This window comes from Antechinus flavipes, chromosome 6 (genome assembly GCF_016432865.1).
Source record: "Antechinus flavipes isolate AdamAnt ecotype Samford, QLD, Australia chromosome 6, AdamAnt_v2, whole genome shotgun sequence".
In the NCBI taxonomy this organism is placed as follows: Eukaryota; Metazoa; Chordata; class Mammalia; order Dasyuromorphia; family Dasyuridae; genus Antechinus; species Antechinus flavipes.
Window position 1 is genome coordinate 18,152,890 of NC_067403.1, and position 72,089 is coordinate 18,224,978.

The window sequence follows — 72,089 nt, forward strand, 5'->3', positions numbered from 1 at the left end:
TTGTTTTTTCCATTAGAAATGCTTTTGCTTTTCTTTCTCTCCCCAGCCTTCTAACAGTGTTTGGCACATCAGAGGTTATAATCAGTGTTTACTGACTAATTGATAATGCAGATTGGGAACTGATTTGTAATTTTTATTCATAGATAGTTACCTATGTCATTGAGAAGTGAATAGTTTTATCCATAGTCACATAACTATTTGTATGAGAGGAAGGTCTTGAACCTACAATTTCATAATTCAAAGGCTAACCCCTTATTCTCTATATGATGCTGTTTTTTTATTCTCATCTTCAGTGACGAACAAATAAAGTCCATAAACATAGGGGCTGACAAATTGAATTAAATTAAATTTATAGTCATCTGGTTTGGTAATTACCAATCATGAATGAATTTGAAATAATTTCTATAACTATAATTTGATAGACATCATCTAATTAAAAACCACTAAATAATTGTTATTTTAGTTAGAGCTTTAGCCTAATTGAATGGATACTATTTATTTTTCAAGGTCTTTTAACTACTGTCCCAGCTGAGTGTTTGAATACAGCTGTTATTGTGACATAATCAGGAAAGAGATCAGGCATATTTCATTTTATCAGGAAAATTGAACATGTAGACCATTGAGAGGCAAGGGACTTGTGGCTTTTGGGGAACTAATTAGCATGTAAAATTTCATAGCTACACTTGAAATTAAACAAATTGGAGCTTCAGAGATCTAGACTCTAGAGATTCTGAATCTAGCAAATAAGCCCCATTTGGCTCATAAATTCCCTACTCTATCCCCTCAGAAGGCTTCAGGAAAATTGCTGTGTTTTTCCCCATAAGTGCTTACTTGATTTGTCTGATTTCCTCAGTTACTTGCTCCTGAGATAAGAAGCTCTATAACTATCCAAACTAGGAACTGAGCTACTATATTTCTTTTTCATAGTTTTGATATGCTAGTTGGCATTAACCCCGAGGCTCATTTTTCAAATGTAAAAACTGGATATCCTCAGTAATCTTTGGGGAAGCCATATATTAAAGTTATTTTTTTTTCTATTTTCTGAAGCTAAACATGTTGATTTAGGAATATTGTCAGTTTTTTTTTTTTTTTTTTTGCCACATGGTGCTAGATTTAACCAATAGGGAGTGATACTGACCATTTAGTGATCCTGTTCTATAAGAAATAATTGGTATTATTAGTTATACACTCACCATAGCAGTTATGTACCTGATCTAATATAAGAGGGATTCTCCCTCACTCCCCTTCTGAGATTAAGCCTGTAGATCTTTTTTTTTTTCTTTTTTAATCACTTTTCCTCTTATCTACTCTTCTTGAGTGTGGCAGCATGTTTTTACTTTTCAGTTAATCTAAAGGTTTGGTTTGTATTTGCACGTATATATATATGCATTATAGTGGACTCCTTCTTTAATTTGACCTTAAATACAAGAGGAGACAGATTTTAATACACTGGAAAAAAAATTCAATAAGTTAAATTAATTCAAAGGAAAAAAAATAACTAGTTTACATCATTATGTTGCTTATTCAATTCACTCATGCCCGACTATTCGGGACCCTATTTGGGTTCTTTGTTCAAGATTTTTTGTTTTGTTTTTTGGTTTGTTGTATTTTTTTTCACAAAGATCCTGAAGGGGCTTGCTATTTTCTTCTCTAGTTCATTTTACACTTAAGAAAACTGAGGTAAGCAATTTTAAGTAACTATCCAAGGACAAACAACTTATAAGTACCTAAGTCCAGATTGGTAGTCAGTTCTCAAGATCTGGCATTTTATCTACTCCATCACCTGACTGTCCTAAAATTTCGCCAGGGAAAAGTCACCTTGGCACAATAGAATATACACAATGTAAGAATGTCAACACTAAACATATATACCAATTGACACATTATCCACATTCTTCAAATTTAATTTAAAGAATTAAATTTAAATTTAAATGAATTATAAAAGGAAATAACACTGAAACTACACTTATGGGGACTTCAAATTTCCCCTATCAGATCTTGATGAATCTAACCACAAAACAAAAATAAGAAAGAAATGAAAGAAATGAACACAATTTTAGAAACATTAAATCTAATAAACTTCTGGAAAATAATTGTATGGGACAGTAAGGGAGAGTATACCCTTTCCTCTGCTGCACATAGCACCTTAACAGATTATATTAAGGCATTAAAACCTCATAACCAAATACAGAAAAAAACAGAAATACTAAATGCATCTTTTTTTTTGGTACCACAATACAATACAAGTGGTATTTAATAAAAGTCCTTAGAAGCACAGATTAAAATTTAATGGGAGACTCAATAACATAATCCTAAAAAATGAGTGATTCAAACAACAAATCATAGATGAAATTAACAATTTTATTTAAAAATAATGACAACCAACCTGTCTTCTGGGGGAGGGGATGGGGGGAAAGAGGGGAAAAATTGGAACAAAAGATTTGGCAATTCTCAATGCTGTAAAATTACCCATGCATATAACTTGTAAATAAAAAGCTATAATTAAAAAAAAAAGAAAGAAATTAAAAAAAAATAAAAATAAAAATAATGACAACAATGAGACAACAGCTCAGAATTTATAGAAAGGTTCCAAAGCAGTAATTGAGACAAAATTTAAATCTCTGAATGCTTATATCAAAAAAAAAAAAAAGATGAAAAGCTGATGAAAGAATTATGCAAGAAACCAAATAACTAGAAAAAGAACAAATTTAAAATCTGCAATTAAACACCAAATTGGAAATCTTGAAAATAAAAGGAGAAATTGATAAAATTGAAAGTTAACAAAAGCTTAATAAATAAAATTAGGAACTTGTTTTATGAAAAAAAAAAAACTTGGTTAATTTGATTTTGAAAAGAAACAATTTTCTGGATCAAAAATTTTAAAAAGGTAAAAAAATGAAATAAAGGCAATTATGAGGAGATTTTTTTTTACTCAGTTATAAAATTTACCTTTTTGTTAAATGGATGAATATTTACAGAAACAAAAACTGGCAAAATTATTAGAAGAGAAAATAGAACACCTCAATAAATCTTAGAAAAGGGAAATTGAACAATCATAAATGAGCTTTCTAAGGAAAAAGAGTGCAGAACCACTCTTTACCAAACATTTAAAGGACAATTAATTCAAATACCAAAAATAATATTGGAAAAAATGGGTAAAGAAATAATACTATCAAATTTCTTGCATGCCATGAATATGGGTCTGAATACTAAATCAGAGAGAGTGAAAACAAAGAAAATTGAAGACAAATTTCCCTGCTGAATGTTGATCCCCAAATTTTAAATTAAAATATTGGCAAGGAGACTATAACAATTTATAACAAAGAACATATTCTTACCAAGTAGGATTTTGAATAAGAACACAGGACTAAATCAATATTAGGAAAACTATCAGAATGATTGACCATATCTATAACAAAAATAATAAAAATCATTTGATTATTTGTTAAATGTAGGAAAAAGCTTTTGAGAAAATGTCCATGGCTATTATAAACATTAGAATACATAGGAATAAATGGAATCTTTCTTAAAATAAGTAATATCTATCTAAAGCCAAGAGCAAATATTCTCTGTAAAAGGAGATAAATCAGAAGTTTTCCCAATAAGATCAGGACTGAAGCAAAGATAGCCATTATAACTAGTATTCTTTAATATCATAGATGAAATATTAGCTATAGCAATAAGACAAGAAAATACATTTAAGGGGAAAATAGATAATGAGGAAACAAAACCACATCTTTGCAGATGATATAATGGTATTCTTAAAGAACCTAGAGAACCAACTAAAAAACTAGTTGAAACATTAACTTTACCAAAGTTCTAGACCATAAAATAAGCACACATAAATCATCAGCTTTTCTATATGCTACCAAGAAAACCTAACACAAAGAGATAAAAAGAGAAATTCCATTAAAATAAAACCTCTATAGGCAATATAAAACACTCGTGAATCTGTCTGGCAAGACAAACCCTGGTTTTATATGAACACAATTACAGAACATTTTTCACACAAAGACATATCTACATAATTGAAGAAATAATAATTGCTTATGGGTGGCTAAGCTAATATAACAAAATGATACTTCTATCTAAATTATTTTACTTTAGCAGTGCCAGCCAAAGTATTATTTTATAGAGCTAGAAAATAAAATAATAAAATCATCAAGAAGAAAAAGCATAAGAATATCAATGGAATCAACAAAAATGAAGGAAGCAGATGTCAAAGATTGTTATTCGTAGTAATTATTAACACAATTTGCTATAGTCTAAAAAAAAAGAGTGTGTATCAGAGGAATAGAGAAGGAATAGATCACACAGTAATAATTGAACAGTACATATTTAGTATATGATAGACCCAAATTTTCAAGCTTTTTGAGCAAGAGCTCACTATTGACAAAAATTGCTGGGAAAACTAGAAAATAGTTTGACAGAACCTAGTTATCTACCAATATCTCATACATATGCTAAAATAATATCAAAATGGGAACATAATTTAGACATAAAGGGTAATATAAGTAAATTAGGAGAACATAGAAAAAATTATTTATTGTGTCTATGGTTAAGACAATGTATGTAAATATATATAATATGTAGTAATAAACATGTATAATACAAGTATTATATAATACATGTATAATACAAGTGTTATATGTAAAAAATATAAATGTATATAATGAAACTGAGGTGCATTAAATAAAATAGTTCTGTTGAATGAAATTCTCTTATTTTTGCACAAAAAACCCCAATGCTAAAATTAGAAAGGAAAGAAGGAAACTTAGAATAATTTTTAATGTATTTAATAGTATATATTTTTTCATGTATGTAAAGATGCTTTTCAGCTTTTAGTTTTTATAATAATTTGAGTTCCATTTGTTTTCCTCCCTCTCTTCTCCCTTTCTCCCTTTCTGCCTCTTCATGTTAGCAAGCAATTTGATATAGGGTACATGTATATTCGATTTGAACATATTTCCATACAAGTCATGTTGGGAAAGAAAAATCAAAACAAAAGGGGAAAAAATCATGAAAAGAAAAAACAAACAAACAAACAAAAAAAGAATCTTCAATCTATATTCAGTCTCCATAGTTATTTCTCAGGATGTGGCTGGCATTTCCAAACCAAAGTTAATTGAAATTGCTTTGGATCAATGAAATGCAGAGAAGAACTAAATCTATCACAGTTGACTGATATTATCTTGCTTTTGCTGTAGAAAATGTTTTCTTCATTCTGCTCTAATCAGCATCAGTTCATGTAAGTCTTTCCAGGTTTTTCTGAAATCCAACTGCTCACCATTTCTTAGAAAACAATAATATTCCATTTCAGCCATATATCATAACTTATTCAGCCATTCCCCAATTGATAAGTATCTGTTTATTTTAAAATTGATGAGTATCTTCTCATTTCCCAATTTTTTTCCAGTATAAAAGTCACTATAAACATTTTTACACACGTGTGTCTCATTCCCCTCTTTTATGTCATCTTTGGGACACAGACCCAGTAATGATACTGCTGGATTGCCATGTATGAGGAATTTTATAGTCCTTTGGCGACAGTTTTAAATTGTTCTCTAGAATTGCTGGATCAGTTCACATCTCCCCTAACAATTTGTTACTCTTCCAATTTTCCTATATCCCCTTCAACATTTATCATTATCTTTTTCTGTCATCTTAGTCAATCTGACAGGTGTGAAGCAGTATTTCAGAGTTGTTTTAATTTGCATTTCTCTAATCAATAGTGACTGAGAGCATTTTTTTAATATACATATAGATGGATTTAATTTCTTCATCTGAAAATCAGAATTATTATTAAAAGCAAGTTTCTATGATAAGGAGGTTATTTCTCACGTATATAGGGAATTTCATCATATTTATAAAAATAACAATTATTCATCAGTTCTTAAATGATCAAATATAGAAAAAGGCAGTTTTTAGAAGAAAAAAAACTATTAATATTTATGTTTTAAAAATGCTTTAAATCACTACTTATAAGAAAAATGCAAGTTAAACAATTATGAGGTACCATGTCATACTTATCAACTTGACTAACATGACAGAAAAGTAAAATGATAAATTCTAGAGTAGACATTGAGAAATAGGAACACTGGTGAACTGTGAGAAGCATTATAAATGGATCCAAACATTCTGTATAACAATTTGGAATCAAACCCAAAAGTTAATAAAATTGTGCATACTCTTTGACCCAGCAATACTGCTACTAGCTTTGGATCTCAAAGAAATGAAAGGAAAAGGAAAAAGAAACTATGTGTATCAAAATATATCTGTTATTTTTGTGTTGTCAAAAAATTAGAAATTCTTCATTAGAATTTTTATTAATCTTTATTAATTAGAAATCAGAAATCGGAGAGAAATGTTTTATAATTGAGATGGAATTCCATTTTGCTGGAAGAAATATAAAGGAGGATGGTAGCAGAAAAATCTGGGAAGTCTTATATGAACTGATATAAAATAAAGTGAGCAAAACTAGGAGAAAATTTTAGAGTAAATATATTATTGTTTTTAATAGTATTTTCTCTGATAATTTGCCAATACAATTTTTAGCATTCATTTTTACAAAATTTTGATTTATCTTCTACTTTCCCTCCTTCCCATCCCTTCTTCCTAATATGGTAGGCAATTTGAAACAGATTATATATATGCTATATATCATATATCATATCATGTAGAATACATTTCCATATTAGTCACCATTGTAAAGAAAAAAGATCAAGAGAAAAAAATGAAAAAATAACATAAGTAGAAAAATGTTTCAATCTGCATTCAGAATATATGGGTAGCATTTTCCCATATGAATCCTTTGTACTCTTCTTGGAGCATTGTGTTTCTGAGGAAGCTAAATCATTCTTAATAGATCATTGTACAATGCTGCTTATCCTGCATGCGATGCTTTTCTTGCTTTGCTCATTTTACTTTGCATTAGTTTGAACAAATCTTTCCAGAATTTTCTTGAAATTTTCCTGTTTATTATTTTTTTTGCACAATAGTATTCCATTGCATTCATGTACCACAGTTTGTTCAGATATCCTCCAGATGATGGACATCCTTTCAATTTCTAATATTTTTCATCACAAAAGTAGTTATTAATATTTTTGCACATTTTCAAAGACCTAATAGATGGATCAAAAAAGTATGAATAGTTTGGGTCCCCTTTGGGCACCATTACAAATTGTTTACTAGAATGGTTGGATATTTTTTCCAACATCCTCTCCAACACTTATCATTTTGCCTTTTGTCATATTAACCAACTAATACATGGGAAACAGTAGTTCAAAGATGTTTTAATTTGAATATCTCCCAACAGAAATGTCATATTTTCTCCTGAAGCTAATAGGACATTATCAGACTTTATTGAGTAGCAGAATGACATCATCAGATGTTTTAGAAAAATTACTTTAGGGACTTTAAATGGAAAGTAGATTAGAGAGTAAAAAGATTTGAAGCAAGCAGATCTATCTGCAGTATGTTGTTTTAATATGAGGTGAGAAAAGCATGAAGTGAGAAAAGCCTGCACCAGAATTATGACAGGGTCAGAGAAGAGAAAGATATATAATTGGGAGATGTTGCAAGTATTGTAATCAGGGTCTTGGTAAGAGGTTGGACATGGGGGTGATATGAGCTTCAGAGAGGAATTCAATATAACTTCTCATTTGGGAGCCTGAGACATTGGGAAGTTCTATGTAGTGATAGGGAAGGGTTTTAGACAAGGGAAAATGGAGTCAGAGTCTTAAATTTCTGTTTTGGATGTACTGATTTTATTGTACACATAATTTGAGATGTCTGAAAGGCAGTTGGAGATGGAAAATTGGAGGTTAGCAGATAATGTGGAGCAAAATTGGTAGACTACAGAATGATCAATGTAGAGATAATAAAATAAAATAATAAAAAAATAATAAATCCATCAAAGCTGATGAGATCAGCAAGTAATCAAATAGTAATTAAGAGAAGGGTTTGTTTTGCTTATGACTAATTCCTCCCTGAATCTACCTCCCCTTTATTACCTACTTTTCTGTCCTCATTTTTATTTTTTTTTCCTATGGAATGAAATATATTTTTGCCACCATCTCTCTGCCCATGTTTTAAACCTATTCAGATAAATGTGAGCTTCAAACACTTATCATTTGGGAAATGGCTTTTATTTTAATATATTTTAATTAACTACTTTCACAAAAGTGTTGCCTAAAAAACTTGCTAAAATAATTTCTCCCCACTTTGCTGTTTCTTTTCTGATTTTTAGTGATATTGGCTTTGTTAGGAAAAAAAAAACTTTTAAAAAGTTATGCAATTAAAAATATCCATTTTTCTGATGAAACTGTTGGTGGCTAATGAACTTTTCTCCATCTGTACTTTAAAATTATATATTCTTCCTTCTTTAATTTGTCTGTGATGTAATATTTTACATATTAGTGATATTTCAATTTGGAGCTAGTCTTGATTTATTGTGCGAGGTACTGGTCTAAACCTAACTTCTTCCAAGCTTTTCCCTCCCATTATTTTTCCTGTAGATTTTGTTGTGCCAGCAGTTGGTCTCTTTGGGTTTATCAGAATCTGTGCTAGTGTATGTTCTTCTGTATGTTGGGTATTCAATATTTTCTTTTGTTTTGCTTTTGTATTTTTAAATTTTTTTAATACTTGCATTGCAGCATAATTTAACATAAACTACTTCTAAGGAAACCCCCCTTTCTTCCTACCAGTTGCATAATTTTCTCTTGAGATTTTAAACCTTTATTCTTCTAATCTTGTTAGATTTATATTAAGAATAATAAGATTGATGTTATTCACCTCTTTCAGTGTCCTCTTTACTTATTGGTCATTGGGCAGGGAACTCTTATTTAGAGCAAATGGTTTTTTTCCAAGTAAATTTATTTATTTTAATTTAATACACATTGCTTTATAAGTCATATTGGGAGAGAAAAAAACAACAACAACAACAAAAAAGAAGTGAACATAACATGTATTGATTTATATTCAGTCTCCTTAGTTCTTTTTCTGGTTGCAGATGTCATTTTCTGTCCTAAATCTATTGGAATTACTTTGGATCACTGAACCACTGAGAGCCACCAAGAACCACCACAGAAGCGAGAACTCCTACTATGAAAGACTAGATCATTGCACATTCTTGCTGTTATTATGTACTTGGTATAACTGGTTCTGCTTGTTTCACTCAGCATCAGTTTGTGTAAATTTTTCCAGGTCTTTCTAAAATCAACTTGTCCATCATTAGAGTATAATGTTAAAGTTCATACATAGTCTAAAATCTATGTGGTTCTCAGATCTTATCCCCATTTCCATCCCCTCTGCTATCAACAATGCAGAAGCAAAAGAATGTAATAATTTAGTACTTAGTGTAGTCTAATAGTAAATAAATCAAGATAAGGAATAATGGTGAACTATCATTTAATATTTAATTTACATTAATTGAAGATTTAATTCACATCAAAGAAATATATTTAAATCAAGCATGTTGTTTTTCTTTATATATCTTTAAGGGACTATGTGCCTTTATTATATTAGAGTATGCATTTAGTGGGTAAAAGAATAGTAAAAATCCCTAATTATCTGCCTTTAATCTCAGGGAGAATCCATGATGTTCTCATAATTGGTGAAAAAAAGTTTTTTTGGGGGGAGGTAGGATTAGGTAAACTGCTTAAATTATGAAAACATTTGTATGGGCTCATTTCAAGTGTAGGGCAATAATTGAAAGGAGGTTGGAAGTGGGAGTGAAATGATTGGTGAAAGAATTAATAGATATAATAAATATTCTTCAGGGAAAGAGGGAACAGGTGGAAAGTGGGAAGAAATTGAAGAAGTCATGCTGATGTGTTCCTGTGTTAAAATGAAACACTTTAAAGCAGAAAATGACTTTGCAGACTCATCACTGCTTGTTTTCCTTCCTTTCCTTCCTCCTACACCTTCTCAGAATGACTATGTGGTTAGTACATTAGTACATTCTATTTGGTAATCTATTAAGATCCAGGGAATCTGCTCAGCTCAATAAGAATATAACTGTTCAGTTTAATATTTTAAGTAGCTAATTAAATTACCATGTGATAGTTTAGCAAATATGGTAAATTCTACTTTGATCTTTGTCAAGATTAATATCTTATCTGCTTTATTTCATATTTGCTGACATCTCTATTATTTCTATTTATTTTACAAAAGTTAATAATGAAATCCCAGCACTTACCTTCTCTCCAAGTATTTCTACCTCTACATTGGCCAAAGTCTACATTGATCAAAGAAATTTTGAAAGAGGGGAAAAAGAACCAATCAAATAACTGGAAGGCACAGAATATTAATGTGTGTGTATGTGTATGCACAAGTATATGTGTATCAAATGTCTTTATTATTAAAGTATTTCACTCAGAAGAACAAAGTGCCTCTTCAAAGATTCTCCCACATACTTTAAAAATAATAGTTGTCTCTGCCAGCTACCACTAAAGAGATGATTTTGTACAACTAGCAATTAACTATGACTATGAAGCAAGATAGCAAATAAAGATAAGTGCCCACTTTAGGAGCTCTATTTTTTTTACATGAAGTAAGTAAATGTCAGAGACAAAATTTGAACACGCTATCTTCTTGAATTCTCTGTCCGCTACTCCTTTTTCCCATCTCCCATTTTTTTCTCTCTCATTTTCACCATTCTCCCATTTTTTTCTCCTTTCTATCTTTCTGTATCTCTCACTCATCTTTGTCTCTTTCTCCCTACCTTGCATCCACTCTGTGCATGCTTTGTTTAAACTTACATGTATGCAAGTTGATTCTCCTTATAGACTTTGTTTTCATTTGCCCATCCCCTTACACAATGGTTGGCACTTTCTAGTTGATAAATGCATGTTTGATGGATGGCTGCTTAATGAAAAATTACTCTTTTTGAATCCAGGTCTGGCACTTTGTCTACTCAATCAGCTGACGGCTCTAAAATTTCCTCAGGGAAAGATCACCTTGACAAAATGCAGTATACACAATATCGGAATGTCAATCCTAAACATACTCACCAATTGACACATTATTCACATTCTTACAGGAAATTTTAAATGAATTCTAAAAGGAAATAGACATTGAAACGAACACTTGTGAGGTACCTCAAATTTCCCTTACAAGAACTTCACAAACCTAACCATAACACAAAAATAAGAAAGAAATTAAGAAAATGAATATAAATTTAGAAACATTAAATCTAATAGACTTCTGGGGAAAATTGTAAAGGATGATAAGGGTCCTTAGAAGAACAAAACATAAAATTCAAGTTCTCTGTCACACATTTCAGTATATTACATATTATATAGACTTGTGTTACCTTGATCACCCAGTCATTTCTTAAGATTGAATTACAAGGTGATGGATCTTTTCAGGGGAGACTTATAAGAATAATTATGTTTTTGTGAAGGTCAGTTATCAGACACAAAATCACTTCTAGCCTTACTGTGATTGCCTTCCTGAGCTTTCATATTCTAAAAGTGCATTCTAGATCCCTCTGAGAAGAAATAGTAATGGTTCTAAGAAAGACCTTGTTCCTTTTGTTGCCCACCCTTCTTATAATTTCACAGAAGATGCTCTAATTCACAGAGTTAGAGGAATTACCCCAAATGTTCATAGGGACTATTTGTGTCTGACTTGTGGCAAGTATTACGTGCTTATATTGGTCTTATCAGCCACTGTCAGGTATACTACAGTTCTAACAGAGATGTTATTTTGGACCTCTTTGAGAACATAGGGTAACAATCAACTATTGTCTTAAGGGCAGCATTAGCTTGTCTGCATCAGTTTTAGAATCATAGAATCTAAGAGTTGGAGGAAATTCCCAGTAGAACATTTCCATTCAACCTCTGCATGAAGACTTCCAAGGAGGATGAATGACTACACTCCCTCTGAAGCACTACAGTCTTGGACAGCTCCACATACTGAAAAGCTTCTCCTGTCACCTATCTTACACACTTTGATTCCTCTCTTTGGCGCCAAATGGAAGACACCTAATTCTTTCTTTTCACTATGGATCATTTAAATATTTGAAGAAAACTATCACCCAATTGACATTGACATAATTGCATAATTTCCAAATGCAATAAAGCACAGTTTCAACCACTAATAAATTAGAGGCCCGATTCATTGTCCATTTGGAGTATTTGTTCAAAATTTGTTCATTTCATCCAGTGGGCTGCCCATCCAAAATTATATGTGCAACGTGAATTTGTCACTGAGTTTTTTCAATGTGTATGACTGATCCAATTTATCTTCAGTGAACATGGATTCCACTAATCACCTCTGTAAATATAAAATGGAAAAGGGTTCTTTTGTAATTAGGAAGAAGATGATTTTAATTGTCTGTAGAACACACAGTACAGAATTTGGCAACAAATTTTGTTTTGTTTTCTGGAAATTACAGCAAAATCAAACACAATGTTTGGCATAAATTTTGTTTCTGTCTTTTGTTAGAAAGAAACATATGTATCCTCTATTAAGATAAAGTTTTCCTTGGAAATTGACCCAAGGAGAAATTCATCAAAAGGAAACTTGTATGAGGAACATTATATGACATAATGGACAAAATATTCAGCCACAATTTTTCAAAAGATCCAGCAGTAAAATTGGGTTCTCCTAATGACTCTATAAAGGCAGAGGGCATACAGAAATGTAACTTAATGAATGAATTTCTGTAGGGAGCTGAGATAATGAGGTCCAACTCTTTTTTTTCCTTTTAATGTGTTTGTGCTATCATTATATTACTAAAAATCTGCTCCCTTGTCAGGATGAAGCAAGTTGATACAAACACTATGGTACACATTGAAAAAAAAATGAATATGGATTAATTTATTTATTAAGTCCTTATTATTTACACTGATTCTTGGGGCTTCAAATAGAAAAACACAACAGTCTCTATTTTCTCTCTTTTTTTAAAATTGCTTTCCCAATTATATGTAAAGATAATTTTCAACATTCATTTTTGTAAGATTTTGAGTTCCAATTTTTCTTTTCTTCTTTTTCTTATCTCCTCCCTCCCCAAGACAAGAAGCAATCGGATATAGGTTATACATGTGCTATCATTTTGAACATATTTCCATATTTGTCACATCATGAAAGAAAAAAATCAGAACAAAAGTGAAAAAAAATGAGAAAAAACAAAGCAAACAAAAATGAAGATATGTTTCAATCTGCCTTCAGTTTTCATTGTTCTCTCCCTGGATGTGGATGGTCTTTTTTTATCCCAAGTCTATTGGAATTATCTTGGATCACTGTATTACTGAGAAGAGTTAAGTCTCTTATAGTAGATCAACACATAACCTTTCCTTTACTGTGTATAATGTTCTTTTGTGTATAACCTTCTATCACTCCACTCAGCATCAGTTCATGTAAGTCTTTCCAGGATTTTCTGCTCCTCATTTCTTATAGAATAATATTATTCCATTATGTAAACAAACCCTATTCTTAAGGAAGTGAAACTAAAGAGGGGAAAAAAGCTACTGAAAGAACTGATGGAGAATGGTAAAGACTTGAAACAATTCCTACTTAATAAAATTGTGATAGCAAGGGATTTGTCTTAGACCTTTCTTCTGTATCTTAAGGCTTATTATTTTTTTTTACATTTGTTCAGTGTTCTCATGATATTCAGTGGTTCTCAAAAAGGAAAAAAAAAGATTTTCTTTTTTTTTTTTTTTTTGGTAAAACATCATCTTGGCTAAGGCTGCAGAAGCAAACAAAACTGCTCTTGCTCATCATTAGCTGAGTATTAGAGAATTTGTTATATGATCTGATCATTCTTCTCTGATAAAAAAGTGATTATTAAAATAACAGCATTTTTCATCTTTATTTTTCAACTTATAAGGAAGATATATAAAGGAAAAAAAAACTTTTTAAAACTATTTAAGCATCCTAATATAAAGCAAATTTCTTTTCTAGTATTATTTGGTATTTGACATACTCCATAAATTTTTGAGTAGTATTTAGGGCTGGGAAGGAGCCTTTGAGACTTTCTAGTCCACCACTTAATTTACTGTTGAAAATATAGACATCCAGGGGGTGTTAAGTGATTCTCTGAAAGGATTATAGCAAAGGTAGTAAATTAAATTATAGTTTTTAACTATTGCTTACCTAACTTTGTGTGTGTATCTTGTATATATATAGGATGCTATGAGTATTAATAAATACAAAGTTATTTTAGCTGTTATGGGAGTAGTAATAGCCTACAAAGATCAGAAGAGGCCTCGTGTGAAATGAGACATTAGAGCCTAAAAGGAAGCTAGGGATTTCAAAGGTCAGAGCTGAAGAACTAATATTTCTTGCCTAGATTGCTTTTGAAAGTCATGGAGACAGAAAATGGAATTATGTCTATGAGGAGGCCACTGTGACTAGAACATAGACTGTCTGAAGGGAATTGATACCATACAGGTTACTAAGATAGGTAGCAATTACATTGGAAATAGATTTTAAAAGGCTGATATTATATCCTCAAGGCAAAGAAGAAGCGCTAAAGCTTCTTGAGCAGGAGTAACTTAAGCAGAACTGTGTTTAAGGAATATAATTTTGGCAGCTTTATAGGAGGACATGTAGAAAGGAGAAAGATTGGAACTGTGGAGACCAATTGAAGAAGCCCTGGGGGGAGGGGGGCGAACTGGTCCTGCCAAAAGTTAAGAAGTGCTAAATCCTTTAGAAATGCTTAAAAATCCATTATTATAATTGAGGTAAATGTCTAATTGACCTTGAGAAAAATTTTCTAAAGGTCATTACTTCATCCTACATTCGGCTTGTAAAAATCTAGCTTTATTAAGTGCTTTTTAAAAGTTTTTTTTTCTTGATTGCATAAATGACCACCACTGTAATCAGGTCATTAAACTTATATTTGAAGCCAATTTTATATCTAAAAAAATAAAGCCAATCTAAGTAAAACCTACCACTGTGACCTTTTCCTTAAAAGTAGAATCATTTATTTTGCCAAATACCTTGATATTGTTCTCAGGGAAAACAGTGTTTTTAAAAAATCATCCTTGTAAATTCATTGATTTATCTTTAAGAACTACTTCATTTTTTTTCCAGTTTAGCGTGTCAATAGCAAGACATAGTACAATCTTTTGTAAAGATGTGTGGGATACATTTTTTAAAAATAAGGTTGGGATGGTCCATTTCACTCAGTGACTATAACTTATATGCTTCTTTGCTGAAATTGATCTAGAGAAAATGAATCCAAAGGCCAAATATATTTCTTTGTCTTGCGCCTTTGGCTTTTGATACAAATTCAACTTTAAAAAAATCATAAGATTGGAAAGCAGATATTCCTCTAAATCTAAAACCAGACTTATCAGATTTGCCTACAAAGTCCCTAAATTACAGTACAAAATATACTTTGAGCCACTCAAACTCTCTGATATTAATTTCTTCATGTGAACTATATACAGGGATACCATGTATGCTCTTGCTTAATTCTTCTCCTAGGAGGGACCTCAGAAACTGAGAATTTTGGTATATTATTTTATCTAGGGCTTCTTAAAGTTTTTTTCACTTAGAACCCCTTTTAATAGAAGACAATTTTATGTGTCCCTTAGTACATATATATCTATATCTATACATATACATTTGTATACACATTTAATATTTATTGATCAAAAATCATAATTTTGCAACACCCACATTCAGTTTCAAGAGCCCATTTGGATCCTTGGGATTTAATAAACAAACACTGACTTGTTATTTCCCAAGTTATGGTTAGACAAATGCAGGAGAGAGAGAGAGAGAGAGAGAGAGAGAGAGAGAGAGAGAGAGAGAGAGAGAGAAAGACAAAGAGACAGAGAAAGAGATGGTGGGGGAAGATGGAGAGGGAGAAGAGGAAAAGAGAAAGAGAGGGAGAGAAGGGCAGGGTAACTATGTCATTTATTTGGTACAAGATACTCTAAAGGGACTCTATGTCATTACCTTCCCTAGAGAATTGCTTAGAGCACTGGGAATTTAAATGATTTGCTCATAGCTAGTTTGTGTCAAAGGCAAAATTATGAATTTAGGTCTCCCTAGCTTTGAGGCAAGCTATTTATTTATATAAATCCATCGTGATTTGCTTGATATTTTAGGAATTTCATCTAATCTTTTGCCTTGAACTTTCTCTTTTGAATCCACAAGATTCAAATCTAGATGTATATTCATAGATATTTTTTCATATTTCAAATATTCAGAGTGTTTTCCAGATTTACCTTTTACCCATTCCAATTAGCATGCTCCTGCTAATTAGTTAAAAATAGATGAAACAAAACAATAACTATTCTTGAGAACACAGGCAAAATTTCACAGCCATATTTCCCCATCACAAAATGTGTGTGATACATTTCCTTATCTTTCCCCCCAAACTGTGGCTATCATAATTACCCAGGATAGATTTTTTTGTTCTTTTTTTTGTTTGCATTTTTGGGCTAACTTCTTTATTCCCCAAATTATAATTATTTGATATTATAATTTAGAGTTCTGTTATTACCCAAAGACTGAATTGCTTGTTTTGAGCTCAGTTGTTTAAAGTTCTCTACCCTACTTCCCTTCACTTTTGAAAGTATCACTCATTAAGCTCTTTTAATATCGCTGCCAGTCCTGTCCCTAAAGACACATATATTCTCCAGTGACATCAGGTTGTGATAACTGAGGCATGATTTAATTGGAAAGCCAGGACATGAAATGTGCTCTGAATATTCTAAATGAAAATTTTTAATAATATCTAGCATTCATATAGTGCTTTAATACTTGCAAAGCACTATGTATCTAATCTGATTTGAACTTAATGTGCGCTTATATACTTAAATATACTTATATATTTAAATAATCGTGGTGTTGATTCAGTATCTTTACCCCAATTTATGCTTTTGTAATTTCTCTTATAAAGTCGTATCACAATCACCTATCAGGATCTCCTACATCTGAGGTCACTAGTGGCTGGGATCTGATTGGTCCAGCAATGGAAGTCAGGAAAACTAGCTTTTAGAGCTTGCATTTTCTACTCTCTTGGTTTCTAGAACAAATATTTTTTTCTCATTCTTTGCCTACCCATCTGCCTTTTTGTACTCAAGCACATTTATTAGATGAGTCCTTCTCACACTAATTAAATGTGGGTGTCTCTTAATAGTCCATCCTGGATTTTTTCTTCTTAACCCTCTATACTTTTCCCCTTGGTGAGCTCATCAGATTTCAAGGGAATGGGCCATTTGTCTTCTCTTTGTAGATGATTCCCAAATCCATATACAGAAGTCTGTTCCTTCCAGTCTTACATTACCTTCTGCTCATTGTTAATCTTTTCCCAGAATGCCCATGTATATCTCAAGCTCAACATGTGTAAAGCAGAACTTAGTATACTCCTGCCCCCCACCACTAGATTCAAATTTCAGATTTCTCTTTTAATATCTACTGAAGGAAACTCCATTCTTACAGTTGTGAAGGTTCACAATCTTTGTCTCAACACTTTTTTTTCATTAAATTCAATGATAAATCAGCTTCAAAGCTGATTCTTCCTTGTAACACATCATATCTATTCTCATCTCTTATAGTTTCCATTATTTGTCATGAGTATTGCTATCTCCATTTCCACACCATTCTAGCCATCTACATAGCACAGTTGATAAAGTACTAGGTCTGAAGTCAGGGAGATTGGAATTCAAATCTGGATTTAGACCCTTTCTAGTTGTGTAATCCCAGGCAAGTCATTCAATCCTTTTTGTTTCAATTTCCTCCAAATGTTAAATGAGTTAAGGAAGGAAACAGCAAAACACTCAAGTATCTTTGTGAAAAAAATAATTCAAATGGGGTCATAAGAGAGTCAGATATAACTGAAATGACTCAACAATAACTAGCCTAACTAGCTTGCTATTTATTCCCTTACAAATTACTTCTCCATATATAACATTTTGTGTTCCATTGCTTTGTCTTTATTCTGGTGAACCCAGACATCTAAAATCACCCTTTGTTGTGAATTAATAAATCCAATCCTTCGGAAAACACTTTTGACTATGTTTTAAAAATCATTACATTTTGCATATCCATTGACTAAATAATACTACTAGTCTTGTACTGCATAAAATTTAAAATAGAGGGGAAGCACATATGCAAATATTCATAGAGAAGTTTTGTAATAGCAAAGAAATGAGAATAAATTGGGAAATAGTCAAATAAATTGTGGCAAATGAATAAAATGGAAATTTATAACCTGGTAAGAAATGACAAATAAAACAATTCAGAGAAAACAGGGAAGATGCAAAATGAAATAAGCAGTATTAGGAGAATAATCAACGCAATGACCTCAATAATGTAAAGGAAAGCAATGTGGATAGACAACCTGATGATTAAGCATGAGTTATATATTTTCAGACACAACATATTGGTATGTTTCACTTAATTCTACTGTTTATTACAAGAGGTTTGTGTGGAGTTGAGAGTCACTAGGATCTTATGCCATTGTACATCAAAAAAAAGTAAACAAATAAAGTAAAACTAAGTATATACAAGACATTTTAACGTGGGAAGAAAATAAAAAAAAAAAAAAAACTTCTTTATATCTGCCTCCTAGAATCTCCAGCGTCCTTCAAACTACAATTTAGGAAGTGTCATAAATGAGACATTTTCTGATTCTACTAATTGACAATCGATGATTTATTTCTCTTAAAATTGCTTGGCATTAATTTATGAGTTGATTTTTTTTCTTTCAGTTTAAGGGACAGATTTGTAGATTAATTGGAATAGAGTAATGAGGTGAAGAAGGTTCCTCTACTGATTCAAATAAGCAAGGCTCTATAATATGTTCTTATAGTGACTTAGGCAAAACAATGGTTAATCGTTCAAGGTCATCTAGGGAATGTATACCACAGCACCTGAACTCTGAGTGAGTCTTTCTGTTTTAAAGATTGACTCTCTAATATCCTATGTTGTTTCTCCCAATGAGTAAAATTGAATTCACACAAAATCAATCTAGTACTTATTTTTTTTAAATGTATTTAAAGGAGAATAGGTCCCAGAATGGAGCATCGGGAGATATCATATTCTTGAATAAGAAAAGGATGATGAGCACAGATGGGCACATGAGGTATGTGTGGGCATGGCTGAGTGTTTTAAAATTAGCTTCATTTTGTGATTTTGATCACTCTTTGAAAGCATTGAGAAAACCACAATAATAAAATGGATAGAGAGCTGGTTTTAAGTTAATCAGACCCAAATTGACCAGTCTTAAATAAATACTGACCATATAATTCTGGATATGTTAAATAACCTTCATTATCCAAAACAAGTTTCTAAGATGACACTTTGTTAAAAGTTGCTTGGTTTTTATTTTTGGTAAAGTTGTCACCCTGATTATCACCTTTACTAATGAAATCACAATTCTGAATGAAAAAAAAAATCATCAGTAACAACATTTGTGTTTATGTGTTTTGTGACCTTTGAAAAAGAAAATGATAAAATCACACACTAGGATATATAATATGACCTTGACATGAAAAATAGCATAAGTAGATTGCTATGATTATTATTATTTTGATGTTCATACTTTTGACTTCATTCTACCATAAGGAAACTCTGGTAGTAGAAACACTCAACTAAAATAGAATAAGTGACTTATAACTTAGTCTTAAAATGGAGAACTTTTGAAAGAGAAATTTGTGATTTCAAATATAATCTGAGCAAATCCAGCTCTTTCTGATTCAAAGACTTTCTCTTCAGCCACCATGACACCCCAATTATAAACATGATCATGATCATGAGCACAATAACTAGTATGTGTAATTTGCAACTCAAATTTTTCACTCTGCATGCCTTCAGTATCTGATGCTTTTTGATTTCTGATATTGATCTTTTTTGTTGACCACACTTTTAAGTGAACATATAGGACGTTGTTTTAAAATCAGTTTTTAAGTGATAATTTCTGGGAGATCAGTGGACTCCACTTCATTGGTTTTCAATGTCTTATAATGAAGTAATCATTCTTTACTAACTTAAGTCATCAAAGTCATCTCAGGACACCATACTGAAGTTTCTTGAATAATTTTCTCCACAGAGAAAGGTGAACCATGATTCTTTCTTATTATATTTTTATTTTCTAACTACATTTGGCTTACTGATGGACATATTTATGTACCTCATCACTAACTGGCTACACTTCATGAATTAAAAAAAATCTCCATATGAATATGTCAGACAAATACATCTTGTTTCTGTTAGGCTTTTAATTTACAAGCTTGGGGATTTTTTTTCATAGTATTTATCTAAGACCAGAAGATGTTATGTCTCTTGATCCATGGAAGAATGTTGTCAAATAACTGCCTTTACTAATTGGTTGCTAGTGTCATCAGCCACTAGGTTCCATAAACACTAGACACCTGTGGAATATTAACCAACTTGATGAATAACAATATATGCCATTATTAAATATTTAAAGCTAAAGTATTCTCTTTTTGAATGTGCATATAATCATCATGGCAATTGGGGGAAATTATGTGAACAGGGAGCACATGCCCACAAGTCAAGACAGTACAAAATGAAAGCAAAAAAAAAATACCCCTTTGATACCTTATTTCTGTTTATCCTAGACCATTTTTGAATCTTGATTACTGAGGGGATTAAAATCTTACCAAATAACTTCACGGTAACTACATGAAGTACAAGCAATCGAGGATGCATAAATCCAATGCATGCCATAAGCTATCACTTTTGGAATATTTTGCATATGTCAGTTATTTTAAGATTATGTATAGGGATCATTGCAAATTTAATTGGAACTTGCATTGCCAGTAGTTTTCTGTACTAATTGAAATGTATTGGGTATATCTTTTTATCTGATGTTTAAAATAAGCAAAAAATACCATGGGATGATGAGATCGGTTTTTCTCCTAAACCTAACTCTAAATTGATCCTCCTTGCATCTTGTGTTTCCTTGCATAATTGAAGACAGTTTATGCAGGTAAAATGACCTAGCTCCTGTTGTTGATAGGGCAAACTCTGGGATTTCCAGGTCTATAGAACCTGAGGCTTAGAGTATAATTTCTCCTCTGGAGGCTCTGAGTCTCTGAAAGCAGTTAAATAACAAACTTCCTTTTACTTTCTGCAAACCAGGAGCTTCACAGCTTTTCAGCTGCTTCTACCAAGTCTTTACAGCTATTTCTCCTTGCAGCTGTTTCTGTTAACTAGAGCAATCTACACATGGGGTTTGGGGTGAAGGTCTAATTATACAGAGAAAGTGATCTTATATTTACTTCTTAAGACTGAAAAGGGTGGGAGTAGTAGAAAATACGTGAGGTGGATAAATATTTGAGAATGTATGGTAGGGAAGATTTAAGGGAAAAGATCCAATTAGAATAGTAAGCAGCCTTCATTTTTTTTTCTTAAAGACGTGATACCTGCTGTGGAATTGAATATGGCCTACTTCTTAGAAGAAGAATCCAGATAGAGGAGTCTTTATGTTATTTTTGTCTGTTATTATCTAGTCTTGGCCCTTTCTGCACCCCAGTTTTTCTAGTCCTATTTAACCTTTAATTCGTCTCAGAAATCCATAAATAGAATAACGAGAATTGATACAGAACTTTTAGGTTTACAAAAGATTTTACATTTGTTATCTCATTTGATCCTCACAACAATAGTATGATGTAGGTACTACTATTACCCTCCTGCTACAGATGAGGAATTGAGAAGGATTAATTGACTTAAATGGGGTCATTCAGCTAGTAAATAGCCGGAATAGTACTGAAATTAAGTTCTTACTGACCTTAAGTCCAGCATTTTCTAACCATTATTTGAGCTAATTGTTGATTTTTAAGGCAGCTTTAATCTTAAGAATTGAGATGGGGCTCATAAGTTACCTATCCTAAACTCCAATCCCATGTAAAAATTTCCTTTATAATATAATTGATAGGTAATTACTGAGAATTTTGGGGGATGGGAAACTCACTACCTCAAAAAAACAGCTTATTTCATTATTATGAACTAATTATTGAAAGTACTTTCTTCAAATGAGTTATTTTAACCTTCTTGTAACTTTTAATTAATAACTGCTAATTCTATCCAAATAAATTACGTGTAGTCCCATGTAACTTCCATGAAATAGGATTTTATATATGAAAGCAGTATTAAATAATCTATAATGACCTCTCTGGTTCATTAGGAAAATATACTTTGTCAAATACTTTTCTGAAACCAGTGAATATTATTGCTGCCCTCATGGTCATTGAAGTCTCCCAGTTGCATGAAGTGGGAAGAGAGATCACAGCTGCAAATACTGTAAGAACTCTTAGATTATGATATAGAATACATATTGTATGTTGGGAAGCCGTGACTTAGTGACGATTCTCCAAAATAGAATACTTATAACCAGAATTATAATGTCTGAAGATATGAAAGATGAGGTACAGAGTTAGATTTCATTAACTTAGTTTAAAGCTAAGTAATATAGTGTGATTTTGACAGAAGTCATATGTTATTATTAGTTTAAAATTGGTGTGTAATATTTTAAAATTTATTTATTTTCAACTTTCATTTTGTAAAAAATTGAGTTTTAAATTATTTCTGCTACTAATTGAAAAGGAAAATAATATGATGCTCATTGTGTATGTTGGCAGGCAAAACATATTTCTATATTTTATATGATGGGGGAGAAAAAAAATCTGCAATCAGATATAATCAGTTCTCTCTATGGAAATGGATAGTATTTTTCAACATAAGTCCTTGGATCATTGTCATGAGCAGAGTAGTTGAATCTTTACAGGTGATATCCTTATAATATTGTCATTATTGGGAATAGTATTCTCCTGGTTTTCCTCATTTTACTTATCGACAACTCATATAAATCATCATAAGCTTTTCTGACATTATCCTGATCATGATTTCTTATAGAATACAATAATATTCCATCACACTCATATATTACAACTTGTTTAGACATTCCTCAAATGCTGGACATCCCTTCAATTTTCAATTATTTCTCACCAAAAAAGCTGCTATAAACATTTTGTACATATAGGTTCTTTATTTTTTTGATGAATTCTTTGGCATACAAATCTAATAGTTATTTAGGTGGCTCAAAGGGTATGTATACTCATATAGATCTTTTGACAAAGTATTCAAATTGCTCTTCAGAATGATTGAACTAGTTCACAACTCTGTTAATAATAATACATTAATTTACACATTTTCCCATACATCCTCCATACTTTTTCATTGATTCTCCAGGATTCTCTAAGAATAACACCATATTACTCACAAAGACTGTTGGTTTTATGTCCTCGTCTATTCTTATTCCTTCAATTTCTTTTTCTTATTGCTATAATTAGCATTTCTAGTCCAATATTGACTATTAGTGTTAAAAATGTACATCCCTCCTTCATTCTTGATCTTATTGGGAAGCTTTGATGTTATCACCATTAAATTTGATGTTGCTTTGAGAGAGATAATACTTACCATTTTTAAGAAGGACTACTTTTATTCCTATGTTTTCTAATGTTTTTAAAAGAATTGGGAATTACATTGATCAATTATGTTTATAGATGGACCAGTTCAGCATTTCTGATAGAAATCTTTCATGATTATAGGGAATAATTTGTGTGATGTATTGCTGCAAACTCACTAGTATTTTATTTCATTTTATTGCATCAATCCTGGGGGAAATGATGAATAGTTTTCTTTCTCTGCTTTAGCTCTCTCTAGTTTAGCCATAAAAATCATTTATTTGCCATAGAATTGGATAGTACTCTTCCTTTACTATGTTTTTCAAATGTTTTATCTAGGATTAAAAGTAATTATTCCTTAGATATTTGGTAGAACACACTTGTAAATCCATCTGGTGCTGGTGGAAGTGTTCTTGAGGAGCTATTCAATTTATCTTTTTAAGAAAGATTCTTTTATTTTCCATTCTATTTATTTTGACAATGAATATTTTCTGTAAAGATTCATCCCAATGCATTATATGTTCATATTTGTTGACATATAATTATACAAAATACATTATAATAATTGTTTGATTTCATCTTCATTTCTTGTCCATTCATAGTTTTCATTTTTTTGTTACCTGTAGTGTAGTGTTACCTGTAGGCTTTCTTTCTTTTTATAAATTGAATTAAAGTTTTATCTTATTTTTCACAAAACTATATTCTAGATTTGTTATTAGTTTTCTTTCACTTTAAATTTTATTAACCATCTGTCAATAAAAAAGTTATTAAAATTTTATTAATCATTTTATTTCTGTTTTGTATTTTGGTATCTAACTGGTGATTTTTAATTAGTTTGTTTTTTGTTTTTGTTTTTTAAAGTTGCATACACAATTTTTTGATCTGCTTTTTATCTCTTTTATGCATGTATATATAAAGAGGTATAAAATCTATTTTAAATACTGTTTTAGCTGCATCTTACAAATTTTGAAATGTTTTATAGTTGACATTCTCTTTAATGAAAATATTGACCATGACTATGATTTGTTCTTTGACTTACTCATTTTTAAATATTATGTTAGTTTTTAATTAATTTTAATCTGTGTTCTAATAGCTCTTTATTGAATGTAATTTTTTGATAGTATGTAAAGGGATCATTTAACATTCTTTTTGTGTTTTAATAGAGGGTCAGTTTTTGTGAAGGTGTCATGTACAACCGAGGAGAAGGTATATACATACCTTTATATTCCCATTCAATTTTCTTGATAAGACTTCATAAATAGCTTTTCTAAAATTCTATACATCTTCTAAACATTTTTATTATTTATTTTTTGGTTAGATTTGGTTAGTTCTGAGAAGGGAAAGTTGAAATCCCTCATTAGTATAGTTTTACTTTACACACTAAAGTATTTAGAGATAGGGTTATTTAAGTATTCTATTTTTCTCTTAATTTAATCAAGTCAGTTTTTACTTTTCAAATATATAATCATTCATTTTACTTAAATTTTCACTTTTGGTTCTCTGTGAATGAGCAAATAATCTCTAGGGATTTCTTTAATTTCGTCTTCCTTTCTGGTATATATATTTTCAACTTTTTTAAAAATTAAAATAATGAATGGTTAACTTTAAAAAAAAATAAAACCAGATCCTTTTTTCTTTTGTAGTTCAATGGATTTGTTACTCTCAATTTTTAAACTTTTCATTTGATTTTCAGGATTTCCATTTTGGTGATTTATAGTGGATTTAAATTTGTTTCTTTTCTAGTTTTCTTTTAATTGCATTCTAAAATTGTTGATCTGCTTCTCCCCTCTCCTCCCCCTCAAATTCATGTATACATTAAGAGATAGATATTACCCTAAGTACAGCTTTTGTGGCATCCCACAAGTTTTGAAATGTCTCATTGTTGCCTCATTGTCTTGTTAATGAAATTAGTAATTCTCTCTTGATGTCTCTTGAAATCAATCACTTCTGCTTGCTTAATTATACTTTTAAATAAATTATTTTCTTCAATGAAGTTAATCCTCCATTTTTTAACCAATGTTATGAGCTTTTTCTTTAATGAAATTTTATTCTTTTTATTGACCATTTTTATTTTTTTAAAGAAGTTATTTGCTTATTTTTTTCTTTTTTTTTTAAGTGAGCTGTTAAATTTTTTTGTTATAATTTTCTTGCATTTTTCTCATTTCTTTCTCCTACTTTTCCTTCCTCAACCACTCTTATTTGATTGATTTATGTGTCCCTCCTCCTCTCCTTCCCCTCTCCCCCGGAATTCTTATTGAACCTTTGTTTAAATGTATTCTTCAATGAAGTTTTGATTCTAGCTATTTTCATGCTTCATCTTCTGAATTTGTTTCTTGAACTTTCCTGTCAACAGAGTAGTTTATTACGGCCATTTTTTTTAAAGTTTATTTTTGTTTACTCCTTTCCCAATCTTATTTCATGACTGAACTTTATCTTAAACTTAGGTTCTATTCACTTGCAGAATGGTGAGGGAGGAATTGTCCCAAGATTCAGACTTTTTAATGTTGTTATTCACATAACTACTTCCTGAGATCTGTATGTTTTCAGTGCTTTCAAGGTTGTGAGGTCCAAGGAGAAGTATGGCTACTTCTCTCCTAGTCTGTGTTCTATTCCTTACCTAGGAAGGGTCCCTGTTTCTTTGTAGCTGCTAATACATGTGCTCCTCTCTACCCTAACACTTACGATTATAGTCCCTTCTTTGTGACAATAAGCATGCCTTTATGCCTTGGAATGTCTACCTGGAACTGGGTCTGAGCAATGGGGTTTCCAAGTCGTGCTTGTTTCTGTGTCTGATACCAGTGCACAGGTCCCATATAATAAATTTCTGACTTGTTATCTAATTCTTTTTTGTTTTTATTTTTGTGATGAGAGAGCCTAAAGCTGCTGTTCCATTGATTTCAAAGTTCGTAGTTAGTATTGCTGCCATCTATGCTGTAAATCACCCCAACCACCAACCAACACAGCCAATATATGTCAGTGGTAGGACTTGAACAAAGCCCTTTAGCCCACAGTAACTCTATCCAATATATTTAGAATTTAGATATATCTAGCTACATTAATCAGTCATCCATTTAATGCCAAAAATGATAAGATAAAGGTTAACTATTCCTTTAAGGTTTTTGTCATGTCAGTTTAATAATCATTCTATTTAAATATCCATATCTTTATTCAAATTGCTACAAATGGAAAACATAGGGCCATGGGCAGACCCTGGGACAATACAGAACAGACCTCCTTTTGAGCTAACATTAATCCATTAATGTCTTGAATCAATCATTTTACTGGTATATGATTGGATGATGTCCCCTATATAGTAGGATGGTATATACTTATATCAAGAAGTAAAGAGAAATAAATTTTGAAACTATAGAGTTTTGTGAAAGTTCAAGGGTCTACTAAAAAAGGATATATGGAAACCTTTGATGAAAACATCACTTCCCATGTCCTAGAGAATTGTGTTCCATTGATGAAATCAGGGGAAATAATGAGAAAAAGATAAATGATTGCTGGTCATTATGATAAAAATAAAGCATATTGGTAAGTTGATGAGTTTCTATTATGGAGCTGAGATATGCATATGTAAAAGTGACATGAATAGTGATTCTATTACCCCTTCCTAGGGGATTTGGAGAGGTTATGATCTTTCACAGTTTGTCAATACTTAAAATCAATTCATACTTCTTAATGATAATTGTTGGAATAAATTATATTAATAAAAGGCATTTTTTAAAATTTCATGGCATTAAAATATAAGATAATATAGTGGAAAGAACATTAGAATTGTAATCACAGTATCTGAGTTTGTATCCCACATTGATTATTTCCTATCTTGGCTACTTTGGGTAAGGGAATTCATCTTTAGAACTTTTGACTTAAGGCCGATCATAAACAAAGTTCAAATCACTTCCATACAGTCCACTATATTAATTAACTAGCCTCAGCTACCAGCTCATGTCTCAACTCCAGATTCAACCCAGTTGTTTTGTAATGAGCCTATATTTTTGATACCAAGCTTCTTCACTTCCATTTTCTAACTTTTAGGCACTATAATCAAGTCAATATTAAAATTATTCTTACAGAGGATGTGTCCATTGTCTGCTTATCTTAATTCACTATCTCTAAGATTCCTCAAATCATAACTCCTTTCTCTGAGCATCATTCCTACAATATGTTGTTTTTTCTTCCATTAAAAAGCAAGTTCCTTGAGGTCAGGGGCCTTCTACTTTTAAATTTGTATTTTCAGTCCTTAAATGTGTACTCCAAGGTTTCACATTGGAAGCAATCAGATAGTTAATATTCTCTAAGTTTCTTTCCAGTTTGAAATTCATTCTTATTCAGTTTTTATAAATCAGATATAAAACTTTAGTGAAAAAAGGTAGTTAGGGGAAATGATTTGCTGGTAAAGGAGATGATGTCAAAGAACAAAATTTGGCCTGGTGTTTATAATACTCAAATAGTAGCTCTTGTCTAGAGATGGAATGGATAAAACAAGATTCGAGACTATTTCCCCAGAGACTTAGTAATCTGATCAATGCAAAGAGAAACTTATTCACATAAACTAAATCATATAATAGAGAGAATTGCTGGTATATGATGTTGGTGAAGAGGCACAGAAGTTCCCAGGAGACAATATCCAATGAGCAGGGTAGTAATAATAATTACAGTCTAAAATATCTATGTATTGTAGATATGGAGGATATGGTAAATAGAAAATTTTAAAGAAACGGCTTCATTTAGCAATTTTTTGGGGGAAAAAACATGACTTTAATAGAAAAATTGACACATATAAATATCAAAATTTCGTTACCAAGGACTCAGTAAGGAGAATTCTTAATGTTTTATAAATGAATATGTAAACCATATGTCTAACATTGTCATTAGTAATTAGTTTGAAAGGTTGAGATAAAGTTGAGTATGATGTGGTTCTAAAAAGCAAAACAATATAGGAAAAGGCAAAAAGAGTAATTGTGTTATGTGAATGAGGTGGGAAAGCAAGAAGTGACACAGAGGATTTAGATGGGAGAAGAGGATGGTCATATATATATAATGTATATATATTCATATATGAATACAAAAGTCCTCTAAATTTATAAAAAAAAATAAGAGGGGGGAATAGGATGAGTATAGAAGGGTGAATAGATTAATGAGAATAGAATAATTTGTAGATTAACAAGATTGAGATAAAAAGGGAGGGAAAGAGTGAGAGGGAGAAAAAGAGAGGGATCCTTGGTGGGGGGGGGGGGGAGTGAGGGGGTAAGGGAATAGTTAAACAATAGCAAAGCAAGGTACCAGGAAGAAGTAAAGCAGAGCAAATAAGTAGGGATTAAAAATAACTAGAAAGTATGACTGCAATATTGCTCTGATGTAGGAAATGATGGGTTGGTAGAATTATAAAATTATGAACTTGTAAAAGATGAAACAAACTGGAGTAGTATGGCCTTACATAACTGTATACATGTGTATATATATATATATATATATATAATGCATATGTATATCTGTGTATGCTTGTGTATGTAGGCATACATAAATATATACATGCTTAATTGTAGGTTTCTTGGAAAGCTGTGAGGAAGGAAAGTGAAAACAAAGAATATAGTAAAAAGTGCACAGCAGACATAAAAGGAAAATCTATAAAAAAGCATAGATGGACAATTCTAAATGCAATATGTAGTATTTGTTATATAAGCTTTCAGTATTTCATTTCATATTTTCAAGCTAATCTTATGTTTTGCTGTATTCATGGAAAATTTTGTTTCCTGTTTTTTAAATTTATTTTGTATTTCTATTTTGAAATTTAAAAACAAGTTAAAAAACACATGATCAAAAGAACTTGAATGTGGACCAATGGCAACAGATGGCATTGTATTTGAACTATAGTATTCTATACAACACTTGAGTGAGAAAATAGATGATGAAATCGGAAAACGGGCCTCAAACTTGACAATGAAACATAATATATATATATATATATACTACTTCACAGGTTCTGTCTACTAATTCTCCTTTATGTTATTTAACTTGCCTCTCTCAAAAAAAATTTGCATGTGTGAATTCAAGTGTTTACTTCTAAAGTGGGGGGGCATCATAGAATAGAGAATTGAAAACTAGTCTTGAAAGTAGAAAGAGCAGAGCTGAAATCTAAAATTAAGATGTGTGTGTGTGTGTGTGTGTGTGTGTGTGTGTGTGTGTGTGTGTGTGAGAGAGAGAGAGAGAGAGAGAGAGAGAGAGAGAGAGAGAGAGAGAGAGAATATTCTTATCTCCATATACTTCTCATTTTTATTGTCCTTTTTTTTTGCCAAATGATATCTGCTATGCCTTTAAAAAAATTAAACTCCTTTGTCAATATACTGAACCCTCTCTTACAACAAAGAGAATTTAAGCAAGAGCCAACCAACAAAAAGATCATAACTAGAAATTTGTGAGTGTATTTTATTATTTTAATAATCATTATTGTAGCAGTATAATTTTATCATATTTTCTATTGAAAAATGTAGTTTAGATGTATAATGAATTCTTTTACCTTTTATGTAGATCTCTTCCCTGATCCCTCACAATTTTTAATGTTCTTCTCCTGAAATTATACATAATCTGTGTTTATCTGAATAGGTGATGTAGTATTTTAATAGAATATAAGCACCTTGAAAAGTAGAGACATTTTAAAAATATATACAATCCCTAAGTATTTATTGCCTTGTATATTCTAGGTATTTAGTAGAAACTTATTTGATGTATTGGAATCTATTTACTACTTTGAGCATTACATACCACTTGTGTTATTGGTTCTATTATTCTAACTTCCTTTAGATAAGAGCTGAATGTTTCTCTTTCATCTATATCTTCCTGAGTGCCTAAAAATATCATGTACAGAGAGGAAGTACTCAATAAGTTTGTTGAATGGATAATTAATGAAAAACGCGTTCAAAGCTCCAAAATGATCAACTTATTGCTTACCTTTAGAGCATGAATCAATCCTGTAAATAGAAGATTGGAAAGGGTTCTTTGAAAAAAAACATACTTCTAAAAGATGTTGAAATATTAGGACAGCATTCCATGTGTCAGGGTAAATCCTGGACAAAACAAGACAAGAAGAAAGGGAGTTAACAACTGCATAAATCAATAGAAAGCAACGTCAGAAAAAATTAAGCCGGTGCCGTCCGATTCTATGAAAGCTGGCCTTTTGGAGGGCATTGTCCATCACCTGGCACATTGTATCTGCTTCACTGATATGTGATTGCTGAGAGATTAGATTCTAAAGTTTGTGCCATGTGCTGTCAGGACTGAGTCCTTCACGATTTCTAAAGATCTTTGATCATCATAGGGACTATCTACTGTTACAGTTATACCTCCTTAACACTTCAATAGATCCTTTTAAGAGTTACTGTAGCAAATATTCTTTCTAGGACACTAATAGGGCTGTGATTTCCTCCTTGCTGACATATACTATCTAATGTTGCAGATCATACTCTACCCATTCTGTGATTTTGTAGGTTGCCATTGCCAAAGAATTAATAACTAAATGATAAGTATATCAATAATTTAATTATGATCCAAAATCCAGGCAATTATCCAGAAAAAAATTTAGAAATCCTGTCCAAATTATACTTGAAAGCTTTTTAGCATTGTAGAATCCCCCAGAAACTATGTCAAAAACACTGGGTCACTTCTCTTCCACATAGAAAAAAAAAGCATTTTCTGAATCCAGTATTATCTCTATGCCATGACAAAGAAAAAGTGAGGTACCTGCCTGTAGGCAGCATGGCCTAGGAAAGGTTAAAAAATGGGGTAGGACTGAGCTGTGACTTTGTGAGCTAACGCTGAAGTGATTTTTGATTGCTGCTGGTTCTGGAAGAGAGTTAAGAGATGTGAGCAAATTTTAAAGGCTAAAACTTACCTTAGCTGAAATTTGTCAGTTCTGTAGGTTTAATATTTCTTCCTATAACAATGCAGTTTTAAAAGATCCCTTATGCTTTTTTTTTAGTAAAATACAAGGTATTATATTAGGAAATGTTGAAATGACTTTAAATCAACAAGATTTTAAAATCAAATTGACTTGTCCTCAAAGTGAGTTAAAATCAAAATGAGTTACCATCCGTATGAGTCCAAATTGGGTCATGTTAATAAAATGGAAAAAGCGTGAGCAACCTGATGAAACTTGGCAGTTTCATCATCACAAACATTCCCTGCTGAGATAATGAACTTGACAATAACTCTTCATATTCTTAAGATATGATAGCACAAAGTCATTGCAGGAAAGATCAGAATGATGGCAATTCATACCGACTACAATATCATTCCAAAGTGACTCAGATCGCCTGTGATTGATGCATTATTGCAAAGTAAGTTCTCTTTCATTTCCATACATGAATATCAGGAATAATAATAATGAGCCGGTACCTTGGGTTATATCTGAGTGGTGCTAGAATCAAAATTATAATGGGTGAATTACAAAAACTGGTCATTTGGAGTTAACTTCAATATTTCCTTGAATATATCTTATCAGAAAAAAAAGTGTCAGCAGACAACTCCACCCTCCTATTAATATTGTCTGTTCTCATTCATCTCTTCACAACTTAGCAAAATTCTGATTCTTTCACCAGCTCTACAAATTTCTATTTTGATTAAAATCCCTCTCTCCTTAGAATGGGAAGTGTGGAAAGGAATTCTAGACTTAAAAACTTAGAGGATCTTAGAAAACAAATCTAAACACAACTTCAGGTAAGGAAGCTGATAATCAGAAAAGAGAAATCGCTTACCATAAGGTCACAAGAATAGAAGGAAAAGAATTAAGATCTGAACCCATATCTATTTCTATATCTTACACCATGTTGTCTAACTCTTGATAGCATCTCAGATGGCTCAGAACACCAAGGTGGGGCTCGCTGGTGTCTGTTCTGTCATGCTTTAACACTTAGCAGTGAACATACTTTTCAAGCTAGAGCAGGAAGACTGAATTGAGATACTCTGTTGACTATCAGAATAGGAAAGAACCTTTGAACCCCTCTAGTTCATTGTAAATATGAGGAAACTCATACCCATAGAGTTAAAGTGACTTGTTCCAAATTGCAGAAATACTAGTATTAAGACAAATTTTGAATCCTAGTCTTTTCAGTGCAAAATTCAGTGCATTTTCTAGGATACATATGTGAATTAAATGGTGATTATTTGAACAAACTTTTTTCTTCCTCAACTGATCCATGATAATAATAGGAAATATTTTTAATTCTATATTTCAGTTCATTGAACATTTAATAAATATCTCTCCTATGCCAGAAACAGTGCTGAGCATTGGGGACACAAATAAGAAGAAAGAAAGTCTGAAAATCAAAAGCAAGAGCTGTGACTCCCCAGGAGATCATGTTCCTTGGGGCTCCAACTAAGCAGGTATGCAGATGGAAAATGGGGCATTAGTTGGGGAGTCCATACTCAGCTCTAAATGAAGAAAGCTTTTGGGAAGAGTTCAGTGCTTTATTCTCCATACCTCCAGTCAGAGGAGAGAGGAAGCTGAGGGAACTGGAAATATTTGTTTTTTTTTTTTTTTGTTGTTATTGTTATTGTTTGTTTGTTTTAATTACTTTTTATTGACAGAACCCATGCCAGGGTAATTTTTTTACAACATTATCCCTTGCACTCACTTCTGTTCCGATTTTTCCCCTCCCTCCCTCTACGCCCTACCCCAGATGGCAAGCAGTCCTATACATGTTAAATAGGTTACAGTATATCCTAGATAAAATACATGTGTGCAGTTTTCTTGTTGCATAGGGAGAGTTGGATTCAGAAGGTAGAAATAACCCGGGAAGAAAACCAAAAATGCAATCAGTTTACATTCATTTCCCAGTGTTCTTTCTTTGGGTGTAGCTGCTTCTATCCATCCTTGATCAATTGAAACCGAGTTAGATCTCTTTGTCGAAGAGATCCACTTCCATCAGAATACATCCTCATACAGTGTCATTGTTGAGGTATATAATGATCTCCTGGTTCTGCTCATTTCACTCAGCATCAGTTCATGGAAGTCTCGCCAGTCCTCTCTGTATTCATCCTGCTAGTCATTTCTTATAGAACAATAATATTCCATAATGTTCATATACCACAATTTACTCAACCGTTCTCCAATTGATGGGCATCCATTCATTTTCCAGTTTCTAACCACTACAAATAGAGCTGCCACAAACATTTTGGCACATACAGGTCCCTTTCCCTTCTTTAGTATCTTTTTGGGGTATAAGCCCAGTAGAAACACTGCTGGATCAAAGGGTATGCACAGTTTGGTAACTTTTTGAGCATAGTTCCAAATTGCTCTCCAGAATGGCTGGATGTGTTCACAATTCCACCAACAATGTATGTGTCCCAGTTTTCCCACATCCCCTCCAACATTCCACATTATCTTTCCCTGTCATTCTAGCCAATCTGACAGGTGTGTAGTGGTGTCTCAGAGTTGTCTTAATTTGCATTTCTCTGATTAATAATGATTTGGAGCATATTTTCATATGGCTAGAAATAGTTTTAACTTCTTCCTCTGAGAATGGTCTGTTCATATCCTTTGACCATTTATCAATTGGAGAATGGCTTGATTTCTTATAAATTAGAATCAATTCTCTCTATATTTTGGAAATGAGGCCTTTATCAGAACCTTTGACTGTAAAAATGTTTTCCCAGTTTATTGTTTGAGGGAGCTAGAAATGTATCCTAAATGGAGTTAAACTCCTCCAACCCGATTCCCTTTGACTGTAGCCAGTATGAATTGCCATCTTTCTGCTATTACTAACCATGACTTATAGTTATCTTATCTTGAGTATATGAAGAGTTCTTATCAAGTTCCTTGTTGAGACAGAGTCCATTGGAGACATCATTGATTTCAATCTGAGTTCTGCTGCTTTTGACAATTTGTTTTTCACAGAGTGGGTAGAATTTTCTGCAGAATAAATAGAATGCAACGAAGGGGTGCTTATTTTGGATTTTAGCCCATATGCAAACATTGATATAAGTAGACATTAAATATTGGAGTTGCATCTTTGAAACACTCAGGGATCAGTGAGGAAATCTCATATGGATGCTGACTTTGAATTAGAATGACAGAAAAACTCTTCAAGGACCTGAATAAAAAGTAGAGCTCTTGAAATTCTCTTAAATAGTGATTATTAAAATCATATATAAGCTTATTACAATAAATCTTAAAGGAATAGATATTATTCCTTCCTACATTCATTTTCTCTGCATGCCTTTGTCTCTGTTTCTGTGTGTGTCTCTGTCTCTATCTCTGTTTTTCCTCTTTCCCTATCTCTCTCCATCTTTCTCTATCTCCTTTCCTCTCCTCCTCTCTTATATCATAAATACCTAGGGTCTGAGTTAGGAAGCAGAAACAAAAGCAAGGTGGAAAACGCAGGTTGTCTGTCACAATTTTGGTTTCTGTAGCAGGAGTAGTCATTGGAATAGGATCATCCAAACTAATTGAAAGGTGCAATAGCCTGCAGAGAGGAAGATGTATTATCTAGTTCATGAGACCATCTATGGTAGAGTATTATGATCTTTTTCTCATTCTGCTTAGTAAAGTATAATGGCATGTTTTCTATTGATTAAAATATTACTTTCCTCAAGATTTCCAAATTTGGGAAACTCCAGAGTCTCATGACCTCTTGTCTTCCCTATTATCATTATTTTTTTTTGGCGGGGGGGGGGGGGGATATCATTACTTTTTAAAGTTCTTCCCCCTGCCTCAAGTTTCTGTCATTACTAATCCATGATCTATTGATCATCCAAAGGAATTTTCCTAAAATCCAGGTTTGGTTAGATTATACCAACTTCCCCTCCTCCCTCATTAAATGCTAGTGAGCCATTGGCTTTCTATTGCCCCCAGGATAAAAGAGAAAACCTTACTTTTGGTATTCTGAGCTCTTCCCCACCCCTTACCTCTGTTTACATTTCTAGGCCTACTATACTTTATTCCCATCCATTCACTCTCAAATCCAGCTGCACTGACCTAGCTGTTGTTTTTCACTCATGACGCTTTATTTTTTGCATGAACTGGTTGTCTCCTATACTTAAAACATATACCCAAGTTGCTTCTGAGCTCCTTTATATTCTATTTTGGTTTCCTTTTAAACCTGCAATTCTTTGACATAATAAGCACTTAATAAATGCTCTTTGACAAGATAAAAACTTGTTGGCTGAATGTAATTGGTGGTAAACTTTCCTAAGTGCTAGTCTAGCAGTGAGTGGGTGTGTTCTTTTGGTAAAACCAAAATATTCCATATTTTAAATTTCTCTGGCATTGTTTATTCAATTTGTCAGGAAATTTACTTAGTATTTATATTTCTTACACTTTAACTACCTTCCACTCCTTTAAAAGATCTCTTCCTCATGTTGGCCATTTTTTCCCAGAACCTCCATTTTTAAGGTGGCAGTCCTGGTAAACTATGGCTTCATTCTTTTTCAGACTACCTTCCAGTTCTTCCTTCTACATTCTTTCTAAGTATGCCCTCAGTTTATCCCCAGTTTTTCCTTCCTATTGCCATTCTTTTTATGTGTTGTCTTTTCCCTTTAAAATGTAAGTTTTTGAGGACAGGGATTGTGCTTTTTTTTTTTTCTGGGTTTATTTGTATTCTAAGAATGGATCTAACTTATATTAAGACTTAATAAATGCTTGATGACTTTGATGCTTGTTGACTTCTTGATGAATGAGTCAGTGAATGAATGGAAATAATTGAAAAAACTATACCATGTTAAGCACTTGGAATACAAAAACCAAAGTGAGCAATCTTTGCCCTCAATGAGTTTGTGTTTTAATAAGGGAAACCACTATACAAAGCAATGATGGTCAGTAAAGGCAGTTTTAATCTGGAGAATCATAAAGCTCTGGAATAAAACAAAAGGGAAGTAAATGGATACATTCTTTCTAGAATAAATGGTACTTTTGAATTTTGTAAGAATAAGAGACAATAATGGGTTATCCTCCTTCCCAGTCCATCCCTGCCTACCATACCTCCAGCATCATGCATCAATGTCTAAGATCCTTTTCAACTCTAATATCCTATGATTAGAATAAACATCTTTATTATTTCAAAAATAGTCTCTGGTTATACAGTTAATAATTCATGTATTGATTAAATTGTTTCCAATGAGTTATTTATAATATTTCTAGCTAACACAGACACTAGTTAAATAATATCCCTTATAGGGATTGAATGGTAAAATCAACAGGACATCTGTGTTCTAGTATAATCTTTGCCTTGCTGTGTTGTGGAAAATAGGGGAAATTACCTGGAACCCTTCAGACTTGGGTCTTTTTTGCTCAAAGTAAAGGGTTTGATTAGATTTTTCTCACTTTCCCTTCTAAAATTTAATACTTCTATTCATTTTACCACGAGAATAATCTTAATAATAGAGATGTGAACAAATCATCTATTGTTGATAAAAACCTCAATTTCTAAAATCCAAGTATAGTTTGATTATGAGATTTTTTTTTGAGAAAAAAGAAAAGTATTTTTGGTCTTATTTAAGAGGCAAATGAACTTTTTTTTTATCCAAATAAGTCTAGGAGATGCAAATCAAAAGTCTGCCCTAGTTTGTACGGGGTGCTTCAGATTTCAAATCAGGAAAGCTGAGAGTCCAATCATCTTTTAGATTTGCAGATGTAGTTGCTATGGACACTGCAATTTCAAAGTTAAAAATGCAACTATTCTACCCCATCCCCAACAATGAGACATAATGGGCACTTGTCTAGGCTTTATCCTTTATTTTCTAATATCTTCAAAAATCAATTATTCTGAAGCTGACTGGATCAACCTTGTGATGATCTGATTTGGATGAACTGAAACGATGAGCTCACATAGCCGGATTCTGATTGATTTTTATTGTATGTGGTAAGAAGTGAAGATATTTTTATCATATTATTTATCTTATTTCCCCTACTGTTCTATCTCTTATTGCCTGATATGGCTGGAACATTTGCTAAGGCTGTCAATAAATGGTAACTGGAAAGAAGTTTTATTTGATAGAGAAATCTATTCATTGGTTCCCAGGACTAAAGCATATATATTCTATTAAGGACCGATCACAAAGAATACTGAGAAATCTACAGGTTATTGCAGACTTTCTGAATTGACAATGTACAGAAAATTTTTAATATACAATAATGATTTTACTTTTATTTTTCTGACTTTTCTTATTGTTTCCTTTCTTTCTTTTTATGTGGTGAGTTAATTTTCATTTTAAAAAGTTCTATAGACCTGTGGAAATGATAATTTTTAATCAGAAAGCAGTTTCTTTTTAGTATACATAAAGAAGTACTTCAAGCCAATTGGGAAAGAGAAAGGATTAGAGTAGGAAAGGGGGAATCAAACAATTCAATTTTAAACTCCCACTATGTGACAGGCAATGAAAAAGTATCTTAAAAATCTGAGATCTTAAGGCAAACATTGTTTTCACATTTCCATCATAGTATTGTGATTATGTTTTCACAGTTTCACAGCATCTTCTATACTGCAACTTCCCAAAACCAGTACATGGGAGTACCAGGTATAGGGAAAGTAATACTCTTTTTCCTGAGTTAAAATCCGGCCTCAAACATTTACTAGTTATGTGATCCCGGGCAAGTCCCCTCATTTAATTCAGTTTCCTCATCTGTAAAATAATTGGAAAAGGAAATGGCAAACCACTCCAGTATCGTTGGCAAGAAATCCCAAATGTTATCATAAAGAATTGTACACAATTGAAAACAACTAAATGAAAAAAAATATTTTTTGCACAAATAGATCCTTTTTCCTTTTGTTGATCTCTTTGGGATACTAATCTAATAACAGGATATAGATCAAAGAATATCACAGTTTTATAGTTCTTTGGGGATGTTTTAAATTATTCTCCAGAAATGAATCATTTCACTATTTCACAAATAGTGCTTTAAAGTCTCTATTTTTCCACATACGTTCCAGAATTTATCATTTTCCTTTTCTGTCATGTTACCCAATCTGATTGGTGAGAGCCAGTATCTCAGATTTGTTTTGATTTGCTTTTCTCTAATTGGTAGTGATTAAATTTTTTGAATATCAGGTAGAGATTAAGATTATGATGTTTTTCATATAGTGGTTTATAGGTTTAATTTCTTATTCTGAAAATTGGGTATTCATATCTTTTGATATATATCCAATGGGAAAAGTTTTTTTTTTAATAATTTTATTCTGTTCCCTGTATTTTTGAGAAGTTTGTTGGAGAATTGTTGGAGAATCTATCTATCTATCTATCTATCTATCTATCTATCTATATATCGTTATGATTCATTTTTAGAAAAAATAACAGTTTTCTGATTAGCTCTTTATATTAGGTCTGTATTTTGTGTGTGTGTGTGTTTGTGTTTGAGAACAAGATTGCTACTCTTACTAATTTTTTTATCTTAGCTTAACTTGTCATAATTGTATTTCTCCCAGCACCTTATGTTAAGTCTGTGTGTTTCTGTTTCAAGTGTATTTCTTGGAAACAGTTTATTGTTCCCTTCTGATTTCTAATCCAGCCTACTACTTACATTCTTTTATCATGAGTTTGTTCTATTCCTATATACAGTAGTGATTACCCTGCCTTTCTCTCCATTGTATTTTCTTCAGTTTATCTTTCTCTCTCTTTTTATCCTGTCCTTTCTCAAAAAAGTATTTTTTGCTTCTGACCATTTCCTCTCCTAATTCAATCTTCCTTTTATTCCCTTTTTTGGTATCTCCTTCCCCACTTCAATTTTCTTTTTGGTTAAGATGTCTCTATCCAATTTTTATTTCCTATTCCCCCCTGCCCCTATGACTTAGCTCTTTCTTTAATGTTTCTAGGGATTCTTGCATTTTAAATTGAAGTTTTGCTTGTAGGTTTTTTCTCCCATGTTGTTGTTCCCCTCTGAGTTTGTGTCTTGATCTTTCATACCACTATAGTGGATGTTTGCTCATTCTTTTTAGTTTATATCTTGATTTTGAATTTTATGTTAAAGTTCATCTGAGGTTGAGAAATTAGTGCTCCAAGGTTTAAGCTTTTTCATATTTCTGTTTTCAGAGGTACTTCTGGGGATCTGCAGATCTTCAGTATTTTTAATATGATGTTATCCTGGCAGAGGTGTGCTTATTGCTTTCCTAGGATTGCTCTGCTATTTACTTAGGAAGAGTCCTCATGGATCAATAGCCAAAAATGCTGGTGCCCATTTCTGCCCTTAAGGTAAAGTCAGATCCTTTGTGATCAACTATAAATCCTTCTCTCCCCCTAAAACTCCAAACAGATAATAGGATTGCTAAATGATGTCTAGTGCTATCTATGTCCAGTATCAATTCAGAGTGTCCTGTAATTTCTTTCTGATCAATTGTTCAATCTCTTTGCTACCTCTCAGCTAAGAACTCCAAAACCAGGCTGTTGCTACCTCCAAGGCCTGCTGATCCTGTTAACACAGTGTCCTCCAGCCCAGATCCCAATCTGATATCACAGACCTTCCATGCTGACTTTCTATGTTGTCTTGGGCTAAAAAATGTCTCATTCAGACCTTTCATTGGATCTGCTGTTCCAGAATTTATTTTACATGCTATTTTAAGGTAGTTCAGAAGGGAATGTTAGAGAGTTCACCTGAGTTGCCTCCACCCCACCATGTGCATATTGCCTTTATCTTAATGCCTTTAACATCTTTGGGTTATATATATATATATAGAATACTGCTGTAGGATCTCTGGCTCAAAAGTTACAAACTATATAGAAATACATTCTTTCTAATTTTTTAATTAATTGATGATGATGATAAGAGTCAAAAAAAGAGAGAGATAGAAGACAGTTTGATTTTAGCAAGTACTTTTTCTCAGCATAAGGCCTTACACTCTTAATTGCTAACATTTGGAGGGATGAAAGAGAGAGAGAGAGACAAAACAAGATAAAGACAGAGAAGATTTCTCTGATGCTTTAGTTCAGTGTAATGAATTATACTACTCATTTATAGCATTTATCGGGGAGATTCGAGACAGTATTCCAGCAACTGCAGGCCATTCTTTAACTGAATAGTGCCATAAAGAATTTCTAGTCATCAATTATATATGAATGCAAATTTAAGCAAATGAGAGAATTTTCTTATAATGTTTAAATAATATTTGGATTTATTTCCTTTTGTGAATAGTCATTAGCACTGATAGTTGAGAATTGTCAATATTATCAATGTTCCCAAGGATACAGAGAAATATTCCCCTGCAAAATATATTTTCCACATAGTTTGCCTTAATGAATAACTCCTGGGGGATGCAGATAGATATGTCTGGAATCTGCTCTACTCTTTTCCAAAGCAAAATCTGAATTTGATCTTGAGGACAGTAAAAGGGTATTGATTAGACTCTTATTCTTTCCCTGGCCTATATCTGAGAGGACTATTGATACATAAATATACGTATTGTGTGTGTGTGTGTGTGTGTGTGTGTGTGTGTGTATGTGTGTGTGCTTGTTCTTCAAATATATTTAGTCCAGGGATATGCTATATGAAGGTTCAAAATAAAATCTACTTCTGCAGTCACTCTTAAGGAGTTAGGGTGGTATTTTTTAGTTTAGATTTATTAATTAAACTCCTATATCACAGGCTGGTTAAGTTAAAAAAAAAACAATCATAACAAATAGCAAATAGGGGAAAATCCCATATATTTAAGTCAACCCCAAACAGATATAGAATAAGTTCTACAGATAGAATATGCCAGAAAAAATCAATTAAAGACCTCTAAATTTGGGAATATGAAAAAAATTTCAATTCACCCAAGTATGTACTTTCAGTAGTCTCGAAAGAAGTAAACTAGCCATCTAGGTCATGCACAGAAGTTGGCTTCCCTGACTGCTTGCTGTTCTAAAAGTCTTACTTTCTCTCTACATGTGATTCTACCCAACATCTCCAGAACCACAAATACCTCTCCTCCTAGAAAAAATCCTGGCATAAACTCATCTCACCCCTTTTTTTCTTTTACTTTATTAAACAATATATAGGTGTATACAAAACACACATATTATTTACAATCAAAGGATGTAAAAGTAAACTAATATATATATATATATAAATATTTACTTTAAATCCATGTTTAACATTTTTTTCAATTAATATTCTCCATCCATTCAAATAAGAGTGATATCAATTGTTTTACTCATTAAGGCATTTCATATTTATAGATTTTTGCATACTTTCCATCTAGATGATTTTGGTTGACAATCCCTACATACCTTAGGAAATTCCCTAGGACTTATCAGTTAAGTCCCAGATGGATTGAGATTTACATTGGTTATAAGAAGTTACAAAATTAGTATTTCCTTCTTGCTGTGGAAATCAAATCTTCTTAATATGTTTGTTTGGAAATAGAGTAAATGCTTTGTTGTCTTTAATATGAGAAAGAGATATGTGAAAACCGCTAATCTTATTTACTTTTATCCATTTGATTTATCAGCTATAATTATAGATGCAAAAGAAAATCTCCCTATGTGATCATGTTAAACCTGAAGCAGATTTCTGCGCGCTACAAATGTTTAGAAGTATCCATTTTGGTATTACTTAAATGGACAATGAATGACACTCAATATATAGCTTTATATGCTGATATAATTTAGATTATATTAAACTTTATGATAAACCCTGTCTTGTAATATTTTCAATTACCTTACTTGATTTCATGTTGGTTTATTCAATATTCCATTAGATAAAAGTCATAGCACTCAAGGTTGCTGAAGGAAATGAATTCCCATTGATTTTTATCAACACTGTAGAAATCTTAAGAACAAGACCTGTTAGAATTAAAGAATGATAAAAATAAACAACTTCTTTTCTGTGAACAGTGACATTTTATGAAATAGGGTGGCTCTGTAGAATGCATTTCACTTAGAATCACTAGTAATATCAAAGGGGTTTGAAAATTAGGGAATAATTTTGTGCATGAGGTTGGATATTAAAATTGTTCACCTGAAAAAGAGCAATGTGCATCATATCTTAGTTAAGGCCAGCTCTGAGAGAGTCCTTGTGTATGTACTCTAAAGTTCATTTTTCCTTGTAATTATTTTCCTCTAAAGTTAATTGATTTCCCTGCATGGTACAAAAGTTATTCAGATTTGGTACCATGGACTCAGGGAGGTATGCCATTGACATGACCAAATTATAGAATAGAATGGAAAGCATGTCCCATAATAGATCTATTATTTTTCAGTGTTTTTAAACCCTAATTTCTGCTTTGAAAGTGGGTCCACATTCCATGCAGAAGAGACCGTGTTTCTTTGTTGGGATGATAATTTTTTCTATGTTACTAGGACCAGCCTTATGAGTATATAGAGGATGAATTGAAATGTTTTTGTTTATTTATTTTATTTTATTTTTTTAGATTTTCTTCCCCTTTCTTATATCTAAAAGAAAATAGCTGTAGGCTAGAAAGGGGGAATATTAAATTCTCCACTAGGTATCAGCTATTATTGGGACAATGGGACTGAACTTGTACTAAATACCAAAATATCTGTGGCGGATCAAGTGGAGGAAGCTAAGAGGGAGAGGCGTATGAGCCCACTGTTAGCTAATTTTTCTACATTATTTCCTTACAGCTTGAGATCAGACTAAGTCTTTGTTGCTGTTTTTGTTTGTTTGTTTTTAATTTTCACATTCAATCAAAATTCTTTTTTCTACTCTTTGGAACTAGAGAATGGCTCTAAACAGTGGCATTTTATGCAGAGATGACTAAAACTTTCTACATGACCTTTATAGATCTTCATCCACCCTAAGGAAAGAAGACAAGAAACTAAGATTTAATTGTGTCAAAAAGCAGGCAGGTTTGAGATGAGAAAGAACTTGCTGACAACCTGGATTGTTACACAGCTATCTCAGCATGGTATAGTAGAAGAGCCAAGAATGGGGGAGATCTCATGGAGTAAATTTGAGTAGTAGTAGAGCAGTAGCATCTGCAGTGGAGAGAGAGTTACTCTCTGAGCCAGAAAGACAAGCATCCAAATTCTGCATCTGACATATACTTCTTTGTGATCCTGGACAGCTCCCTCATCAACTCTATAACTCTTCAGTCAATCCTGATCTTCAGGGCTAAAAGAGATGGAGATAGCCTTATATTGATGAATTTCAAGTGTGGTCAAAATCTTCATCATCATCATCATCATCATCTTCAGTCAATTAACCTGAATTGAAATTCTGCCTCACATAATTACTAATTGTGTGTAAATTATTTAAACTCTCTCAGTTTTATTTTCTTCATCTGTAAAAATGAGAAGATTGGAAGTGATGCTTTCTAAGATTCCTTGTAGATTTTCATCTTGGCCACTATGATCCTCTAAGTTAATCCATTTTTTCCCTTCCTTTTTTCATTCCTTCTGAGCCAAAATGCTATCTTTACTTCCCTAAGGACTTTTTTTTTGCTGTCCCAGACTCTGTTTTTATTAAATTAGTTGCTTATATGAACTCTTGGGTTCTTAATGATCCATTACATTTAATGTAGAACTCCTTCTAAGAAACTGTATTCACTGACAGATTGGAGTTCCTTCTCACTTTTGAGAACAGACTGTCCCCAAATATTGAAATGGCCAAACCTTTAGTATTCTGGTAGTCAATCTTGTTATGTCGAGGCTTTTGGTACATCAATAGTCTTATGCAACAAAGATATATGCATCAATCATTGACAGATTGATATTTACTGCTTTTTAAACCCATAACAGAGTTAGTGACCCTATTGGAATAGTTGTCAAAAATCCTGAGTCATTTCCATTCCATGTAACTCCTTCCCTCCCCCACCCCATTAAAAATGATAAGTTCTTTTTTTTAATTTAATTTTATTTAATAATAACTATATTGACAGAATCCATGCCAGGGTAATTTTTTACAACATTATCCCTTGCACTCGCTTCTGTTTCGATTTTTCCCTTCCCTCCCTCCACCCCCTCCCCTAGATGGCAAGCAGTCCTATATATGTTAGATATGTTTCAGTATATCCTAGATACAATATATGTTTGCAGAACCGAACAGTTCTCTTGTTGCGCAGGGGGAATTGGATTCAGAAGGTAAAAAAATGATAAGTTCTTGTTCCAATAGGTGTGGGATAAAAAATACTAATCACATCCAGAGAAAGAACTATGGATACTGAATGTAGATAAAACCAAAGGATTCTCACTTTTTTGTTTGTTTGCTTTTTCTCTCTCATATTTCTTTCCCCCTTTTGGTCTGATTTTTCTTATACAACATGACAAACATGGAAATATGTTTTAAAAGACTGCACATATTTAACCTATATCAGATAGATGGCTATCTTAGGGAAAGTTAAGGGATAGAGAGAGAAAAATTTAGAAAATAAAGTTTTTAGAAATGAATGCTGAAAACTAGCTTTACATCATTTGTAAATATAAAGTACTACTTAAAAAGAAATAACAAATCCTCAAATTTATTTTTAATATGTTACAAAAAATCTTCATCAAGATACCCCTTATAAAATATCTTTGAAACATCCCTAGGAGTCTGGTCTTCCTAACTCACTGCCAGGTTTGAGAACCATTGGTTCCCCTCAAACATGTTTTTCCATTTTTTGAGACTTTTGCTAGATGTGGCCATTGTGCATGCTGCAGCTTCTTGCAGTCATGGGTGAGAATTAGGATGCTGTCTACCCCAAGCAGAAAACTTCTCCTCAGTGAAATGGGCTGATAAGGAGAGCTTGCTCCAATGGCCATGAAGACAGCTGAAGCAAATGCTGTGGAGTACTTCGAACTCATTCAGACATTGAAGACACCAATGTCATCCAATATATTCAGGACCATTACCAGTTATCTTGACTTTTGATTTGCCCTTGGATTTTGATTACTGGAAAAAAGAGTGAGGAATATTATGTTGTGCAACTGTACCTCACTTAAATCCAATTTATACTTAAGTCAAGACAACAACCTATGATGTCAATGATCTTCAAAAACAAAGGATAAACAATAGGGATCTGGTAACCCAAAGGCTTTTATCCTTCTTTTACATATGGAGAAATTAAAGCTAAGAGTGATGAACTGGCTTGTTCATAGTAACACAACCAGTAAGATAAAAAAAAAAAAAAAGGTCAAATTTGGAAACTGTGTCTTGTTATTCAACCCGTATGTTCTCTTCTCTACACCAAAGAGTTTTGCAGCTAATTCTGTCTAGCTAGACAATGATTCCTTTTTTTTTTTTTTTTTTTTTTGTAAAATGAGCATTTAGTCTGTATGACGTCCATGATTGCCTCAGCCTTTTAGATTCTAAACTTCAGTCATGGAAGGTCCATCATTTCATGAGTGGATGTCATTAATGGAGATCACAATTCTCAATATAGAGATATCCAGAGTTTCAGGTCCTGAAAAATGAATCAAACTGTTGCATAACTGGAGAACCTTTTGAAATTCAGCTAGATTAGCAGCCCCTAGTCAGGTATTCAGTGTATCCTATGTCTCTTAGTCAAAATCCTTCCAAAATGGAACATCCCATCTGTTCCAAAATGGAACTTATACTAGCATGACTTTCCAAAAGATAGAATCACATCATCATGCTATTATTTCATCTAATAATTTGTTAATTATTACTTTGAGGTAAGTAATGACTTGCCTCAAAACATGGGGAAGGCAGGCAGGCTGTAACATCACATAATGACGAACTCATGTTTTGAAATCCTTTCCAAATTATGATACATGTATTATCATTAATCATAGTATTAAGTATTAAAAAGCTAGAGCTATAATTTACTAATTATAATTTATAAATTCAAATATCTATAATTTTTTCCTAGATGTTTTTTCTCACTGAAAATTTTTTAGCATTCAGAGTCTGCTAAGGGAGCTATCTTGTCCTAAAGAGTGTGTTTGGTGACCAATAATGGCTACCATTGGAGCCAGTAAAAAGAACAATTCAAGCTTGAAGTGGTACCGCATCAAAGTAGCTCTGTTGATTGTGAAACATTTTGCTTATATTTGGCCATTACTTTATCTCTGGCACTGGATTAGCACTTGTCCAAAACATTGATTCTATGAGGCTTCATATGGAGAGAAAATGCATAGAATGGTACTCTGTGTGTATCTATATGTTTATAGTTGTGTGTGTATATAAGTATCTATTCATATATACGTACGTATGCATTTATATGATCTGAAAATGAAGGCCCGAAGAACCCATTTTGCATTTTAAAAAGTCAGATACCTACATGCAAAAATTTCAAAAATAATTACAATAGCACTTTATTTAAATGTGTTTCTTAAAAAGCCATTCTTATCTTATAAGTCTTATGAAAAATTGAAACATCTAGGGCTCTAACTTGCTGAACTCTGGTATATAAGATTATGTTTTAATAAAGAAATTCAGACATTAAAATCTTTCCCATTATCTTAAGTATATATTACTGTGAAAATGAATACATTTTAATTTAAAATAAATCTGATTTTTTTCTCATGATTTTTTTGGGGGAAAGTTCTGTAACTGTGTAAAAGGCAACATTCCCTGGAGCTAAGAATCTCCTCCCTCTACTGGTCTTCTACCATTCTCTGAACTTCAACCTGTTATGCTGGCTACATTGGGCTTCCAACCTCCTCCGGTCTTATTTTATGCAGAATTTTGTTCAAACAAACAAAATTTTTGTGAAGATGAAGAACAATTTTTGGAAAGTGGTAATATAAGCTAGAAACATAAAACTTTATGAAATTAGAGTTCAGGACCATCCACCCAAGCCTGTTTACACATTCAATCTAATTACAGCCTTGTGCCTTAGGATCAAAACACTGCTTTGTTATGTTTAATTATAACAGTGGAGAGGATCTGCCTTCAGAGAAAACTTTCTGTTTTACTTAAATTCCAATGGTTTTCATGTTTCTTGGAAGATTGCATCCAGGTCATAATGCTTCAGTTCTTCCATGATGTAAATACATTTTCCATCATCTTGCATGCTCACATGAATATGTACACATACTCAGACAGTGTGAAGATTTCTGGATAGTCTTATTTTTTTAAATTGGGAAATCCTGTTGTTAAACTAGGCATCTTTCACAATACGGACTAAGCAACAAGGAGAATAAAGAAGTTGGGTGTGACCACTTACATTTTTAGCTTCTGGAAGCTTTCACTATAACACATGTATTTCTCTGGGGGAGGAGAAGAACCAGATTGAGAAATGGGGAACATATCTACGCGAAGATGAAGAGATTGTATTCTGCTGCTTTGAAAAGACCTTATTCTGAGAAAATACTATTAAATCAAATCTAAACCTGAACTCTCTGCAATACTTTCCAGTTTCCTGAAGTTCCATCACACAATAAAGGCAACACACAAATAACTATTTCTGGAACTTTAAATTACTTTATATATTTATTGAAAAAAGTTGGTAGGATTCACATAGATAAGTTTTCAATCTCCAATTTGTGCATGCCTCATGATGCCCCGTAATTTTTTTTCAATTTCAGTAGACTGTTTGGATCCCCCCATTCCCTCCCCAGAATTGACAGCTTACAGATCCCCGCTACATTGAGAGAACTCAGACCTGAGGAACTTTTGCTGAGGGCAAACACTGAGAAGGACACAGATTGGGAGAGTTTGTTCACCTGCCAAAGGGCTGATTCAATAGGAACTGCAATTTACATTCTACTCTTGGAATTAAATTGGTAAAGGCAAGTTTGAACATTGAAGGTTTTAAATGATGGCTTCACTTGACAAGGGTGACCTAATTCATAAAAGCTGAGTTGTTAAATGTATTACCCAGAAGCATGAAGAGATTTTTTTTTGAGTATCCACTTTCCATGACACCTCGATGCAAGAAACTTTTAAAGGGAACAGTCCATGTCTCTGTGTATGCATGTGTTTGATGTGTGTATGTGTGTGAGCATGTATGTGTATGTGTACACGAGTGGCTTGGGGTGTGTTTGTGTACAAGCGGATGTGAGAGAGAGAAAAAGAGACAGAGACAGAAATAGAGACATAGATGAGATGGAGAGGATGAGAGAGATAGAGACGGAGAGACAGATGAAACAGAGAGGAAGAGATAGAGATATATAGAAAGAAACAGACAGACATAGAAGAATAGATAATCAGAAAAGCCAAATAGCTAAATAATCTGGGTTCATACAGCTGCAGGAGTTTTGTTCTGCATTTTGTGTATCTGAAAAGGCTTGAGTTAAAAGGAAGAGAATATATAAGATAAAGGGCAGCTAGATGGCACAGTGGACAGTTCTGAGCCTGAAGTCAGAAAGAGATCTCTCTATGTTCAGATTTGGCCTCAGATACAAAATCAAAAGATTACTCATGGTAAAAGTGGGCACTGGTCACTCTACCAACCCCTTATTATGAATGAATCTGATTTATCCAGCCACTACAACATCTACCTATTCTCCATACCATTTTTTTTTTGGTAAGTGGGAACTTGAGGTGTCTTGGGCTGGCTGGTAGGGGTGAAAGTGATTATTTGTGACTGAGGAAGTTAGAAGTCCAGTCAGCTCTAAAGCCACTTCTAGATGAGTGTAATAAAAATTAGATTTTTAACTTTTCAAGTGCTTTTTTTTTTTTTTTTTTTGCAATAAAGCTTGAGGTGAAAACAAACAAACAAACAAAGGAAACTTTGAATAGAAACTCAGGAACCTGTTTTGTGTTTGGGTAGTGGATGACTTCCAGACCTGACTCAGAATTAATCTAAATTTGAACTTCCAGTGAAGCAGAATCTTTTGACTTCCTGTAATTTACACTACATGAATTCAGATACATAATTCTGGTTAATTTTTGGAGACTGACTTTATTTATTTAATTATTTATTTTAGAGAATAAACAAAAAGGAAACTTTTTTTTTTTTTTTTGGCAAGGAAATTGGAAACCAAAGCAAAGAGTAGAGTTGATGTGATTTGAGCTGTCTTTATCTACACCCAGATTTAGAACCTGCTAGATAGAGGCAATTATTTGGCACTTTGGATAGAGAACTGGACTTGCAATCGCAAAGCCTTGAGTTCAAATAATGCCTCAGATATTTAACTCCAAGTCATCTGAATCTGTGCACTGTGTTCCTTTATCTGTAAATGGGGGATAATCACAGCACCTGACTTAGTGGATTATTATGAGATGTTGCCAGCCTTAGGGATCCTCCTCTATACATATTAACTATTAGTAGAAACACAAAACCAAATCTTCAGTGAAAGGGACACTTTCCTACCTTCTGAGAGATATTTTAGAAGTCATAGGGGGTTTTATTAGAATCAAACTACAGGTTAGCCTGTAGTAGAAGGAACGACCACTAATATTCATTGGACATACTTTGTCCTTTCTCTTCTCTGTACTTTTGCCCATGCTATTCTCTCCACCTAGAATGAACTTATTCCTCCATTTTTATTCCATTCCTACTCAGTCTTTGATAGACAGTTCAAATATCTCCTTCTCTATCTTTCCTTTTGGCTTTAGCAAGAAACCATCTCTTTTCATCCAAACTCCTAGAACCTCACTCTCCTGGTATTTGTCCCTCATGATATATTTTCATGCTTATTCAAACATCCTTATGAAATTGTAAATCATTATTGGGGGAAATTTTCCCAATTTAAAATAGCCATGGTACTGATTATAACTGTTTCTTTCACAAAGAAAGGCACAGATAAACATTTGCTAGATGAATAAATGTATGATACTGAAGTGATTGCTTGGGGATGTGATGATAATTGGAACTTCTCTGTTTTAGACACTTCTAGAAAAGAAGTTCAATGACTGTGGTCATGAAAGTGATGACTAACTAGTTGTGTGACTTTGAACAAGTCACATTCATCTCTGGTTTGAAGTTTTCTTTATCTGTCAAATGTGAGTGTGGAGCTAGAATTCAGCTTTCCACGTTTAATATTTTATAACTCTATGAAAATTACAAGGCATTTCTTCTTGTAACAGGAACCTTGTAGGATCTGTCCACCTAGGAGTCCTGCTACAGATCCACTGGGTGGTTTTATACATGGGAATATCTAGTGTTAGACTGTCCTACCTTCTCCCTCATTTTCAACTTGTCTCTTCCCTTCCACTTAGCATCTTCTCTTAGCTTCTTTTCTTTCTTGGTACACACTTTTAAAATCTCTTAAATTCTTTATTCTCATCTCCTCAGTGGTCATGCTCACAACCTGCCGCTTTTCTTTTCTCTCCCATCAGAATGAGCTGGTAGGTACAGCCGTTAGGTGCGGTGGGTAATGAGGATTATATAAATAATTAATAATAGAATGGGAATGGAAAACGTAGTCTGTCAGCAAGGATCCCGAGAAACTGGGACAGCTGCTGACTGACCTTTGCAGTCAAAAGACAGCTTTGCATCTCATCACATTTTATGCCAACTCTCAATCTGCACAGTGGCCAAGAAAAAAGATTTGGCAAAAAAGTCAGGGTGTGGCTTTAGATTAGTCTCAGCTGCAAACTTTGTTTAAAAATCGAACAAGGCAAAACATTTGTTTTATTTTATCTGAAGGGAATAGTTCTAAAAGATAACTTTCTGATCATATTTTCCTTGATTGCCACATTATTTAGTCCAGTGATTCTCAAATTGTATTGGTCTCAGGATTCTTTGATTCACAGAAAAGTTATTAATGACTCCCACTTAACTCAAAGTAGTTTTGTTTGTATGGACATGTCTACTGATGCTTAACAAATTATTAATAAGTCACCTTTGTATTATTTTACAAATTGTTTTGATTTCACTGACCCGATGAACGGACAACTATTACTCTATGGCAGTGGGGGAAGGTTTGGAGTGATAATGGTAACTATTTTAGTTCTTGAAGCAGACTTAGGCAAAGTGATTTTTTTTAATCACTGTGAACTAAGGACTAAACTGTAATAATTTAGAAATTTTCCCTAATAACTTAATGGAAAGACATAAATAGTAGACATAAATTTGAAGAAGATGTGGATTTGAGAGAGATCACTAATACCATACAAGTCAGAATCAGGATCTCAAAAGAACTCAGTAGCCTTTAATAGTGGGCCAATCTGAATAAGATTTCATTTAGTGGGATTAATTGTAGAGACCTCTACATCAATTCAGGAAAAAAAAAAAACAATTGCACCCTCATTTTATAGATTAAGAAACTGAAGCATTGAAAAATTCAATATTCATTCAGGGCTTGATATGTATATGGCATTTTCCTAGAAGTTACTGAGCATAAAACTCTTACAATGAATCAGCAATATAAATGGAACCAGAGCCATGCAGTCTTAAAATGTTATAGTGAGGATAGTGTTCAGAGATTGTCCAATTCATTCCACAAAAAGTCCATCTGTGACACACCTTGTCCCCAAATGGCCTTCTATTAGTCACTTGAATACCTCTAGCAAGAGGGAACACCACTCTTTTTAGAATATTACTCTTTTTTTTGTAATAGCTTTATTAGGGAGCTTTTTTTTTTTCTTTTTCTTTTATCAAGCCTAAGGTACTAACCTTTCACTCAGAATTTTCATCCACTTTCTTAAGTCTTGTCTCTGTGATCAAACCAAAAAGTCTAATCCCACCTCTATGTAATAGCCCTTCACATACTTGAGCAGATTTATTATGACCCACCTAAGTCTTTTCTTGTCCTAAATAAACTTTGCTGGTTCCTATACATCATTATATGAAATTTCCTCAACATCTATTCATCCCCCTCTGAATGTATTATCAATTACAATGTTCTTCGCACTTATTTTTATTATTTTCAATTGCAAATTGTGTCAAAAAAATTTACAAAATAGTTAACTCAATGATTTCCTTTAGCTCAGGAATTTATACTTATGATTTGAATTGAACAATATAAAAGTCACTATTTTTAAAAATTATTTTCTTCTTATCATTATGAAAGTTTGATAAATTTCTAATTCCAATAGCTTCATGATTGTATAGAGCTAGGGAGTGGGCTTTCAATTCATTAAAATAAAATTAAACACTCAGTAGTAAGGAAATTTCATCTAAAAGAATAGATTTTCAATTTCTCTGTAACTTGTAGATATAGACAATTGTATTGAACCCTCACAAGTCAAATGACTGACCCATAAGCCAATGTGTATTACTGGAACTAAGATCTTCCTGATTCTATGGCTCTCATTCTATCTACTACATTATGTAGCCTGACATCTTAGAATTGGCCATCCTTGTACAATTTTAAAATATGAGGAGGAGGGAAAAGGAATCTCTGTGGACTGGTTTAAAAAAAAAATTCTGACTTCAACCACATTTAACCACTCATGAAAGCTTTATTACACAACATTGTTCTTGGTTCATTTAATTATTCCAAAGAATATGCAGAAGCACTTAAATGATCTCTTTTTTCTATATTCAAAAAAGATCATTGATATTTATATTCCAAATAAAGTTACAAAGCAATGTGGAAAGGTCCCAATTTTTAAAATGGTATGAATGGTTTTAGTGTTCCTGCAGTGCCTGACAAAATTGCTGACAGAACCCTCAGGCCTCCTGCTAGGTACAGTAGCATTTATTGGGAGTTACATTAAGGACCGAGTGGCAAAGTTGACATTGAATTGTAGAATAAAAGTTCTTTCTCTCTCATCATGGTATATATATGGAACATTTTTTTTCTGGAAAATATTTTAAATTCTCTGGAGAGAACTGTAATACTTTTATTTATTTTTTAATACTTAAGAAAATAAGGAAACAAGAAAGGTCACTCTGGTCTTTTGCATTTCTGGTTTTGAAAAACAGTGTTAACTGAGTCTTCCAAGCTAATCAGAATTTAGCTTTTTCTGATATAAGCAAAACTATAACAAAATGATTATTATGACCCTTTGCATACAGACAATTATCACATTCTTTGTATTAATTCTTTGTCTACTAATTTCTTACAGAAAGATGAAGAAAACAAATAAACCATTTAAACAAACTAGCTATTTGACCATATGTGGTCCATAAAAAACAACATGGATGTTTGAGCTACTTTTATTTTTGATCTAAATTCATTCAGACTCAATTATTGTAGTTATAATGCAAAGGCTATGTTGTAAACAGTAGAGAATGTTAGACTGTGGTAGAATCTGTACATTTTCTAATTCAGATAAAGAAGGTAATTTGGACCACCATGAGGTTAATCTCAAATTTTAAAACAGAAGTTTGCTGTTACAATGGCTATCTCATATATTGTAGATAGTTGGGCTTTAGCATATTTTAAATATAAGCAATACACATAAAAGTGAAAACCGTGCAACATTGCAGGGAAAGTAACATTTTGTTTAATGGAAAATCTCTGCACGTTCACGCAATGAAATCATTTGAGTTGTTAGAATACATATGGTTCCATTAGTTGAAGAAAACATTTCCATTAGATAAAAGACACAAAATGATGGTGAAAAATGTTCTTTTTCCCCACAATTTACTCTAAATCAAACACTAAATAGTACAATATGTTTTAGGTTAATTAATTTAATCCATTTTTAATTAAGTTGATGTTTCCATGCCAACAAATGGTTTTGAAATTGTTGAAATCTTGATGGTTCAGATGATGACCAAAAAAGTAATAATTGCCAAAGAACATTTATTTTTGTTTTTTTTAACTAAGGGAAAGAAAAACATTCTCTCTCTCCATCTAAGGTACATCTAATGGCTACAAGCTTTATGTGAAAGGCTTAGTAATAAAAGTATTATGAAATATATTGAACTGTGGGCATTATATTTAAATTTCATTATAAACTCAAGCACTTTCCTGGAAAAGGAGGCACAGAAATAGTCTAAATTCCAATCCCCTTTAAAAATACAATGATTTTAATGGGTTAGCTCCCTATAATACCCTTCTGCCTCCATCATTCTCTATTTCTGTCCTGCTTCCTTTCCTCTCCTCTTCCTCCAAATTTATCTTCTTCTGCCTGTCTCTGTTTCACACACACACAATCTTTATAGCAAATGAACAAAGAAGCAATTAAATAAAATGATTGTATAGACCTTACATAGTGGTGGAAAAAATATGTTTGAACATTGAAACAAAGAGTAATCCTTGCATTTCATCTGAATCCTTATCTGTCTTAACTTTTTCAATATAAATTTCAATATAAATTAATATGATCATCGGGTATCCAATTCCCTTGTGTTCTTTCTTGTTATTTTCTCAGTATCTCAGGTCTTTTTCTTTACCTTAAACTGAAAGTGGAAAATTAAGGCCATTTGCAGCTTGTAATTAAGAGAGGAAGTATCTTTAGAATGTCCTCAAAACATTGGTCAGATCAACATCCAATGTAAAAAAAAAAAAGTATTCATATAGAGATAATATCAAATGAAGAAAGAAATGTACGTTCAGTGAATGAATCTGGGGTGGGGAGGATAACCTTTAAAACTACAGGACATATCAAATGTACTATTTTTCCCCCAGTGATTTGAATAATAAACAAAATATTATTTTGTAGATAGGATGGCTAAGATACAAAGAGGAACATTAAGCAGTAAAAGAAGTTGTTTTTATCTTTTGCTCCATTAATTTTGATCCTATGTGTGTGATACTGATCTATGAAGGCTTATGAAGTTTTATTACTGGGGTTTACTAATGAGAAAGAAAAAAAAAGGTATATGTATTTCCTAAGCCCATTTGGAACTGCCACACTGGGACTGTGCTTTCCTGTTTTGTGAGAACCTACTTTCTGTGGCAGGTCATAGATCCCTAAATGCATGTGACCTATGTCCCATACAGTTCATGTTGTTCTTGCTTCCTTAAAGACCATAACCTAAAGGAACTAAGGAGTTCTATTAAGTAATACTATGTTCTTTGTCCTTGACTTGTTACTGCTTAGTACATTGAACTACTCATATCCCTGAGTGTACAACACTACTTTTTTCATGGTCTCCAAAGAAGTAAAGCACTCCCCCACCTAGGGGAAAAAAAAAACAGGGAAAAAACACCTTTCTACTCCCTCTTCTCTAATTTAATCAATACTGCCATCCCATTACAGACCAAAACACCTTAGCCACTAGCCTTGCTATTTGCCATATATCCAATTACAGTCTAAATAAGCTCTTAAATTTAAAAAGTATTTAAGATTTTCTATTCATTCATCATTAGAACCAACTATTTATAGATTTTGGTTTTGCTCTTTGCATTGGGTTATTTTTGCTTGATTGGTTCATTTCAAAACAACTAGCTCTTATTTTGATTGGAGTGGTTATCTAAAAACCTAATTTATACCATTGAGCTCAAGGAAAGCTTTGCATTAAAGAGTCTACAAAATAGGACAGATAATAAAAGAGAGAATTTATGTAGAAGAGAGAAGGCAAACATTTCCAGGAAAAAAAATTACACATATCCACAATAATGTTTAGAAGATAAAAGTGAATTGAATTGGGATTATGCCAGAGCACTGCCCAATGTTGAAGTGAGAATAGATACTAATAGTTTGTTGTTAATAGAAAACTGGGATAGTTTTGATATTATCTGTTTGATATTCTGTTTTGTTCTATTATGATAACAAATCAGAAAGGCTGTTTTATGAATAGGTTTACTCCTTTATCTTATTAGGACATTTACAAATACATACATACATACATACATACATATATATGCATATGTGCATTTTTTAAAAAGGATGATCCAAGTTTTAATCCATGATGCAGTTCAAAGATATTAAAACTTAAAACAACACGTTTGGGACTCTATGTTACAAGGCAAGGAGATGCAGACTGGCTAAGATGCAAGAAAAGATAATAATAAATGCTAGAGGGAATGTCGGAAAACTGGGATAATAATGCAGTAAAGTTGTGAAATGATCCAACCATTCTGGAGAACAATTTGGAACTATGTCTAAATGAGTTTAAAACTGTGCATACTCTTTGACCCAGCAGTGCCATCATTGGGTCTGTATTCCAAGGGAATTATAAAGATGGGAAAATGATCCACATGTGCAAAAATGTTTATAGGAGCTCTTTTTTTGTGATGGCAAAGAACTGGAAAAAGGAGTAGATGCTCATCAATTGGGGAATGGCTGAATAAGCTGTTATATATATGAAAGTTATGGAATTTTTTTTTTCTATATAAATGATGAATAAGCTGGTTTTAGAAAGGCCTGCAAAAGTTTATATGAACTGATGCTGAGGGAAACAAGCAAAATCAGAAACACATTGTACACTGTAACAGCAAGCATGTGCAGTGATTAATTATGAAAGACTTGATTTTTCTCAGTGGTTCAGTGATCCAAAGCAATCCCATTAAACTTTGGATAGAAAATGCCATCTGCATCCAGAGAGAGAACTAGGGAAATTGAATGTAAAGCAACAGCAACACATGCTATGTTCACTTCTTTTTCTGTTTTTTTTTTTCTTTCCCAATAATAAGAATAAAAATAATAAAAAAGAATAAAATTATTTCCTTTATCTTTTTCTTCTGATTTTTCTTTCCTAACATGATTCATAAAGAAATGTATATTTAAAAAGTTAGCATACATGTACAAAAGACAATACATCATCACAAAAAAACAGCTCAAAAAGATGGCATTGGAAGAACATTAAAGTTAGACTGTCAAGATACTCATTGAAGTTGTTTTTGAATTTCCAAAACCTAATAGCAGCTCTGTTGAATTTTTTTAAACATATGCAAAGATAATTTTTTTCAATATTGGTCCTTGAAAAGCTTTTTATTCCAATTTTCCCCTCTTCTCCCACCTCCTCTCCTAAATGGCATATAATTAATATGTTTACCATGGTAAAATATATGTTAAATCCAAAATAGGCATACATTGTATGTAATTATCTTGCTGCACAAGAACAATCAGAACAAAAAAATGAAAAAGAAAATAAAATTTGAGCAAACCACCACCACCACAACAAAAATGAAATGCTATATTGTGGTCCACACTCAGTTACCACAGGCTTCTCTCTGAATGTAGATGGCTCTCTTCATCACTGAACAAATGGCTTGAAGAGAGCCATGTCCATCAAAATTGATCATTGTACAGTCTTGTTGTTGCCATGTACAATGATCTCCTGATTCTGCTCATTTCACTCAGCATCAGTTCCTGTATGTCTCTCCAGCCTCTCTGAAACCATCCTGCTAATCATTTCTTGTAGAACAATAGTATTCCATAACATTCATATAACAGAACTTATGCAGCCATTCTCCAATTGATGGGTATCCACTCAGTTTCCAGTTTCTTGGCACTACAAAAAGGGCCACCACAAACATTTTTGCATGTGTGGGTCCCTTTCCCTCCTTTGAAATATAGGTCCAGTACAAACACTGATGAATGAAAGGATATGCAGAATTTGATAACTTTTTTGGCATAATTCCAGATTGCTCTCCAGAATGGTTGGATCCGTTCACAATTCTACCAACAATGTATCAATGTCCCAGATTTCCCACATCTCCTCCACCATTTGTTATTATGTTTTCCTGTCATCTTAGCCAATCTAAGAGATGTGTAGTATCTCATAGTTGTCTTAATTTATATTTCTCTGATCAATAGTGACTTGGAGCACCTTTTCATATGACTAGAAATGGTTTCAGTTTCTTCACCTGAAAATGGTCTGTTGCCATCCTTTGACCATTTATCAATTGGAGAATGGATTGAATTCTTGTAAATTTGAGTCATTTCTCTATATATTTTAGAAATGAGGCCTTTATCAGAATTTTTGGATATAAAATGTTCTCCCAATTCATTGCTTCTTTTCTAATCTTTTCTGCATTATCTTTGTTTGTATAAAATCTTTTTAACTTAATATAATCAAAATTATCTGCTTGTCAGTAGTGATTTCTAGTTCTTTGGTCACAGATTCCTTCCTTCTCTATTGAATTGTTAATAAAGAACTGCTGTCATTAAAAAAAATAATAATAATCTGGAAGATTAATCATGAAAATCTGCATCTCATACAAATTGATTTCTTGGGATTTTACACGGGAGGCTCTCAAGCAACATCAGTCAATGAATCCCACAATTTACACATGTATAAACATTGATGGGCAATCGATCCCATGCTTTAGGTACATAAACACATATGGATACTTTTGTCTTGCACTTAGGGGGGAAATTGCAAGACCCTTTTGCCCGAATCTAGTTTTTAACCCTGAACTTTTAACCAAAAAATTAAAAAAAGTTCTTGATTAAAAAATGTAAAAGCCAAACAACTTCAAAGGATGCATGTAGTCTGACAGAGTCTGGTTTTGTTTTGTTTTGTTTTGTTTTATGGAAATAAACATCTACAAATAATGTGGGACTTTCATTCCAAATACCAGTTTTAGCCTAAACTTCATTCTATCTGAGACTTTTTAAAATAGAACTCTTCCTTTTTAACTCTGCATGAATGCTCTCTTAGGCTCAGATCCCTTCGGAGGCTGGCTCACAGTTCTAGAAGTTCAGGCCAACTTGTGAAAAGCTGACACACCTTTTCTCTCTCAGCTACCAGGTATTTGTAGTTAAGGTTAAGGAATCCTTCGAGCAGCTAAAGCCATTCCCCCACAGACATCAAGTTTCCCTGAGCACTTATTCCCTTCCTTGTGAGCAGCAGAAAAACAAAAACAAGAAGTAAAAAGTCACATTGAGAATCCACTAAGGATGCAATTTTTCCTGAGATCAATTAATTTTCTTCCATCAAAATCAAGCTTCCACTTTCTTCTTTAAAAAGATGGAGTAGTATATAGAGATCAGATCCTAGAATCAGGAGGGCCTGAGTTCAAATTTGACCTCAGACTCTTAACACTTCCTATCTGTGTGACTCTGGATGAGTCACCTAACCCCAATTGCCTTGCAAAAAACCAACCAACCAAAAAACAAATAATAATAATAAAGATCAAAGCAACTTAACATAATGAAAAGTATCCTCAATTTGGACACACAAAAGTTCTAGGTTCAAATTATTTTTTTTCTTTTTTACTTATATGAGGAAAGTCACTTTACCAGTGGCTCCTCATAATAATAATAATAACACAAGCAAATGGCACTTTTTACATAGAAGTCCTACACAAATATAAGATTGTATTATGGAGTTAACCACAACATTAACATAACATTTGGAAATGTCCAGAGAACTTTGCTGAACAGGCTGCATTATCCTATGTGATACCCACAATGGCCCTGCCAAACACAGACAAAAAGCATTATTATCCAGGTTTTGCATAGGCAGAAAATGCAGCTCAAGAAGTAGAAGTGATTTTCCCACCATCAAACTGTAAGGATCTGAGATAGTATTCTGAATGCAGCACACTCTAGCATACCTACCTCATAAGGCTGTTGAGAGGCTCAAATGGAATAATGACGTGAAGCACTATTGCCATTTTTCACCACTGTATAATTACTGATTATTATTATTGCCACTTTTATAATTTGATTTTTTTATTATACAATATTACCTTTAAATGTATAGCTAAGGCAGGGAAGTAGGCAGTGGATAGTTATGTTCCTTAAGTTTTACATCTTATAAATTGGGAGCAGAAATACATATGGCAGCCATACACTTGAACAAAAGAATCTTGCCTTATTCTTGCCTGCTTTTATAGTTTCCAGTGTCAAATAGAAGCTTATAATAATTTCAAACCTTAGCACACTAAGTTCCAACAGGATTTTCCTTGTACACAGATTTAAGTAGCTTTAAAAAACCAGAATGGTTTTCATAGACTCCCTCGTTCAAGCAGTTTGTGACATCTCCAGCTTCTGCCAAGTAATTGCCTTCTACTCCTTACAAATGCATTTCCAAGTTTCTTTCTTCAGGCTTCATGGAGCCTTACTTGGTTAATTAGTGCTTCATCTAAATGTATTGCTGTAATGCCCTCCTTCTCACTTCTGCCTTTTAGAATCTCTAACTTTCTTCAAAGCTCAGATCACGTTCATCCTTATACCTGAGACCTTTCCTGACCTTCCCTTTTCTATTTGTGAAAGCTTCCCTCTATTACCACAAAACCACTTTATTTTGTTCACATTTTGTATTAACTTATCTGTGAACATGTAATATTCCTCCTGAAGTTTGTAAGTTATTTGTTGGCAGGGATTATTAATTTTTTTCTGTTTGTTTAAACTCCATTACCTAGAATCATGTCTGAGATATAGTGACCACTTAATAAAGACTTGACAAGTATAAAGCAAATCATAGGTATAGTCATATCTTTTGCTATATCTATAGAAACTGTAATCCTGTGTAAAGGGTATAATTCTTGTCTTTATTATATTATATATATTTTAACTTCACATAATTATATATATGTATATATGTTACATTTTATTATGTTATATTATGTTGTATTAAGGCACCTAGTGTTGAAGTGGTCAGAATACTAGTCTAGGAATCAGGAAGGCCTGAATTCAAATCTGGATTCAGACACTTATTAGGTATGTGACACTGCTCAAGTCATTTGTCTCAATTTCTTCACTTTAAAATAATAATAATAATAATAATAATAATAATAACACCAACCTTGCAGTGTTGTTGTGAGGATCAAATGAGATAATACTTATAAAAAGTGCTTAGTCTAGTGCCTGATATACAGCAGGCTCTACATAAGTGCTTATTTTCTCTATTACATTATACACGTGTTACATGGCATAATTCTACATTATATCAATTGTTTTATAATTTATAACATGTTGGACCAAATGAGAGAAATTATAAAACACTTTGCAAACTTTAAAACTCTCTATATTAGCATTATAATTGTTATTGTTATTATTACATTTATCATATTGTAATGATATATTATAATTTTGATTATATGTAATCTATTATATTTTATAATATTAGCTATTATAAACTATATTAGCTATTACCATTTTATTATATGTCTAATATAATCTAATGTAACTAATTGTTAACTAACATAATAATAACTAATCTATGTTCTAATATTAGATTCTGTTAATCAAACTGTGTTTTTTCTCCAAGATTAAAGAACAACGTATTAATGTTTATGCAACACTAAATATTCACATATACACAAAGTGTAAAAAAACTTACAGAAGTCCCCTATGATTTCCATTATTTAATTGCCTGTACACAAACATGAATTTTAATATTGCCTTCTTTTCTTTGGACCAAAAACAAATTCAAGATTTTCTGCTACCAATAAATTGAAATTTCCTTCCATTATAGAGGGGAGATGGTTTTTTAACATAAAGACAGCATAACAAAACCTTGGTCAAAAGCTTACCAAGGTGAGAAGACACCAAAAATAGCTTTAGTGTTTGCTTACTATTAAATTACTTAGCAATTACTATTGCTATACTATATTATACACCATAGTGTATGCTTACTAATACATTATTGTATGTCTTACTATTGCAGACTATATGATGGTATGATTCTTCTCACAACGACAAGATTAATTAAATCTAGAAAAGCTTATCATCACAAAATTAACTAGAATGTGTTTTTAGTTTGATTCTATCTTATTTTATTATTTATTTATTGACATGTATTTGCTAAAGCAATGATGGACTTCAATTTGTCTCAGAGAAGGAATTGTCACATCTACAAAAGTATTGATTTTTGAAGGACCAAAGTATCAATCTAAATAAAGAATAAGAAAATAATAAAGCATACTTTTTATTCAAATTATATTATAAATGATCAGCCTTAGGTGACCAAAAAAAAAAAAACTTTAGTGAAAATTAGCAAAATAAGTTTATCTATTAATCCCTGCTGCCTCATAATCTACAGCTATGAAATCTATTTAGAAAAGCTCATTTTTTTAGTGTTTTATTCTCAAAGTTGTAGTTCCAAAAAAGCAAAATTAAAATTAACAAGTCAAATGGCACATCAAAATCTCTGACTATTAAACCTTTTTTTTTCCTATTTTGGTAGTGTTGGGATGTTTTTTTTTTTCCCCCAGTCCTGAGAAGGTCCTTGCTTCTCAAAGCTTGCTTGTATGTCCCTTACCACAAAACAAAAATAAATAAAAAACAACAAAAACTGGTGTACAAACTACTGGGTTTTTTTTTAAATATAGATATGTTAACCCTGTTTATCTATAGAGGAAATAAAATTATGTGAATCAACCTTACCTAAATATTTAGACCATGATTTCAAGAGTCCCTCTCAAATCAACACACTCTATGGCTTTACATGTATAATCCAAGACAATGATTTTGGGGTAAAAAAGGTTAATTTAGTGCTTTTTAATCAATTATATTTTAACTGCCTTTTAGCTTTTCTATATATATTATGTATGCTCAGCAAGGCATATAGGCACTTAACATGTAAATTATAACACTAAAATATTGTTTGCTCTTTAGGAATGCCTGGGAAATAGCTAGCAAGGAGGAAGGGAGGACAATGAATATTAAAATAGCTCCTATTTTTTTGCCAGGCATTATGCTAAGTATTTTACAAATATTTTGTCATTTGATTCTCACAACAAACTTGTGAGGTACATGCTTTTATTATAAACATTTCAGAGGTTAGCAAGGATTGCACAGGTAACAAGTGTCTGAGTCTGGATTTGAATTCAGGTATTCCTTCAGGTCCACCTGGTTGCCCCAAACCCAGTGACTCTGTTTGCCATTAGGTGCTTTATTTCTATGGATCCCACGATATGTTGCTGGGATCTTTAAGATTTGTATACCCTGGGACTCAGGGCCATACTAAGCACTGTAGAAAGTTCTGAACATATGTATCACATAGTCTTTGCCCACCAAGAGCTTACACCAAAGGGAGGGAGACTAGACATTTTCAATTGGTATGTTCTTGGACAAAAAGTGAATGAGTAACATTTTTATAATTATATTTTATAATGTTGGAATAAGGAATTGAATTGTCATATAAACAATTTAAAAATACAGTGCTATATATTGATGTACTACATATTTTACTAGACAAAAAAAGAGATGAGAGAAGAGATCATTTTGGCTGGTTGTGTCATGATTTCTCAGATAAATTGGAATTTGATCCAATGCTTAAATGTTAAATGTTTAATGGAGACAAAGTGAGTAGAGATGGAATATGAGGATTAGTGAGTAATTATAACATGAGATATAGAAGGAGGGTATCCTAGATTGTACAATGGATAGAGCACTGGTCTTAGATTAGACTCAGTTTTGTGGGTTCAAATATTGCTCCAGATGGTTGCTGGCTATGTGACTCTTACGCAGGGTAAGTCACCTAGTCCTGCTTGCCAAAATTTTCTGAACTGTAAAATGAACTAGAAAAGGAAATGGCAAATCACTCCAGAATCTTTGCCAAAAAAAAGGCAAACAGGGTTACAAAACCTTGGACGAGACGGAAATGATTGAAGAACAATAATACTCAAGATCAGGTCACAGGTTTGAAGTCTAAATATGGTAAGGTATTGGGGAATAAGGTAAAAAAGAGAGTGGAGCAGCTTATGAACAACCTTAAACACAATCTGGTCTTAATGTTGGCTATGGTGGGTTATTGATCACTGAAAGTAAATGACAAAATACGTTTTAGGGAAATGAATGTGCAATTATCTATGATCAAAATCAGAGATAAGACCATCTTAACAGAACTATACAAAGGTAAGAGTGCTATGAATGGAAAAAGTACTGAATCCAATTGTATCAAAGGACAGTCTCTAATTCCTAGTTCATCAACCTACTGTTTGCATTTTCTTGGTCTAGCATCTTAATCTCAAAATGTAAGCTACTTAAAATATAAAAGGAATAACAATATTTGCAGTATTTAGTTGTTATAGAGTTCAAGTGGAATGCTCGTTGTGAAATAATTTTATAATCATAAAGCAACATATAAATGAGATGTCTTTGTATCACAGCAGTCCAAAGAATGGAACTAATTGGATCCACAAAATAAAATGATTTTTTTTAAGAGAGCAGTATATTGAGAGAAGAGTTGAAGACCAAGGACCAAATCTGAAGACTTGGAAGACAAATAAGTTTAGGACTAGAAAGAAAGGAACCAATGAATGCAGCTTAAGGAACATAATTAAGACAGGAGTGGGGTGCATTATATGAGAGTTATAGGAATGAATTTAAAGAAGACAAATATAGTCTATAATGTCAGATTATTATTGAGAGATAAAGATCGATGGAGAGTAAGAAAAGATGTTGATGTAGACCAGAATATGCTCATTTAACTCAGCTGTCTGACTTAGTAAGTAATTGAAGAAACCAGATCTTGGATGATTAAAAGAAACAGGCAAATAAAAATAAGCAAAACCACCCACAGATAAACAAAACCAACAGAGGAAAAAAAATGGCAGTCCATTCCTTAAGACAGAAAGGAGAAATAGGATGCCTTTGTTTTCAATGATAGTGACTAAAGGTGTGAAGTATTGTCTAATTTTAAGAATTTAAATGATTTCTTGCCCAACTTCTTGAGTGCATTACCAGGCCAACATAGTCCCTCTCCTTGGGGGAAACTACAGACCTATTGAGTCGACTCTGTAAACCATCTGGAGTGATATGGTGACATTTCGTTTTCTTTAATTTGCTCTCAGTGTGCCACTCAACTTCCTCTGTTCTCTAAGGACATCCCTGAGTTTTAAATTGGATGTTTTCCTTATTCATTATCAAAGACTAACATTAAGACAACACGGGAAATAATGTTTCGTTTCAAAATAACAGCTGTGTCGTTCGCCACAATGCTTTATTAAAAGTCTTCAAGTCTTCTGCCACATTGAGTTTTTAACCTTTCAGAGAATGGCACCAGTTTCCATTCTCCTTTTCTGGTTTTAATGAGCAGTTTCCCTGATGTCTGTGTCAGAGGGGAGAGAGGTATGGTTTTGGGTTTCGGGCTCTTTCAATTAGTGAGATGATCATTACTGTGTGTAGTCTAACATCTCTAATAAATCTGATTAAGGGAAGGTCTTTCTCAGAGGGAGACTCAGTTGCCATTGACGTCAAATATATTGATAATTACTCCAGATTGATAGAACTCAACTGTTTTAGCAACAGATGCCTTTCTTCTCAGAGGGTGCAAGCCATTATTTATCTTCATTTTTTTTCCTAGTATACTTTTCGAACCATCATTCTGCGCATCCCTAAAAGCCCAGAAATAAACAATCTCTTCAAGAACAAAGTGAGCAGGAAACAAATTCAAGTTTGAATCCCATCTTCAAAGCACCTCGGGTCGCAAAGTGCTGCATAGCTGCCCAAGAATTCATTTGGAGCTTGACAACACTTCCATGCTGTTCCCACAATTGGAATAATTGGCTGATTTATATTTCCTGCTGACTTTCAAACATTATTGTCAAGAAATAAAACAAATTAACTGTAATAATAAGGAGCACCAGAAAGTTGCAGGGGGATAGAAGAGGGATATGAGGATGAGTTCTCAATAAGATACTTGATTGATTGAGCCCAACTAAAAGACTTCTCATAACTTGGTAAATTAATTAATGATAAGATAATAATTTATTTTATTTTAACATAAAAAGGGTTTGATAATGAAAAATCCTTATTATCTTTTCAAAAAATGTGAAATTCTTATCATCACAAAATGGTACCTTTCTTTTTAGGAAAGCAAAAGTCATGCTTTATTTGAGAAACTTCACTTAAAAATGAAAGGAAAATTAAAAAAAAAACTTTGGGACCATATCATATTTTATGAAACAAAGGTGCAGCATATTGTCTATTATCAAAACTTTTTTTTCTTAATTTGATTTTGTGGCTTTAAATTTTTCTTCTAGTGTATTTTCCAAAATAAAAACAAGCAGCAAATATTCTCAAATATTCCCATTTTTTTTTTGTTTAATGCTGAGTAAGGAGGGAACTTTTTGTAAGAGATTGGCAAAGGAATTAAAGAATTGTTTTGGTATTTTAAACAAAGAGCGAATGTTTGCAGAGTAATATTTGGGTGGTAAGGTAGGACCAATAGACAACTTCCTAAATTAAAAAAAAAAAGATTCTCTGGGGTTTCATGTTTGAGAAGTCATCACTCCCACATGATATTGGATTTGCAAAGTTTAGAGTGATATAAATAAAACATCTCTTAGTATCAACAGATCACAGCTTTAGGGCTGGAAGAGACCTGTGAGGCTATTTAGTCCAGTGTCATCTTGTTACTGATGAGCCCTCTGGAGCTTTTTCTGAAGTCTACAGCCATGAAGTGACTTGGCCAAAATCCCCAAGTCAAGAACCGAGCCGGCATCTGAATCAAGATCCACTCATTCCAAAGTCAGCACTTTTTACCCTAAAGACACGTATCAATACAGATGATTTCATAAATTTAGCTTGTATTTTCAATTGATATTTCTGATAATCTCCTCTTAATGCTCACTGCTATCCACTGGGGTTATAAACCTGACCTAATAGATTAATAAGGCTGGACGAACTAAACAAAATAAAAACCCAATAATTCTTGTATTCAATAATTCCTGGAGGCAAAGGGAGAGAGGCTTAGCTGAGATTTAGAGGAAGAGTTGATCTACAATTATATGTACTTTGTAGAGACATAGAAGGCCAGAATATCTGGCCCAGGTACAAATCCATACATGGCAGGAGAGGCTACAGCACAGATGGTTCATTGGTGACAAGATTTTTATATTTCTCTGAAAGTTTATCTGTGCTGGAATTGTAGTGTACCTTTTTATTTATTTATTTTTTATTGTTGATGCTCACCAGAAAAAAAAGAAAACTACAAACTGCCTGGGAGAAAGTATAACTATGGAAAGATTAGAGTCCATAATAATTGAAAAAAAAATTCTGTAGTTAAAACAAGAAACAATATAAAGATAGAGAAAAAGCTTTAAGGACATGACAAATTCTAAAGATATTATTAAAAGAGCTCTGTATTTTTCTTGCTTTATAAAAATGCATAAAGAACAAGATGAATAGGAAGGGAAAAAGGGGAGCATTTTACAAGGGAAATGGAACCCTTGATAGGCTTCATGATACTGCAAAATTTTGGCTTTTTGAACCTGTTATTATGAGTGTTATATTTAGAAATATGATGTTATATTTGTGTGGCTATATTAAATTTTTCAAGGCAGCAACATTCTTTTCCACATGTGATTCTTTAAAATAGGTAGCATACTCATGCACGTGTGAAATATGTACATGCATGTATGCATACACACATGCATAAGTACATGTTTATATAGCCCTACATGTATGTGTACATATAAGTACATAATACATGTATAGAAAGTTCTAAAGATTGATCCGAATACGACCATGTTTTCTGCAAAAAGGAGCATCTGGAGGACTTCATCAGCTACAGGGCGTCCTCTCTTCACCCTTGACTATATATTGGACCTCCTCCATTATAGAGAGAGAATCTTTAGAGAACATAGATCTCCATCATTTATGTCTTAATTGAGATGATGACCACATTTGTTGAATAGTTTTCTTCTTGCCATTATATTGCTCAATAATATTTGAATGTAATTTAGGTATAAATGTAAAATATTTTATTTTTTTTAAATATCTGTAAGGTTGCACTTTACTTTAATGGCTTAAATGCTATTTTTGTTAGCAACAGAAAATAAGAACAGTGTGATTTTATGCTATCTATAATTGAAAAATTCTCAAATTCTGATTTCATCTTTCCTGCCTTTATGATCCTGATCAAGCATCTATTTCTCACTGCCTCACTTTATTTATCAACAGGATGAGAAGTTTTCCAATGAGAATTTCCCAAAAGAATCTGGGGCTTGAAATGTATTAAATTTGAGGTATTTTGCCCTGGAATGGTGATCCATCCTTGTGGACACTGCTACTAAGGAGGCAAAGACTGTGGATCACTTGAGTCTGAGATTTCTGAGCTGCTAAAAGGCTACAGCACATTGTGTACCAGAATTAATGGAGGCCTCCACAAATATGGCGAGCCTCTTGGTGAGTGGGACTGTGAACCCACAGGCTGAAGAATGGAATATTAGTCTAGTCTGGAAATGGAGCAGTTCAGAGCTTCTATGACAGTCAGCAATGCATTAATCATGCTTCTATCCTGGATGAGAGAGACAGAAAGAGAAACAGACAGAAAAACAGACAGAAAATAGACATCAGAGAGAGTCTCACACACACACACACACACACACACACACAGAGAGAGAGAGAGAGAGAGAAAACAGACATCAGAGAGAGACAAATACACATAGTCAGAGACAGAAAGAGAGGGGAGAGAGAAAGAGTTGAAGAAAAGAGCTAGATAGAGAAGAAATGAAGAGAAATTGAAGCAGAGAATAACATGGAGTTTCTATGGTTGAAAGCTTCATCCCTTTGGCTCCAACTTGGGGGCAAGCCCTTCTAAATTGACAGTAGGTATTCTGATTTTCTGAAGATATGATTTCACTGAGATGGTAAGTGAAGATTTTCCATTGTGAGTGGATATACTTTTGTCCTGCTATTATACCCTTTAAGGATGCAAAATTATCATCTCTTTGCCAAGATGAAGAATTGAAATAAGAAATAAATAGAGCTTCCAACCTTGACTCCATGGAGTGTTTCTCTCTTTCTCTCTCTCTCTCTCTCTCTCTCTCTCTCTCTCTCTCTCTCTCTCTCTCTGTACATATGTCTATTGATCAGTTTATTCTGTACTGTGAATTATCTGTGTGGTATATTGCTATAGTCAATATAGTGAAAAATCCAAAAAAAGGCTAAGGTCTTTTTGAGTCCACTATGAAGTATTTATGGGAAGCAATATGGAGAAGATTCACTTAGCTTGAAAAGGAGTAAATGATTCATGATTTAGAAAATGTCCACATGGATGAGCTATGACTCTATCCATCTAGGTATCAGGCTGGGAAGGTTTTCCATAAAGACATTTGCTTTAGAATTTACTTTTTTCACTTTCTTTTTGTGTTAGTCATTCCAGGATTTCTCAGGAAGGTCTTTATCTTTGTCCAAGTTTGGTATCTTCAATGTTACACTGATTGTCCTTTTCCAGTGAGTAAATCTTGTTTACCTGCTATCTGTTGCCTTTTGTTGTGCAAGAGAATGATAATGGAACCTACAGGCAGAAGGTGGGTGAATGCTTTGTGGACAAAAGCTTTATGCTCAAGGAGAAGCTGCAATGTTGATGCACAAATAAAAAAAAAAATTATCAATCACACAGAACAAGTTTTACTCTCTAATCTTTATTTAGGGATTAATTCTAACAAATGAAAAGTTAAGAAATAATTTCTTATTCCAATTCCTATTTATTTGATTCTCAAACTTTCTTTCTTTCCTTCCTTCCTTCCTTCCTTCCTTCCTTCCTTCCTTCCTTCCTTCCGTCCTTCCGTCCGTCCTTCCTTCCTTCCTTCCTTCTTTCCTTCCTTCCTAAGCATTTTGTTTCGATTATGTAAGATTCATTCTTCTAGATGTTTTTTAGTCATACACAGGCCCCAAGCCTCCTGATTTTAGGGCTGGTGCATTTCCTGGCTGAGTGACCCTGGGCAATCAACAAAAATCTTAAAAGTTGTGACTCTGGAAAAATCACTTAACTTTCCATATGCCTCAGTATTCCTATCAGCCTTAAATATATTTCAATGTCACTAAAGTACACCTGTAAATTATGAAGTAAATTTTGTTGAATTATAGGTTTTAAATATCAATTTATTATTACTCTGGTTTTATTGTTTGTTAACAGCTTGTAAACCTCAGGAAGCTGAGGGTTAATCTGCTGAGAGATTAAATAAATATCTGACCATTTAGAGAGGAAGACAATGTGTAAGTTTAATTTTCCCCTTCCTATAGTGGCTCCTAGCCATGACAGAAATAATAAAATAAATCTTCAGTGACACTTTCTGACCCTATTTGGGGTTTTCTTGGCAAAGGTACTGGAAGAGTTTTTGATTTCCTTTTTTTTTTTTAAGCTCACTATTAAAAAAAAAATGAGAAAACTGAGACAAATTGTATTAAGTGACTTGCCCAGAGTCACAATCTAGTAGATGTCTGAGGCCAGATTTGAACCGAGGAAATAGAGTTTTCTTGAGTCGTGGCCCAGTACTCTATTGACTGTGCAAAATAGCTTTACCTGTAGAATAAATAAGGGAAGCTCTGAAGGCTTGTACTTACCAGAACAAGTCAGAATTTAACTGATCCTGGGTATGTTCTGTCTTTCTTTTATGTGACACATAATTGAGTAACACTAGTAGATTCTCATTTGACTTTTAAACATTTTACATTAATAATGCATGAGGTGCAATTAGGAACTTTTGATAATTAAAAACACAACCTCATGGGAGTCTTGGTGTTTATGGTGTTGCTCTCTCAAATGGTCCCTTTCTCCCATGTAATAAACATCCTCAGGGTCTCTGTGTACTTCATTGGATATATATGTAGATGCACTAGTGGTTCAGTAATGCTTTAGGTTCATAGAAGATTAGACTGTAGAGCAAAGTAGATTTATTTTTTTTTTGAATGAAAAGAAAGGAGATTAGGGATGCTTTCCCCCCATAAAGTTATTTTCTGTATGAAATTGAAAAACCTCTCTCTCTTCCTCTCTCTCTCTCTTTCCCTCTTTCTCCTTCTCCCTTCCTTTTCCTCGCCCCTCTCTCCTTCCTTTTCTCGCTTCCTCCTTCTCTCCTTCCTCCTATCTTTCTCATTCCTTATCTCCCTCCCTTCCTCTTCTCTTTCTCTGTCTCCCTCCATTGCTTTTTCCTATTTTGTTCCTCTCTTTCTAACTGTCCCTCCCTTTCTTCTCTTCTTCCTTCTCCATCCTTTGTAATTATCTGTTTCAAGAAACTTATTGCATACATAATAATTTTCAAGACTTTAGACTGACAAAAATATTAGGTTTGTTTTGTGAATATAATTCTTTACTATCAACCCATTAGTCAATTCAATTCAAGAATAATATGTTAAGATCAGGAGAGAATTACGCAAACTGATGCTAAGTGAAATGAGCAGAGCCAGGAGATCATTATACATGGCAACAAGAAAATTATACAATGATCAATTCTGATGGACGTGGCTCTTTCCAACAGTTAGATGATTCAAACCAATTCTGATTGTTTAGTGATGAAGAGAGACATCTAAACACAGAGAGAGGCCTGTGGGAGTGGATGTGGACCACAACATAGCATTCTTATTCTTTCTATTGTTTACTTATGTTTTGTTTTCCTACTCAACTTTTTTCTCTTCTTGATTGGATTTTTCTTGCCCAGCAAGATAAGTTAATAAATATGTATACACATATTGGATTTAATTAGATTAAGCTTTAATAATGTAAAAATTAAATTTTAACATATTTAATATGTATTGGATTATCTGCCATCTAGGGAAGGGAAGGGGAGAAGGAGGGGAAAATCTGGACCGGAAGGTTTTGCAAGGTTCAATGCTGAAAAATTATCCATGCATGTGTTTTTTTTAAAATACATGTTAGATCCAATATGTGTATACATATTTATACAGTTATCTTGTTGTGCAAAAAAATCACATCAAGAAAAAGAAAAACTGAGAAAAATGCAAGCAAATAGCAGAGAGAGTGAGAATGCTATGTTGTTCTGTTCCCACAGTTCTCTCTCTGGGTGCAGATGGCTCTCTCCATCACAAGACCATTGGAACTGGTTTGAATCATTTCATTGTTGAAGAGATTCACATCCATCAGAATTGATCACTGTATAGTCTTGTTGTTGCCATATATAATCATCTCCTGGTTCTGCTTCACTTCCTTTAGCATCAGTTCATGTGAGTCTCTCCAGGTCTTTCTGAAATCCTCCTGCTGGTCATTTATTACAAAACAATAACATTCCATAATTTACCTAGCCATTCTCCAATTGATAGGCATCCATTCAATTTCCATTTTCTGGCCACTACAAAGAGGGCTGCCACAAACATTTCTTCACATGTAGGTCCCTTTCCCTTCTTTAAGATCTCTTTGGGATATAAGCCCAGTAGTAACACTGCTGGATCAAAGGGTGTGCACAGTTTGGTAACTTTTTGAGTATAGTTCCAAATTGCTCTCCAGAATG